At 34.4% G+C, this 72,089-nt stretch overlaps 7 protein-coding genes and 1 non-coding gene across 9 annotated transcripts; 6 read left to right on the forward strand and 2 right to left on the reverse strand.

The window, feature by feature from the left end:
- Positions 1-2,782: 2,782 nt before the first annotated feature.
- On the forward strand, positions 2,783-2,855 carry Trnar-ucg (transfer RNA arginine (anticodon UCG)). Its single transcript has one exon. It is a non-coding gene; the product is annotated as a tRNA-Arg (tRNA).
- A 3,949-nt stretch (positions 2,856-6,804) lies between these two features.
- On the forward strand, positions 6,805-21,298 carry LOC133326977 (chitin synthase chs-2). Of its 2 annotated transcripts, none has more exons than XM_061535587.1 (11): positions 6,805-7,053; positions 9,947-10,190; positions 10,281-11,510; positions 11,588-11,858; positions 11,921-13,851; positions 15,241-15,417; positions 18,323-18,523; positions 18,599-18,812; positions 18,911-19,062; positions 19,125-19,223; positions 21,052-21,298. In XM_061535587.1, the coding sequence occupies exons 1-11, from the start codon at positions 6,944-6,946 to the stop codon at positions 21,199-21,201; spliced, it is 4,779 nt and encodes a 1,592-aa protein (XP_061391571.1). In that variant the 5' UTR covers positions 6,805-6,943; the 3' UTR covers positions 21,202-21,298. The 2 variants fall into 2 exon arrangements, with proteins under 2 accessions (XP_061391571.1, XP_061391570.1); XM_061535586.1 differs by lacking the exon at positions 15,241-15,417 and adding an exon at positions 14,722-14,898 and having other exon boundaries at positions 6,806-7,053.
- A 4,311-nt stretch (positions 21,299-25,609) lies between these two features.
- On the forward strand, positions 25,610-28,583 carry LOC133326957 (protein lap1). The gene has a single exon (XM_061535567.1). The coding sequence runs from the start codon at positions 25,636-25,638 to the stop codon at positions 28,561-28,563; it is 2,928 nt and encodes a 975-aa protein (XP_061391551.1). The 5' UTR covers positions 25,610-25,635; the 3' UTR covers positions 28,564-28,583.
- Positions 28,584-33,366: 4,783 nt separating this feature from the next.
- LOC133326958 (deoxyuridine 5'-triphosphate nucleotidohydrolase) lies at positions 33,367-33,870 on the forward strand. The gene has a single exon (XM_061535568.1). It carries the CDS (start codon positions 33,367-33,369, stop codon positions 33,868-33,870), a length of 504 nt encoding a protein of 167 aa, XP_061391552.1.
- Positions 33,871-36,326: 2,456 nt separating this feature from the next.
- LOC133326959 (serine/threonine-protein kinase fray2) lies at positions 36,327-37,151 on the reverse strand. Its single transcript, XM_061535569.1, has 2 exons — positions 36,471-37,151; positions 36,327-36,407 (listed from the first exon to the last, which is right to left on the reverse strand). Exons 1-2 carry the CDS (start codon positions 37,149-37,151, stop codon positions 36,327-36,329), a joined length of 762 nt encoding a protein of 253 aa, XP_061391553.1.
- A 2,419-nt stretch (positions 37,152-39,570) lies between these two features.
- On the reverse strand, positions 39,571-40,332 carry LOC133326960 (neuroendocrine protein 7B2). The gene has a single exon (XM_061535570.1). It carries the CDS (start codon positions 40,330-40,332, stop codon positions 39,571-39,573), a length of 762 nt encoding a protein of 253 aa, XP_061391554.1.
- A 2,297-nt stretch (positions 40,333-42,629) lies between these two features.
- On the forward strand, positions 42,630-44,461 carry LOC133326966 (protein downstream neighbor of son homolog). The gene is made up of 3 exons (XM_061535576.1): positions 42,630-42,790; positions 42,853-43,610; positions 43,683-44,461. Exons 1-3 carry the CDS (start codon positions 42,630-42,632, stop codon positions 44,459-44,461), a joined length of 1,698 nt encoding a protein of 565 aa, XP_061391560.1.
- Positions 44,462-65,797: 21,336 nt separating this feature from the next.
- LOC133326978 (ceramide kinase) lies at positions 65,798-69,767 on the forward strand. The gene is made up of 4 exons (XM_061535588.1): positions 65,798-66,057; positions 66,681-68,212; positions 68,287-68,498; positions 69,656-69,767. Exons 1-4 carry the CDS (start codon positions 65,808-65,810, stop codon positions 69,765-69,767), a joined length of 2,106 nt encoding a protein of 701 aa, XP_061391572.1. The 5' UTR covers positions 65,798-65,807.
- Positions 69,768-72,089: the final 2,322 nt, after the last annotated feature.

The raw sequence follows: 72,089 nt of genomic DNA on the forward strand, positions 1-72,089 counted from the left end.
AATCATTATATGGTTTTCGATGATGAAAACAAAGAGATATGTTCTCTCTTGATTTGAGAAAATTTATTTATGGGAACCCCTTCTTGATTTGAAATTTTTGGGATTTTCAAATGGCTGGCAAATGAACGTTTATTATTTTGAGGACTTGTAACTTTACAAAATACTTATATGTAAAGTTACAAGACCAGACTTAAATCATAAAAAACGGTATGGAAAGTAGTAGAGTCAGAATGGGCCGACTATACCCTTCACCACTATACTAACAGACGTCACCTTTTCGAAGGAACATTGACATGAAATTGAACGAACTTAAATATGTGATCATTACCTATAAGTGAACCGACTAACAGCAATTCATACATTTGGCCTTCTGCAACCTATGATAAATTTCATTTCATTTGGGCAGATTTAGAGTCATTTGCGTACAATGGCACAATTAAAATCACTGTTCAAAATTTAATCTCAATCAGACACATATTCGAAATATACATGGAATTTATGTCTGCATCGGCAGCAATTTCAGTAAAACGCAATAACGTCATTTGAATCTCAAGTTGATACGTTGTGCAAAATTTCGCGTGAATCGGACAAGCTTTAAGAGTTTGGTGCACAATTTACATAAAATCGGTAGAAAGTATATATGGGAGATAAATCTAAATCTGAACCGATCTTCACGAAACTTTGCACACATCATTCTAGACTTAATTCAATACGCTGTGCCAAATTTCGTTAAAATCACAAGAAATATAGGGGTTATGGTACACTATTTGCATTAAATCGGGAGCTATATATGTATGGGAGATATGTCTAAACCAGAATCGATTTTTACGAAACTTAACACACATTATTCTAGACTCAATTCAGTACGCTATGCAAAATTTCGTGCAAATCGAAAGAAATGTAGATACTATGGCGATCCAATACAAAATAAGACTAAAATATATATAAAAGCTATATCTAAATCTGAACCGATTTTGACGAAATTTAACAACATCATTCTAAGCTTAATTCAACAAGCATTACCAAATTTCGTCCAAATCGAAAGAAATATCGGAGCTTGGTGCTCCATTAATATAAAATCCGACGAAAATATATATGGGAGCTATATCTAAGTCCAATTGTTACCAATTTCAATAGGTTTCGTCCTTGGACCAAATAAAGGAGCTGTACTAAATTTTATCCAAATCGTATTATAAATGCGACCTGTAGAATTTAACAACAAGCGACTGACAGAAAATCGACTCACAAAGTTATTCTATGCATATTCTCAAAAGGAATCTGTTACAAACATATGCACAAAGTCATAATACCCTGTACCACAGTGTGTGAAGGGTAGAAAAATAAAATAAAATTTTATTTGGAAGGAATGAAGTAACCGATTGGAAAGTAGGGCCTTCCTATGAATGACCAACTTTTTGATAAAAAAAAAAACGTATACATTATATTAACACTAGAAAGACTGGAATTTTGTATATACCTATATTGCCTAAAATCGATCAAAATGACCTCATTCTGAAAGAATTTTTATTTTGTAAAGAAATTTTTTTAAACTTATTTTTTAATATTTTTTACATTATTTACAATCATACAAAACGTTGTTATTATTTGCTTTCGGCGGGAGAGTTCCCGAGTTTCCATTTTTGAAAAATAAGAACGCGGACAAAATGTTCAGAAAAGAGGAAGTCTTTACTCTAAGAGTGAAATCGACTGGAAATATAAAATTTATTTTTCCCGATTTGTGTGTTCGTTTGTGTTTCTAGAGTAGCAAACGGTTTTCGATGTTGTTGTACTGATCTGGTCATACAAGAAATTTACTTTATACAATAATAAAAGTAGTTTGATTATTTAATATTTCACAAGAGGTCAAAATGACCGATTTTAGGCTATATAGGTATAGCACATGTGAATACGGGGAATGAAAGAGGGGAGGAAGCAGCTGCTATGATTAATCAACGTAGTTCTATGTGTTACAAAAAGTCACCAAATTTTAAAAAGCTGTGTCATAATATACACAATTGTTTTTGTACTTGAAATTGAAAAACCGTCAATATGACCGCTTTCGGCAATCTAGTGTTAAGCGAATGTTGAATGATGTGTGGTCTAAACTTGGCAGACCTTGATATTTATAATCATGTCAGGATAAGTTTATACTACATATGTCATAGGCTAAGGATATATATCTGTCGGCAACATCGACCGACACTTCTTATCTTGTTTTTTTATTTTAAAATATAGCTCTTTAGTAAATAAAGTTTGCTAATAAAAATGTGTTTTTTAACATTTTCAAGCAGATTATCATTACAGCTATATTTAAAACTTAATGTCAAACACAATTTTAATTTACAATAAAATATAATTTTTATTAAATTTTACAAATAACAACTTATTTCAATGAGCATCACTTGCATAAGCATTCTTACCTTGACTCTTGGTCCAAGCCATTGATTGGCCTAATGATGCAATTGCTCAGCTAAGAACTTGTTTGACATATTTGTTGATGACTTAAAATGCAGTTTTTATTAATGCTACCGTTTTCATTGCCAACATGTTGTTGGAACGTTAATTAAAATGAAAAAACAACAACACAATTTGTTCCTGAGAACAGTTCATGATGCCACACATAAGGGTAGATTTTTCTCTCTCTCCCCCTCTCCATCTCTCTAAGGGTGGGCATATCTTACTGAAAAGGATGTGATGTGCGACTAGCATCCTTCTTCTGTGTGATACATCACAAAAGGACAATTGTGTATATCAACCCCAAATGTTGATAAATGCACAACAGGACCGTGTGGCCTAATGGATAAGGCGTCGGACTTCGAATCCGAAGATTGCAGGTTCGAGTCCTGTCACGGTCGAAAATCGATTATTTTTTTCCTATTCTGCTGAAATATAAAAACTAATAAATTATTAATGCAAAAAATATTCAACAAATCGCGTAGAAAACGTTGCAATATTTCAGGTTTCTTTATTGTTTTTTTTTTTATAGACGATTGTCTTGTTTCAAAAACCCCACACCCTTTTAGTGGTCAAATGGCAAACTTCGATTGCCTTTAATAAAAAAAAACCAAACACCAACTGAAATCAAAGCATGGCATAGCTTGAAAACAACAAATAGCAAAGCGTAGCAAAAAAAAAACAAGTCTTACTTTCAAGGTAAACAGCAAAATTTAAATCTCTCTCTTCAGAGTATTGGCTATTAATTATTGCCAGTTTATGGTACCAGCAGAATTTTATTTGCACCCGTGTACCAGCGTCCGGCGTATCATTCTGTCCATATGTCTGAGCCATACCGAAACATGTGTCGTGTAGTGTGAAGTTAATTTCAAAAACAAGAATTTCAAGAAGACAAAGGAACAGTTGAAAATGGAAAAAACAATTTTAGAATTGGTCCATAGGTTGTATATGGAAGTCTTTAAGAACGTGCGTATGCGAAAAATTGGTTTGTTGTGATTCATAAAATAAACATTTTAATTAAATAATTTTATATATATGTTGCCAACGAAATACATAATTAAATAACCAAAAAAATGATTTCTTCAAAATAAAATGTTGCTATTTGAAAACACGCCTATGCATAAAAATATATGTACACATACGAATATAATCACTTATTTCTGCCTCAACATTGTAACTAATGAAGGTATATAGATTTTCATACGATGAAAATGTGGCTCATCGAAATATTGGTTTTATATCCCTAGCCTCTTTGGACCAAATCCGTTTTAGAAATGTTATAGTCGAATTACAATTGAATGAAGCACATGATAACTCATGAAGGATGAAGATTTGGTCCAAACTTTCCAAATCGTTGTATATTTTGTATTGTTTGAAGATCGAAAAAAACTACATTATATACGAAGATGAGGTGTACATCGAATAGATTTTCAGGCGCGTCGGCCTTGTGCACAGCTCTTCCAATTTGAAAGGTCATGTTGCGAGATGTTGTCTTCTAATTGATCTTTCCATCAAATTTCTGATCTTCCCCTTCTGCGTGAACCATTAGTTGACTCGCTTTTATATGCTGGGGCATCCTCACCCATTCTCACAACATGACCTAGCCAACGTAGTCGCTTCAGTTCGATGCGTCTGACTATTTCGATGTCCGAGAATAGATGGTACAACTCATGATTCATTCGATGACGATATTCACCGTCGAAGCAGTCCGTCGCGTAGATCTTTCGGAGATTCCTTATCTCAAACAATCCAAGAGCTATCCAGCCTCATCTGATGCTTTAGATCCATATAACAGCACGGGTAATATCAGCGTGTTGCAGAGTGTAAGTTTGGTCTGGCGAGAGTTGGCCTTGTTTTTGAATGGCTTACTCAGACCATAGTAGCATCTATTGGCCAACACTATTCTTCTCCGGATTTCAAAGCTGATGTTAATAGGTTTGTTTATGGCGGCACAAAAGTGTATAAAATCGTTCAGAACCTCGAAGCTGTAGTTTTCAAGTTCCACAGTTGGTCCGAGCCTACTGGACGTCTTGTCGTTGATACCATCTGCTTGGTATTCTCGCCATTTACTGTCAGTCCCACTTTGGCCAGTTCCTTCTCAATTCGTTCAAAGGTGGCTGTTACCGCTCGCAATGTTCGACCCACAATGTCGATGTCGTCGGCGTAGGCGAGTAAAATATACAGTTTGGTGTACAGAGTGCCATTTCTGTTCACATTTGCATCTCGTATGACCTTTTCCAGCAGGATATTAAAAAGGTCACACGACAAACGTCACCTTGTCTGAATCCTTGTTCAATATTGAAGTTCTCCGAGAGATCCTTCCCGACTTTAACTGCTAACCTTATGCCAGCATTTGTCACCAGGATTCCATCTTCATCTCTACAGGAGGATGTGCCTGCACCAAAGCCATCGCGTTGATAAAATTTCCGGACTTCATTCTGACTCTTGTACATCTCGATTTTCTCACGCTCACTTTTTTCTTGTTATTTCTTCTTTTTTCTGAAAATACGTTTCTCCTTTGTCCTTTTCTACCGATAATTCTCTATAGCTTTACCTATTGCTACTGTCTGCAGGGTTGCCCTATACGCTACGTTTTTCACATCAGTAGCATTACGACCCTCCTGATCGTACCAGTTAGTAGGTAGTGGGCAATTGTTTGCCATTGTGCTTCTATATTAGGGGCAGAGAGTGCTTTCGTCAAGCAGGTGGGTAAATTGAGCGGAGTAGGCTTCTGCTATAAGTTGTGTTTGAAGCTTTTCGACGTCGAGTTTCCCTGTTGTGTTACATTAAGACGGGTGCGAACCTTGGCTGCCACCAGGAAATGGTCCGAATATATATTTGCTTATCGGATCAATCGAACGTTTAAACACTGGATGAATGCCTTCCGTCTACCACAACAAGATCAATTTAATTTCTCATTAAATCCAGGAGGCCTTGTTCATATCCAGATGCTTGAATCTGGTGCTGCTAATTACCATGGTTTTTACTGCCGCGAAGCCAATTAACCTCATACCGTTGTCGGATGTTTCTTCATGGAGGCTGAATTTTCCAACGATGGGGCCAAAAATATTTTTCCCTTCCGATTTTTACATTAAAATCTCCTAGCAGAATTTTAAAGTCATGGCCAGGGCAGCGGTCATATGATGTTTCTAGGCCCTCAAAAAAATGTCTGAGCATGGAGGCAAATAAGACTGATGTAAAATAACTTCGCTTTTGTAGGGTTTTTAGTAATTCGCTCATCTACTGGTGTGAATCTGGAGATAAGGTATTTTATTATCCTGTTGACCTTAAATCCACAGCTAAATTTATGTCTCGTTTCATGGCAACTCTAATAAAACTGAGATGAAAGATGGACCAAGATAAGCCTGGGATTTGCCATGTTAAAGCCAATCAGATCCGTCTCTTGGTATCTATCATCCCCTACGTCAGGAAAAATACACAATTTTTTTAATAACAGTATTTATCATACTCCAGAATACAAAACAAGCCAGTTGTGGCTTATATCCATGTAACGCTTATGTTCCCGACATATATTAATCCAACCAAAAATAACAAAATCATCCTTAGTACTAAAATCCACAAAACAACCCGCATAAAATAGCATTCGGTTGTCATTGTTTAAACAAATAACCATATGTCTTGCATTAATCTTTCAATCTGCAAAAAAAGAACCCAGAAGCCATTAACACAGCGAAAATACTTAAAAGCGAAGCGTTTTAATGCTAACAAAAAATATAAATCCTTGTTAAGCCATTGCTCGTAAGGGCTGCAATGCCCATGCATACCTTAAAACCCCTTTGGTCCGCATGTCATGAAACTTGTAGCTTGTAATAAATTTCCTCCTTACAGTTGCGAGAACATGACGATGCGGCAACGATAGGCGTTAATTGAAAAAATGCATTTAAAGTGAATGGAGCAAGCCGGGATTATGTTGGCTTCAACTGAAATAATTGAGGGAGGCTATGTTTAAGGTTGGCAAACAATAATCTTAAATAAAAAAGGAAAACTATTTAATGTGACTAATGGACAATACGAAAATACAAATACAAGAAGAAGTTTTTTGACTAATACAGTGTTGCGACGGACGCGTTCTGCAGTTTATTTGAAAATTATCGAACTCTGGATGTTTCCTTTTTTTTTCATTTCTTACAAAATCCATGTAGAAATATATATCATATAGATTTTAGAACTGTTGTTCAATATATAATTATCAGATTCTTATTTATTTATTATTAACTAATTTTTTATTAATAATTTATTTATTTATTTTTTGTTTGTATTTTTCTTTACAGTGTAAATTATAATATTATTGTTTAAATATTCAAATTCAGTTACCACAGAAAAGTGACTTTGGATACGCTGAAAACGCCAGTGTCTTTAGCATACAAACAACAGCAACAACGGCAATCTTTGGAAAATTGGAATTTACATAATTCACACAGTAAAGCATTGCTGATTGACTTGGTTTCGTGAACCGTGGGAGCCAAAGATGTCTAATATCAGGCATCGCCCTCTGGCCCCACCAGGCACGGGCGACAGTGATGATAATTTCACAGACGACGAGAGTACACCATTGACACATGATATTTATGGCGGAAGGTGAGTGAAACGAAAAAAATATACTCTTTTTAATAGTTTTATTTTTTATACATAAAAATAATTCATTTAAAAAAAAAATAAGATATCAATTTGTTTTAAATAGTATTGAGTGGTATTTAAAAATAAGAATAATTAATTTTTGTTGTTAAGCAAGCTTTGATAATAATTAAATGATTTGCCTTCTTAACATTTGAATGTTGCCATTTCATTACCAGCATCCCACTCTGGCTTGACTTTGGCAATTAAAACTGGCAATGTTCTGCTGCAATGACAAAACTATTTTCAAATTATAACTCACCACATGTTGACTGACATCGATAATGATGATGACTAAGTTAATAATAACAACAACAAAGGTGAAGAGCTTCATAATGGCATTTGTATAGTTATTATGGCATTTGTTTGACGAAGTACAATTTAAATAACAATATTTTCAAAACTAAAATTTTATTCAATGATTGATGATTGTGGTAAATCTTTAACCATTTATTGGTAATTGAGGGCTCTGCTGGTTTAATTCTAAACATCTCGCATTAGAAAATATAATGTCACTTTAAGTGAAAATAACATTCAGATTTGAAACATTATAAGAACCAGATTTGGGTTAAACCAAAAAAAAAAACTGTAATTATTCAGAAGTAATTTTTATCTATTTATATTATATGGAAATAATTGGGTGTGGTCATATGTCGTTCGAACATGACCATATTTTAAGATAAAATTATCAACGGTCAATCTCTTTGTTAATTTTCTTGCCCTACCAATATTTATCAAATGCCGGATATTATTATTATGTGTCTGTATATGTAATTGTGTTGACGACATTGGCATTTATACCGTAAAATTAAATTGTTGTTATATCCAATGGATTGTTAGGTGTGGCCGAACAAGTTTACTGTTTCAAAAATGTTAAAAAATAAACAATATATTGACGAGTTAAAATTGAATAATTTCAAAAGACATTAAAGCAAAACATTTGAAGAATAACGGAATCTAGGAGATATAGGCAAAAGGAAAAGAGGATTCTTTTTAAACAACTCTTTTTTCATAGAATACCAAAAGGTCTTCCATAAAGAACTTTTATGTAATTGATATATAAAATTCAGTTCTTCCGAAAAAATAACGTAAACATATTATATGAGATCCTCTTATAAAATAAAAAACAACTACCACTGGACTTAAATTTCCATTGGATATAAATCTTGATTATGCTCAGAAGTTCGCTATTGTTGTCTCATATTTGTGCCCTTAATAATTCTACAAAAATGAAAATCCTTTGAATATTTTAGTATATCCAACCACAAAATATATTCTTTCATATCTTGACAACTTCTGTAGACCCTATCTTCTTGGAGAAAACTTTTACGTCATATAATGAAAATATTATCATTATTCTCAGCAGCTTGAAAAAGATCCACTTCCCTTATAAAATTTTGGACGTTGGTATAATAAATAGAATAGAGGCTGACTACAGAAGCAGATAGAAATTGCCATGTTGGTCCATTTGATCGCATACCGAAAATTAAAGGTACCATCGGCCTATACTTCGATTATAAATTACTAGCATATGCCCGCTACTTCATTAACAAATGTGGGAATTATTTAAATATGTCAATATATATGATTTTTTTTATAAAAAAAAAAAACATATTTGACAGAAGAGCTTATCAACCTACATGCCAATATCTACCATTTTAGTACATTTGTCCCCCATAGCATGTATTTTCAAAACTACCTCCATATCTTAAAACTACACAACAATTCTGACCGCAACAAAAATCTATATTTGTACTAAATTTGGTACTTTTTATTACCTTTCTTTTTAGTACTCATTTCCTTAACTAATTCTACATTTCATGATTCGAGCTCTGGGGTTCACCTAAATCCAAATTTTTCCAAATTTAATACCTAATTATATAAATTACCATACACCCAAAATTCAAAGTGTTTAAAATTTAGTACCAGTTTGTACACATAAGTTCGAATTACTAAAACTACCTACATATCCAATTGTTTATAAAATTTATAAATTTGTACTTATGGGTACTAAATTAGTACACATTTCTAAAACTACATCCATGCCTTATACCTACACTCTAACAGTAATCTTATTGGATTTTAGGATTTGGATGTTCCCGCTCCATCGGTTCAGCCAAATTTTAATTTACAAGTTTCCAAAACTTCCTACATAACCCAATCCTAAACCCCAACAGTCATCATAACTCCAAATTTCATGATTACAGTTCTATCGGTTCGCCCAAAATTCAAGTAGTTCCAAATTTAGTACCATTTAATACACATAACTATGAATTACTAAAACTACCTACATATCTAAATTCTACACTCCAACAGTAATCTTGATTCCAAATTTCAGGATTCCAGCTCTATGGGTTTACCTGAATCCAAATTTGAGTACAATTTAGTACACAAAAGCACGAATTTCTAAATATATATACCCCATTCCTACACTCTAAAGGTAATCTTATTTCCAAATTTAGGTGTTCCAGGTCCATCGGTTCACCCAAATCCAAATTGTACCAAATATAGTACACATTTCCAAAACTTGCTACATACCCCAATTCTCTACCCCAACAGCCATCCTAACTCTAAACTTCAGGATTTCGTCTCTATCGGTTCATCCAAAATTCAAATTGTACCAAATTTAGAACTATTTAGTACACATAAGTAAAAATTTCCAAAACTACCTATATCATACAACCAATAGAAATCTTATTTCCCCCTTTCAGGATTCCAGCTCTATCCGTTCACCCCAAATCCATCCCAAACTGTATTATATTTTATGATAAATTCTCTCTGGAAAAGAACAACTAAAATATTCCGCCAATAAAAAAATAAATTCTAATCTCATTTTTTTCTCCGTTTGCCATTACAGCCAAAGAACAATACAGGAAACAAAAGGCTGGGATGTATTTCGAGATCCACCAATTAAAATTGAAACCGGTTCCACAGCTAATCAAGAATGCCTGGAGTTGACAGTGAAAATCTTAAAAGTGGTGGCCTATATAATAACCTTCATCGTTGTATTATTAGGAGGCGTGGCAGCCAAGGGCTGTGTCCTCTTTATGACATCACAAATCAATAAAAATAAGCGGGTAGAATATTGTAATAAAGATTTGGTAAGTAACACACACACCCACGCACCTTTCACCCATTCACTCCACTCCAACCCCTCCCTCAATAAATATTATTTTTCCAATCTCCTTCAGGGTCGTGATAAAACCTTTGTCGTCAAATTACCCGAAGAGGAACGCATAGCATGGATATGGGCATTGATTATTGCATTCTCAGTACCGGAACTTGGTGCTCTGATACGTTCGGTACGTATCTGTTTCTTCAAGACATTTAAAGTACCGCAGAAATCCCATTTCCTGTTCATGTTCCTGATGGAGAGTTTGAATACCTTTGGTACGGCATTATTGATGTTTGTCGTATTGCCACAATTGGATGCCATTCAGGGCGCCATGTTGACCAATTGTTTGTGTGTAGTTCCGGGCATTTTGGGTCTTATGTCGCGCACATCGAAGGAGGGAAAACGTTTCGCCAAAATGCTTGTAGATTTGGTGGCATTGGCAGCTCAGGTGACGGGCTTTGTAATTTGGCCTCTGTTAGAAAATCGCAAAGAATTGTGGGTTATTCCGGTGGCATGTCTGATGATCTCATGCGGCTGGTGGGAAAACTATGTCGATTCCCAGTCATCGTTTGGCATCATACGAGCCATGGGCCGTGTCAAAGAAGATCTCAGATACACACGTTACTTCAGTCACATGTTCTTGTCCATATGGAAGATTTCGCTATTCATCTGTTCGGTGTTGTTCATCTATTGGCTGCAGGGTGATGAGCCCGGTAATATCTTCAGCATGTATGGAGATGCCTTTGGTCCCCACAAAATATCTGTTGATGAATTGGCCACCTCACTGACCAACAGCTTGCCCGATACAATTGATGCTGCCAATATCGACAGCATAGACATTGATGCTTCGCACAATACCGTCATCTATGTTCTGCTGATCCAAATATTCGGAGCTTATCTCTGCTATATTTTCGGCAAATTTGCTTGTAAAATTTTGATTCAAGGTTTCAGTTACGCCTTCCCCGTCAGTCTGACAATTCCCATTTCGGTATCGTTGTTGATTGCTGCCTGCGGTATTCGCATCGATGATCCCTGTTTCTTCCATGACACCATTCCGGATTATTTGTTCTTCACAAGTCCATCGAACTTCAGATTCAACGACTTTGTAACACAACAAATGGCATGGGCTTGGATCCTGTGGTTACTCAGTCAGACATGGATTAGTTTGCACATCTGGACTCCGAAATGTGAACGTCTGGCCACCACCGAGAAGTTGTTTGTGAAACCCATGTATTGTTCTCTGCTCATTGATCAGTCGATGGCATTGAATCGGCGAAGAGATGATCAAGCGGATGTTAAGACGGAGGTAAGATCATATCTTCTAATAACGAATCATAGACTCCCACGTAATAATATTTTATTACTATTTCCCCTCTCTTGTAGGACCTTTCCGAAATCGACAAAGAAAAAGGTGATGAGTACTACGAAACCATTTCAGTCCACACTGACGGTTCGGCAATCCAAACAAAGTCCACTGTCAAATCTTCCGATCACATCACCCGTATCTATGCCTGCGCTACAATGTGGCACGAAACGAAAGATGAGATGATGGAGTTCTTGAAGAGCGTTATGCGTCTGGATGAAGATCAGTGTGCCCGTCGTGTGGCTCAGAAATATCTGAGAATTGTCGACCCTGATTATTATGAATTTGAAAGTAAGTAGAGGCAATCATTTTGCAATTTCCTTATAGTTATGGTGTACATTTTCCCCTTCCAGCCCACACTTTCTTCGATGACGCCTTTGAAATCTCTGATCACAGTGACGATGATATACAGGTCAATCGTTTTGTAAAACTGCTTGTTGCCACTATGGATGACGCTGCCTCCGAAATCCATCAGACCCAGATTCGTCTTCGTCCACCCAAAAAGTATCCCACCCCGTATGGTGGCCGTTTAGTTTGGACTCTGCCCGGCAAGACTAAATTCATTGCCCACTTGAAGGACAAAGATCGTATTCGTCATCGTAAGCGTTGGTCTCAGGTCATGTACATGTACTACTTGCTCGGTCACCGACTCATGGAGTTGCCAATTTCTGCCGATCGTAAAGACACAATTGCCCTCAATACCTATCTGCTGACTCTGGACGGTGACATTGATTTCAAGCCAAATGCCGTGACACTGCTGGTCGATTTAATGAAGAAGAACAAGAATCTGGGTGCTGCCTGTGGTCGTATTCACCCGGTCGGCTCCGGTCCCATGGTGTGGTATCAACTGTTCGAATACGCTATTGGTCATTGGCTGCAAAAGGCCACCGAACACATGATCGGCTGTGTACTTTGTAGTCCGGGATGTTTCTCACTTTTCCGTGGCAAGGCTCTGATGGACGACAATGTCATGAAGAAATACACCACCCAATCCGATGAGGCTCGCCATTACGTCCAATACGATCAGGGTGAAGATCGTTGGTTGTGTACCCTGTTGCTGCAGAGAGGTTATCGTGTCGAATACTCAGCTGCCTCCGATGCCTACACCCATTGCCCCGAAGGTTTCAATGAGTTCTACAATCAACGTCGTCGTTGGGTACCCTCCACCATTGCCAATATCATGGATCTGCTGGGCGATGCCAAGCGTACGATCAAGATCAACGACAACATTTCGCTGCTGTATATCTTCTACCAAATGATGTTGATGGGTGGTACTATTTTGGGCCCCGGTACGATTTTCCTTATGTTGGTAGGTGCTTTTGTCGCCGCCTTCCGTATTGACAATTGGACCTCCTTCCATTACAACATTGTACCGATCCTGGGATTCATGTTTGTCTGTTTCACCTGCAAGGCCAATATCCAGCTGTTCGTGGCACAAGTGCTGTCGACGGCGTATGCCCTGATTATGATGGCTGTCATTGTTGGTACGGCACTGCAGTTGGGCGAGGACGGTATCGGTTCACCATCGGCCATTTTCTTGATTGCAATGACGGGGTCGTTCTTCATAGCGGCGTGTCTCCATCCGCAGGAGTTTTGGTGTATATCGTGTGGTCTCATTTATCTGCTCTCCATTCCCTCTATGTACTTGCTCTTGATTTTGTATTCCATCATCAATTTGAATGTCGTCTCCTGGGGTACTCGTGAAGTCGTGGCCAAGAAGACGAAAAAAGAATTGGAAGCCGAAAAGAAGGCAGCCGAAGAAGCTGCCAAAAAGGCGAAGCAAAAGAGTATGTTGGGTTTCCTGCAAGGCGGCATGGGCAATAATGGCGACGAGGAAGGTTCTGTGGAATTCTCACTGGCCGGCCTGTTCCGTTGTATGTTCTGTACCCATGGCAAAACATCAGATGAAAAGCAGCAACTAACTGCCATTGCCGATTCATTGGATACCATTAAGAATCGCATCGATAGCATTGAACAAACCATTAATCCCCATGACAATTCCTCCAATCGTCATCATCGTCGACGCACCACATCTGGCAGTTCGAAGGACCATCATCTGTTGTCATCCGTGGCAGAGAAATCTGGCGATGAATCGGAAAACAGTGATTCTGATTCTTCCGGCGAACCTAAACAGGAAAGAGATTTCCTTACCAACCCCTACTGGATTGAAGATCCCGATTTACGTAAGGGTGAAGTGGATTATTTGTCAAGTGCTGAAATTCAATTCTGGAAAGATTTAATTGATAAATATCTCTTCCCCATCGATAATGATCCCGTGGAACAGGTAATATTTCAAGTTGCTGGGGAGAAGATGTGGATTCTTGTGTAAAAAAGAGACATATGTACACTATCACATATGTACACCGTGAGACAAGATTTAATTATTTACTTTTGTTTCAGCAAATGTTTAATTTTTCATAGGCCTTTCAGAGACTTTCCGAAATGGATACGTTTGTACAAGAATGGATAAAAGGAGATATGGATTATAGTTGAATTTTCGCAATTATATATTTCAATTTCAGTTGAAAATTTGAAACTTTTCCAAAAGTTTTGATACGAAATTTTACAAACGCAATCAAATCCAAGCAGATGAATCTGTGTTAAATTTGATATATGTATCAGATAAAAATATAAACCTAAAATATATCTTCGTGTGATTTAAATGATGTTCACCATCATTATTTTACCATTATTTTACTTTAGTTCCAAAAATCATAGATATTATTCATATAAAATCTGGAACTCCTTTTGATATTCTAATCAGAATTGACCACACCCAGTCCCATTACAATCGTATTAATTTTGAAATAATTATATTCGACCTCCAAGCTATTCTATCTCTTCTTGAAATAATAGACTCCTTGGCAACTGATAACTACTTCCGCCGGAATATTTAAATTATTCAGCCTTTGTCGGATTAACATTAAAGATACATTTCAATACCTTTCAGGTCAACATCACTCTTAGTGCCTTTCTCTGATCTTTCCAATTTTTTTAAGCTCCAATGGATAATAAATACAGTCCTGTCTCCCCATTCTTGTTTCCAACGTTATTTATAAATAAAAAACTCCCAGGGATACTTTAATTTAAAATATTTATAATTGAAATTTTGATACAATAACAGTTTTCTTTATAAACAATTTCAACATTTTAGGCAAGAATTGCTAAAGATCTTAAAGAATTGCGCGATTCGTCGGTATTTGCATTCTTCATGGTGAATGCGCTGTTCGTTCTCATTGTGTTCTTGTTGCAATTGAACAAGGATAATATCCACGTCAAGTGGCCGTTCGGTGTACGCACAAACATAACATATGACGAATCCACACAAGAGGTAATTTTTAAAGGGATTTCTCGAGGAATACGACGACGAACTTGGCCACCACGTTCGTCCACATTCTAAGGGAAATCCCTCCGGTACAACATTATTAACCAATTTTTTCTTTTTTTTCTATTTTCTTTTTTTATTTTATTGCTATATTATTTATCTTGTTGGGCTTATAAAACATGAATGTTAAATGATACAAAATACAAAACCAAAAAAATCAATTTCGATACCAAAACCACAAAAATTATGCTTTGTGATGTGCCGGCAACGTACGATACGTCTTGGGCAAATACGAAACAAAAATCTCAAAATCCAAAACAAACCAACCATTCGAACAATTTAATGCAGGCTCGTATCGCTGCAGATCTGATTGAATTGAGGAATAAGTCGGTGTTCGCATTCTTCATGGCCAATGCCTTGTTTGTGTTGATCGTTTTCTTGTTGCAATTGAACAAGGACAAGCTTCACATTGTGTGGCCATTGGGCGTCAAGACGAACATAACGTACATTGAAGAGACATCTGAGGTTTTTATCAAACGAATACTATTATCAAAATAATATGTTTTTCTCTTTATAAATAACCTGCAACCACCACAAAAATTACCCTCAATTTGTTTGTTCAATGTGTTACTATCATTCTCTCTCTATATATATACTATGTATCTCTATGTAAAAATGTTATTTTATGTGTGTGTGTGTTTGTTTCCCCCCTAACCAGAATCCTTTATTTCTTCCAACACCCACCGGAATTTAACGTCACTCTTGAAATCTTCTACTAGCACCCTTTTTCCTGACCCCTTTTCAACAATTTACCTTTTGTTAACCCTATCACCCCAAAAAACCTCCCACTTTCTATCCTATGTTTACTATGTATAAAGGATGTTTGATATTGACTAGTTGCGATATATTTATTTTATTTTTTTCGGTTAAAATAGATTTGGGCTATTTTGGAGTGATAATATTTTTTTAGAAATTGTATTTTGAAGAAATTGACATTTCTTAAATTTTCAATTTAATTAAGAAAAATTTGACAAGATATATTTGGGATATGTATGGAAACGTAAACAAATATCAGCTGACTGACAACTTTATATCATTTTAATACAAGTCTAAACAGTAAGGATTTAATACCTTGATTTATAAATCTAGTCGATATTGTCTAAACGTAAAGAAAAATGTCCAGGCAAATTTTTAGAGCTTTTAAAGTACGAATTACGAAGTAGCTTCTATTGAGAGCAGAAAATTATACAGAATACAAGTTTTAGGCTGGAACTTTTCTTATTTGACAGTGTGTCCAGTGTTCATGTTTAATGATTTAATACATATTTTATCTGTTGACCTTAAAACAGCTGATGAAACATTGTTTTACTGACAGCAACTGTCAGTTGATCTATTCCAGAACGTGCAAGAATTTTCATTTAATTGAAATTGTATTCGATAAGGGGGACTTTATGAAATTGAAAATAGTTAAAAGTTTTTGAGTACGGGAGCAGACCTTGTGCTTTATGGTAATTTACATCGAACGTGGTAAATATAGTATTATGTTACGATGTAAAAGTAGTACTATGTTACAATAAAGTCGCGTTTAAACTATGCCTTTAAATCGATCCGATTTCTAAATAGATGTACACAGTTCTAGCTGTTTAGAATAGTATTTAAATTATTATATATAAAGTTGATAGTCAGCATGTGAACATGATTAAGAGCGCGAACATGATTAAGAGCGCTTAATCCACTCGATCTCAAATGTCAATTCCATAGCGTATAGGTCACGATAAACCTGTTCACAAATCCAGTGGATTATATTTGACGTATGCGCTATGAAATTAACATTTGAAATTGAGTGGATTTAGTAGTCTAAAATTCAAATCATCTTACCCATGGCACAATAAATGGGTACTCCATTTAGCACAGCTGACTATCCGATTATCCGCCAAAGTGCATAATTTCTACTCGAATTTGGCGTGTAGTGTTGCCAACCATGGGAAATGTTACTAGATAAAATTTGACAGATGGTCGAATAAAAAACAGATGTTTTTGTTTTCATACATCGTCTTATTATTGCATCATGATCTGGCCTTAATAGAGAGAATACCCTGGTGTAAACATACCATACCTTTTTAACTGTTATCACTCCAAAAGTCTACTGGGAATAATTTGCTAATTAGGGCTACAACACTAACAATTTATAGTTTTTTTCATAATAAATTGTTTTTGTTACACTTTTGTTGGTGGACATTGTCAATGATTAAAATTGGAATGAATTATATTCAATGTTGTATTAGAAGATGAGATTTGGGTTATAGTTTCAGGTATTTAGGGGTTCATTTGAGTTTACTGCATGCTTTGTGGCATTTGGTATGAAATAAAATAACATATATTTTTGATAGTTGTTTAAATACTCAAGGTGTAGGAAAATTTAGATTTTTTGTTAACATTATATAAAAAATATTTAGGAATTGCAGATTTTATTTCTACGGGAAATCATAGAGATTCTATAACAAAATGAAATTAAGATATGGGGAGATAAAAGTTTATACATAAAGTTAGAAATGTATTAGATTTAAAATCGATGTTCTAAAACCAAAACGTCACAAAAAAGGATTTTTATTAAATATTTGTGTATCATTTGTATTAAATAAAATATTAAATAAGGATTATTATTCAAATTTAGGACTAGAATCGGATAATAAACACAATTTAGAGATCTTGAATAGGAAAACCAATTTATTAGCTTTATTCCCCAAAATATTATGTTATAAAAATATGTATGAATGTATGTGTATATATGTATGTATATGTATATGGCTGTGTGACAATCTAACCTGATGTCATTCTCATCTAATTTCATAATATACAAAATCAATCAATCAAACAGCCTTTCAATTAAAACCTAATTTGCTATCCACCAAGGCTCTCCAAGGCTCCCGAGCATATAACGCTCTCACACTCCTAATCCGTTTTCATTCACCTCAATTCCCAACCTGTGTTCAATAAAAACCAATCAACATGTATGTACGTACTTCTCTGGTGGCTTGCCAATCCAACAGACAGAAATAATAAAAACAGAAAAAAAACAACAACAAAACATGGGGAATGAGCCAATGGTTCGTCGGTTTGGTGTTCCTAATCTGTGTCGGCACTAAAAATAAATAAAACAATTCAGACATGCATTCAAATGTTCACTTACACGTGTCACATGAACGTTTCACTTGTTACATCCTTACCAACAACAACAACAACAATTAAAAATTATTTCATGTTTCATAAAGCATTCCAGAAAAAAATTAAACTCCTATCCCCAAAAAGACTTTCTGTTAAAGAAATTGTAACTAACACCTAACATAAGATTCTCCTTAAAAAACTATCGAATTACATACTAATATTCTTTATTTTTTACATTTTATCTTCAATCTGTCATCGTGCATAGGTCCACATATCTAAGGAATATCTACAATTGGAACCGATTGGTTTAGTCTTCGTGTTCTTCTTTGCCTTGATTTTGGTCATTCAATTTACAGCCATGTTGTTCCATCGATTCGGTACTTTGGCTCATATTTTATCCTCTACCGAATTGAATTTCTTCAAGAAGAAACCCGAAGAACTGTCACAAGATGCACTGATAGATAAGGTAAGTGAATTGGCATTTAGACATTTTTATTATGGATACTAGAATATTTGTTTTCGCCTCCCCATACCCTTAAAGCATGCTGTGGAAATTGTTAAAAATCTACAACGGCTGCAAGGCATCGATGAAGATTACGATAATGATTCTGGTAGCGGTCCCGATCGTATTGCCCGACGAAAAACTATACAGAATCTGGAGAAGGCAAGACAGCCCAGACGACAGATTGGTACCCTGGATGTGGCATTTAAGAAGCGTTTTATGAAATTGACGGCCGATGCAGAAAATAATCCTTGTAAGTAATTGGAGAAACAAATAGGATACGGGAAGATAGAATTATACAACATAAATAGAAAAAAATCCAAATACTAAATTATGTATTTCATTTTGTAGCAACTCCTATATTAACGCGACGACTGACTATGCGTGCCGAAACCATCAGGGCATTGGAAGTTCGCAAAAATTCTGTTATGGCTGAGAGAAGAAAGTCCGCCATGCAAACGTTGGGAGCCAAAAATGAATATGGCATTACCACAGCTGCAACGGTTAGTATTGAGAAAATTTGTCTTGCGGAAAAATATTTATAATTTATTTATCTTATTTTCAGCTTAATAATAATGGTGGCGTTCCAACACGAAGTGGGCGAGTTTCTAATGCAGGCATTAGTATTAAGGATGTCTTTAATGTAAATGGTGGACCAGGAGAGGTAAGTTTATCATTAGCTCTCAATATTTATGCGCGAAATATACATTTTCTACTGGAATATTGAGTAAGCGAACATCATCCAATCATAATTTGTACAAATTAAACCAAATTATTGAGTAAACGAATATACCTAATACCGCGATTTATTTGACCGAAATGACGACCAAGTAAAAGTACATGTATATATCCGATTTTAAATCGACTGGATTAACTAAATCCACAAATATACCATAACTGTTTACACATACCTTTAATCATTATCTAAATTTTAATCAGCTGATGCTTGTTAGTGTACCCACAATTTTTTTAATTTGCGCCGTAAATATTTTTATTTGCAAATTAAAATACGTGTTAAACACAATAATTCTATTAATATTTTTCTTCGTTTTTGCATTTGACAGCTATTGAATATAAACACAAACATGTGAAAATAATTCAAATTTCAATCATTTAATTTCAAATACAGTCCTGTTTTTGTACCAAGAAGAGAATCACATTAAAAGCTCGTAATTTAACTTGCAAAAATATACAAATTGCTTACAAAAAATTCACACGTTTTGTCGTACATTTTTTGACCATTAGCAGCAACAAAAAAATTTTGTTTTTTATCCCACCATCTGTCAAATTTTATCTAGTAATATTTCACATGGTTGGCAACATTGCACATCGAATTCAAGTAGAAACAAATGTTTGTTCCCGTACTGCAAGAATGTACTATTTTTCCTTTATGATATCGAACAAATAGTAAACATTAGGAGACTCTTGCAGTAACAGACCAAAGGTCTATTCATACGGTTATCCATGGCTCAATGAATAGGTAGTCCATTTAGCGCAGCTGATGTCTTGATTAACAGTCAAAGTGGGCAATTTCTACTTGAATTCGATGTGTTGCCAACCATGTAAAATATTATAAGGAAAAATTTGACAGATGGTCGAGACAAAAACAAAGGTTTTTGTTTTGATACATCACCTTATGGCACAATGAATAGGTAGTCCAGCTGATGTCTTGATTAACTGTGAAATTGAATAATTTCTACTTGAATTCGATGTGCAGTGTTGCCAACCATTTGAAATATTATATGGAAAAAATTGACAGATAATCGAGACAAAAACAAAGGTTTTTGTTGGTAAACATCACCTTATTATTGCATCATATATCACCTTTTTATTGCATCATGAGGTTATCCAAGCAGACCAGCTTGATATCTCAAGTTTGCTGTCAAAATGCATTATTGTGAATTGACTACCATTAGGAAAACGTTAACAAAGTCCAAATTTTTGACATTAGACTTGGGAATCAACTGCCGACTTTCGCTAGCTGGGTGAACTTATCAATAGGCGTTGAGTAAAAACTAAGCACTTTGACAGTTAGAACACGTTTATTGTACTAAACTCACTCGATCTCAAATGTGAATTCCATAGTGTATACTTCACCATAATCATGTTCACAAATCCAGTGGCATAATGCAATAATAAGGTGATGTATCAAAACAAAAACCTTTGTTTTTGTCTCGATTATCTGTCAAAATTTTCCTTATACTATTTCACATGGTTGGCAACACTGCACATCGAATTCAAGTAGAAATTACGCACTTTGACAGTTAATCGGGACATCAGCTGCTCTAAATGGACTACCTATTTATTATATTATTTTAAATTATTTTCAGTTTTGATGTGCAATATCATGATGTGATGTGCAATTAATACTAACGTCAAACAAAATATGAAAATGACGGTTGAAATCGAGAAATAGTCTAAACGTTTATATGTTTCCCTATTTCGGAAGTGGATATGTTTTTAATTAAATTATTATTTTTATTTATTTTCAGCAAATCTATGGTTCCAACGGTGGTGGCACCATAAACCAGGGATACGAACATGTAACCGAAGAAGACGAAGTCAATTCACTGAGATTAACGACCAGAAATCCACCACAAGTTACATGGGGTACTAACAGCAATAATACGGGACGTCTGTAAATGCATTTTTTGTTTGTATTTGATGGCGTAACTATTTTGTGTCTATTATATAATTTATATTAATTAATTAGATGTTTTTTTTACAAATTGCCTACGTTATATAGATTAAGTTTTAGGTCACAACTGCAAAGATGAAATGTATCGATGATTGTCTTCCAATATTACATCTATTCACGTTATTTCCTTAAACAATTTTGATTTCAATTGACACATCTACAGCCTTTGCTACTTTGAAAACTTTAGTAACTGTTTTTCGCCGCTCTACTTTTTTATTTTCTCTGTTATATTTGTATATAAATAAAATAATTAATTTCATAGTTATATAAGAAACCAACAACGAATTATTTTAATGATTGATGCGATTGGACCATTGAAATGTCATATCAGTTAAGCTAAACACACTGCCGTTCCCCCGATCCACTTAATTTTTATAAATGCGAATTGTGGAGAGACACCAGAGATCACCATTCCAGCAAAATGGATAACAGCTTTGAGTCAAGCGTTGCTCCACAAATTTCGAACAACATTTATTATTATTTCTATAATTTGTTAGTATAGTAGATTAAACATGAACTTGTTGTTTTTGTTTTCTGTTTGCGACAAAATCAACAGTACCAGTGTATGACCCTTAAATAAAATACTCATTTATTGTCAATTACTTCAACTAATGGAATATTGTTAAAACAAAAGCATATACCCGTACATAGAAATTATTTAGCAATAATGATTTGTATATTTTATAAAATTGCCTGCAAAGGTGTGCATGTGCGTTATCATCATTCATACATACATACATTTGTAAATAAATATATATGTAGATATACTTTTTCTAGAATATTTTTGGAATAAAATTTAATTTAGAAGAACCAAACATTGCTATATTTATTTTACCTTCCACGCATGGTACAATAACAAGAGTTAGGTTAATGGTGTTTGTCATGCCTTGAAAAATATTAAACAAATTTAATTATTTCGAAATTCAGTTGTTATTAGAATTCATCATTACAGCTTTCAGGAAAAACAATATTTGTGAAAATTGTTATATTATTATAACAATATTTGTGAAAAAAAACTTGACTTTCCATTCATTTTTCGCGATATTTTCCTTATTTAAGGGAACTTTGACTTTTTTTTGGAAAATCGCCAAACTATGTTAAAAAATAAGGAAGATCTTCACCAATTGGTGATAGCGGGTTGTAATTTTTTGCGTAATCCTTTGGATTCCATAATGTCCGGCAGTGTCACTGTTGTGATAAAATTTCAAAATGTCCATCCTTTCGCTCTTAGGTACTACAAGTTGTGGCTCTTCTGTTCCATCGCCATCGTTGATGAAGTATACTCTATTAGACCAATATGATTCGTATTCTTCATTTTTATCCAGACATTCGATTATGGTTTTGAGTTCAGGATCATTTAGTTGGCTCTCTCTAATTTCTTTAGAATTTTTCCTAGGCTAGAAGGCGCATATTTCGCATGGTTCCTTTTCCTCATGAACATCTTGACAAGGAGGCCGGGACAATGCATCAGCAATAATATTCGTTTTTCCAGGCTTGTATTCAATTTGGATATTAAACGGTTGTAAAAGAAGTGCCCATCTAGCCAGGCGTCCTGTTGGTGATTTAATGGACATTAGCCACTTCAGAGGTTGATGGTCAGTGATCAGCTTAACTTGGTATCCTTCGACGTAACCACGAAATTTTTGCATTGCCCAAACAATTGCCAGTGCTTCTCTTTTGATGGTTGAAGAGTTGCGTTCCGCGTCAGTCAGTAATCTGCTTGCGTATTCTATTGGATGCTCATCAGGGCCCTCCCCCTGGAGTAAAACTGCACCAAGAGCATAGCTACTTGCATCGGTTTTTAGTACAAACATTTGGTTATCTTCAGCTTGCTTGAGAATAGGTGCTGTGGTTAACAATTTCTTAATTTGATCAAATGCTGTCTGTTGGTCTGAAGTCCACTTCCATGCAGCATTTTTCTTTGTATGCAAAACGATATTTCTCTAAGTTTGCCTTTAGGCCGAATTCTCGAAGCCGCTGAAATAGTTGCCGTAAATCATCCAAATGCTGTTCGAAAGTAGGGGAACAAATAATGATGTCGTCTAGGTATGCCAACAATATTATGTCACTCATGGTTGTCTTCAGACGATCGATTAAACGCTGGGAAGTCGCTGGAGCATTTCGTAATCCAAAAGGCATACGGACGAATTTAACGGTCGGGAATGGTTCTTGAGATTTTCACTTAAAATTTTGTAGGGACATTCTAGAATAAAAAAAAGTGACACGCAGAATGGGGGGGGGGTTCCCTTAATAAAGTTGTAAAAAACCAATAAAAACAAACTGTTTAATATGTTTTTATGTAAATACTAGCATATGCCCGCTACTTCGTTATCGAATGTGGGATATATTTAAACATGTATTAACATATTATTTTATTTTCAAAGAAAACTGCATATGTCAGAAAAACTAATCAATCTACACATATTTAAATCGACCATAATTTAAATTTGAGTACCATTTAGTACCAAGTTTCATGATACGAGCTCTAAAGGTTCACCAAAATCCAAATTGTACCAAATTTAGTTCCATTTCGCACATATTAGGGGAGACTGGGGCACCTTCGGCATCGGGGCACCTTCGGCAATCGCGTTTTCGATATGAAGCTCTCACCGTACATCACTAGTTTCGATACATAGGTATCCAATATCGAAATAAATAACTGACACAAAGTTTGAAATTTCTAGCTAATAAACTTATTTAGATACATGGGTTTTTATATTTTTATAGATGTTTCTGTAATATTTCAATTTCATTTCGTAAGTATTTCGCGTATAAAACTTTTTAAATTTTTAAGGCAATATTATTAAAAAGTGGTTAACTACGATGTGTATTATTATGGAAATATTTAAAAATATAATGTTTTTACAAAACTGATCAAAAAAATGAAAAAACGGGGTACATTCGGCATTTTAAAGTGGGGCACATTCGGCCACATACAGATTGTGCAATATTATTTCCTTAAAAAGTTTGTCTTTAAAACTAATCCTTTAATATGGTTCGAAATTGCATATATAAAATCAAACGTACTTGTATTGACCAAAATGCGATAGAAAACCCTTATTTCTGCTGGTGTGTGCGGCTTAAGATGTAAACGTCCGCCGTTAGAAACTAAAGACCGTTAGAAACCAAGTCTATTGGTTCACCCACAATTTAAATTGTACGAAATTTAGTACACAGTAGTACGAATTTCCAATACTTCCTACTAAACCCAAACCCACACCCTGCAGTTATCCTAAATCCTAAATCCAAATGTATTAAAGGTCGTTTACATTGAACCGGATTTGGTTAACCCAGTGGGTTTAAATTTTCAATTCCTTTGAATATATGCCAAATAAATCCTCATGAAGTAGGTTAACCCGGTAAAAAGTTCTAATGTAAATGCCGTATTACACATTAGTAAAATTTTTTAAAACTTCCTACATACCTCGATCTTACACCCCAACATTGATCCTGACTCCAAATTCCATGAATATAAATTGCCTGACCCCCAATCCTACACTCCCACAGTGACCCTGACTGCAAATTTCATTGTTTCCGCTCTATCGTACGATTTTGTACTTTTCTTACACATCAGTAAAAAAAATTCCAAAACTACGTCTATATCCCATACCTACACTCCGAAAAAAACTGGCATCTCCTTACTTCTTAATCTTAATTAAAATTCCAAATTTCAAGTTTATAACGCTATCCGTTGACATGCTACAGAATTGTACAAAATTTAGTACATTTTCGTACTTTTCGGATAGTTATAGTTCGAATTTCCAAAAACCCTTTGGTACATCTATCCTACACTCCATCATCGACCACCAAACCAAATTTCAGAATTCTAGTTCCACCGGTTCGCCAAATACAAATGGTATCACATTTAACACTTTTTAGTACTTTTCGTCACCTTTGGACCAAGAGTGACCCTCTCCCAAAATTTCAATCTTCTTCAATCTTTTCAAAAAACCGATAGTAAAACTGATAGTGTGTACTCTTCTTTAAAATCCTCGTTGTCGTGGTAACACTTTATAGTGAATATCCTAACTAGTAATCATTTTATATTGGATAGCACGACAAGTAATCATTTTAACGTGAATTGCCTGATGATGAACTAGTTCTTTCGTGAACGTGAACCAAAAAACTCTACTACAATCAATACTTTATTCAATTCATAAATAAACAATGGCAGAGTCATATTGGAACGACCGCTGCTAAATACAAGCAAATCTGTGACTAAAACATCACTGCGCTCCATTTGCATTTAATGTTGATGAGCATTTCCATTCACTGTGCCTTCTTGTGATACGATCTGTGTTCTGCTCTCTTCCTTATCATCTCACACCTACCTGCCTGCCTGACATACCACAAATGTAAAACTACACCTTCAACAAAGATGCCTTTATCGAAATGCTTCCCTTGTCTGCAATTCAAGAACGAGGAAGTTGTTAGTAAACTGGACTACAGTAATACCGTACTCACCGATGTGTTCCCACTGGTTTGGCAGCATGAGAGGACTCTGGAAGAACTGTACTTGACATCGACCCGAATTAACAATCTACCACCGCAGCTCTTCTACTGTCAGGGCCTAAAGATTCTCCATGCCAACAATAATAATCTCGAGACTATACCCGAGGCGGTGGGGACCTTGCGTCAATTGCAGCAGCTCAATTTGAATCGCAACTACATTTCCAATGTACCAGACAGTATTAAGTCTTGCAAGAATCTGACCCATTTAGATCTTAGCTGTAATACACTGCAACGCTTGCCGGATGCCATTACATCGTTGATATCGCTGCAGGAATTGTTGCTAAATGAAACCTACATGGAATTCTTACCGGCCAACTTTGGTCGGCTGGTTAATCTCCGTATAGTGGAGTTGCGCCTCAACAACTTGGTATCCTTGCCAAAATCGATGCAGCGACTGACGAATTTACAGCGTCTGGATATTGGCGGCAACGAGTTTACCAAAATGCCCGATGTTGTCTTTGAACTGAAACAGTTGCGCGAGTTCTGGTTCGATTTCAATCAAATACGCGAAATACCGCCCATGGCTGGTAAACTGCGTGAACTGCAGCATTTCGAGGCCAATGGAAACTTCATCAGTTCGCTGCCAAACGAGATAAGCAACTGGCACAATTTGGAAGTGATCTCGATCTCTACAAACGACTTGACAACATTCCCATTTAGCATAGGCATGCTAAAGTCCCTGGTTACCTTCAAGTGCGAGTCGAACGAACTCACCGAGCTACCCGATAGTATTTCCAACCTGGAGAATCTCGAAGAACTGGTGATAAGCCACAACAAGGTGAAACGTTTGCCCAACACGATAGGCCTTCTGAGAAAACTGAGGTATCTGTTTGCCGACGATAACGACTTACGTCAGCTGCCCGATGAAATCTGCTCTTGCAGCAATCTGAGCGTCCTCAGTGTCAGTCGGAACAAAATCGCCGAGTTGCCAAGCAATATTGGCCACCTGCGGCAGCTCAAAGTATTGAACATTGTCCAGAATCACATCGCCACATTGCCTGTGTCGGTATTTAGTTTAGTAAATTTGACTTCCCTATGGATAAGCAATAACCAGGCTCAGCCATTGGTGCCATTGCAATATGTGGACGCCACCAAGAAAACGCATTTAACCTGTTTCATGCTGCCCCAGCTTGGCTCTAAGCAGAACACCAGAGGCAAAGAAAACGAATCAGAAGACCAGCTACACAATAGCATAAGACGGCAACCGCACAGTGCTGCGGCGGTCCGCAATAACTGTGTAAGTCCCACTCGTCGCATATGTTTTGCTGAGGAAACCACAATACTCAATACGAATCAAAATTCACCCACAACTGGAACGACAACCGGAAAGACCAGCGAACCTGACGATTTGTTGCCAGTGCCTTTGCCTCAGCAGCAACCACCGCAACCCTCCACATCCGCAGCGGCGCCCACTTCCTTTGTTATGCCCTCAAATGCGTACGGTGGTACAAGCCAGATACGGGATAATGTTCATTTTGTACCTGCAGCACAAGCTAAAGACTTTCTAATGCGTTCTCCAACTCCGTATCCCAAGGAATTGCGGCTTATGGCGAAGTATTTGCGCCGTAATCAGCACAAACCTTATGAGGAACAGTACAACCAGCAAGTTGGAAATATTAGTGAAACTGCAAATGGTGTTCCAAGTGGCCAGCAGGAATTTGTTCAGTTTATACCCAGCAATCAGTCGGGCGCGACATATGTCACCAATTATGCTTTGCATCATTCTCCCAGGGAGGGTGGCGACCAAATTATTCTGCAAACGCATCCTTCCTCTGTTCAATGGCAACAACAGCAACCGTACCAACAGATCAATGAAACCGCACACTTACCCGCCCATGGCATGGGTGTTGTGCCCAATGGAAACATTTACTATGAGCAAAATAGTCCAACTGCAGTTTACCAGCAATATCACCAGCAGCAACAGCAGCTGCCTATTAATCAACAGCCAATACAGGAATACTACTACCAACAACAAGAACAACCAAATACATTGTCGCCATCTCAACCACAAGAACCAATATACTTCCATTCCAATATGATGACCCATCAAATGAGTCAAATGACGCTCGGAACAGCAAATGGAAATTTGCCTGATCCGCCACCGTATCACATTGCTCGGAGTTTCACCAAAAAGACACCAGAAGACTTGACAAACTACGAGGTTATACGGCAAAAACAACAACAACAACAGCAGCAACAAAATCACACTATGGAGAATATTGATGGACATTCTCATGAAATCTACCAAATGATACAACCGTTGACGACGAATGAAACGGACTATCAGAATAATTTTAAAACTTCACATATAACCCAGCAATATGATGCCCCGACCAGTGCATCACGGAGTCAAAATCATACAATGGACAACAGCACAGATACGACAGATACTGCAATACTCGACACCAATGCTACAAAGGAGAATAATAACATTACAGCAGACAACTCAAGAACAGCATCACCACACATGAACGCAGCTCCAAACGCAAGTAAGCCCAACAACAGTAAAAGCAAAACTCCATGGCTCTTTGGAGTACATAAGAATCCTACTGTCAAACAAATCTCATTGAAATGGGAAACGGAACGTGGTTTCCAAATAGACGCCTTGCCCAATAAAGAAGGCATTTACGTCGTCGCGACCACGCCAGATACCGATGCATCACGACTATTGTGTCTCTACGACAAACTATTAGATGTGGACGGATGTGATTTTACAAATATTAGTGTAAACGAAGCCCGCCAAGTATTAGACAACACTGGAAATGTAGTCAGCATTATGCTTTCACGTAGATAAACCTAATGTTACTGAAGAGCGCACTCATCGCCCAACACTTACATAGGGACGTTGTAAGAGGAGAGGAGTCGATAGCGAAGGCCTACAAGGCGTAGGACACTTCGGCACTCTATTGCAATAGAAAGATAGCCTAGAAACGTGGGCATATCTTCCCATTTTAGAATCATGTGCAAAAATAAGTCTGAAACACTTAGTGTTACAACAACAAAATTACAAAACAAAAAATAAATATTGGATTACAAAATTACAAAAAAAAAGTATAATAATAAATAATTTGTAACCTATTGAATTATATACATACATGCATAACTCTTATGACCATATTCATATAAAAGCTTTCATTTTTCTAACCGACACCATTTTCCAACATTGAAATATAACCCATTGCCGGAAAATGTTTTTTCTTTGTTGAATTAAAAAAAGATAGAAACCATTTTTGCCTGTTTGAATAAAAAAGAGATAATGATGCCATTTTTTGCAAAAAAAAAAGCAACATACATACACACAATAAATGAATTTTGTTAAAAACAAAAAGATTTTTTTCATAGAGTGCCGGAAATCACTGTATCTAATGCAAGGATTGTACAAATTAAGGGTAAACTATTATCGTATACGGTAGATGTAATACTTTAGCTGTTTTCTTTTCAAATGCCGTATTGCGATGAAATCATCACTATATCCCCTATTAAATGGATGTGTATTCGGTTTAATCTTGCTGTTTCTTGCATTTTGTATAATTTTACAAAATTTCTGAGAAAACTGAAACTACTGTCCTGAAACTTGACTTTGTACAGTTAAAAATAATTAAAATCACGATATTGAACGGAAGACCATTGAAAACATTTAATGTAGTTCCCGTATATCTGCCTTACGAGTATACCGACACACCGATCATGAAATTTCTCCCCCATCTCTATATATTTGGGACTTGGAGGTCTGACATTAGGTGTATTAGGTATCTCAATAATTGGTTACAAATTGTAAGTGGGCAAATTTAGGGAGCATATTTGTCTAAGAGGGCAAATGTAGGTACATAACATATTTTCATGCGAGGAAAATTTACCCTGTAACGATTTTCCAGTAACATCAGCTGACATTTAATCTAATGTTTTGTTGTGATCTATAAAAACAATTTATTCTGCAGCAACTTGAATGTTTGTTTATTTTTATTTTGAATTTGTATCATTAAACATTAAAATGGATCAATGGATATTGGTGAACGATTTTAGGTGTTTAATCCAAACATTTTTTTTTCAACCTCGTATACCAGCATCACATTTTGACGAATTTTCACATAAGATTAAAAAATCTCAATGATTAGGTGTTTCTATAAGGAACCTCTCGCACATAATCATTTGGAATTTTTATTTATAAGAATTTATACGAATTTTTGAAAAAAAATTCCATAATGCTTAAAGGCATACAAAATTACATAACCGTTATAGTACGTTTTAATTTAACTGTATTTCGTTAACCCAGTGGATTTCAATTTTCAATTCCTTTGCATATATGTCAAATAAATCCTCATAAAGTTAACCCGGTAAAAAGTCCTAATGTATACGCCGTTTTAGTATCCCACGAAAAACTGTGAAAATCATAATCAGCGTCCCACCTAAATTAAAATAGTAAATTATATACCTTCCCTGAATTGTAAATAAAAACGTGGAATGTTCACCGATCTTTATGATAAATGTCTCATTTTGTTCATAACTTTTATATATTTTCGTGGATTGTATAAAAATCGATACTTTTTTCGTTTTGGTTATGTATGATTAATGGCATAATTAAAGAAGGTAGTCTCATTTGAGAATTTAATGATGGCAACCCTTTTTAATTTGGAAATCATCTATCAATTTTAAAAAATATGGAAAATAAATTACATAAAATTGTATGTGTATCGATTGGGGTATTTTCTAAAGCTGAAATTTGCTCTCAAGATTTAAAAATGATTGTTACAACTTACATTTATAATTTTTAGAGACAGAGATAAATTATTTAGCAATTTTTGTCACTGAACACATGATATGCGTACATTTCAAACATATGACTGCATGAGACTACCTTGTATAGTTATAGTAGTTTTCACAGAAACATTATTTCAAAGTGTATTTCGCAGGACCTTTTTAATTTCTCTATTAAAATTCTTTAATTTAACTCGCTTTTTTGCAACAGAGCCAAAAAGGTCATTAGTAGTTGCACACTACTATAGTTATTATTTAACCTACTGCAATACTATCCATACTAAATAATTCTAAATCAGGGTGCGGAGAATGATTAAAATACACTCTTTCTCACGAATGCTCATCGCGAGAATTCGAATGTTTTTCAATTAATCGCGAATGATAAATTTACAATGAATGAAAAACATATACAATCTCTCATTGCACGAAAAATTTACGTACAATAAAACTTCGCTACAAGCGTTTATTTGAAAATCTCAAAAAAGAACCATTCGCGAATGCTCGCAAGCGCAGCAATAAACAAACGGGTCATTAAAAACACACGCAGCAAAAAAAAAAGTGTAATTCAAAGTAGAATATGGATAAAAAAAATCACTTCAAGCCAAAAAAAATAGTATATAAAAAAGACATTACATTTAATTTTTCTTAAATTCCTTATGAGATATTAACTTTTTCCATTATATTGTTACTCAACTTAACTATTAATAAATTATTAATTGTGGTACTGCTTAATCTTGAGCGCTGCTTGCTAACAATTGTGGAAAGTGCACTAAATGCTCTTTCTACGGACACTTGACTTGATGGAACTGCTAAAACTATTTCAGCCAGATTAAACAATTTTTTTTCTTTAATTGACAGATTTTTCCATATGCTAAATTTTCCAGTTTTTGGTGAATATTAGCATCATTTTGGCTTTAAAATTTGCTACTTGTCAAGTTATTTAATTCTTCTTCCAAAATTTGACAACGGTCGTCATGAGACATTGGCATACCATCTAGGGCATTACTTTCTTCGGCAGTGATAGTTCTTTCCCCATTTAAGGAAGTAAGCGTTGCACTTGTCCTTAATATATGTGCCTGCAATAATTTGTTGTTGAAATGATATGAAAAGAGTATCTACAACATACATCATTATATATAGTGAATCCAAAAATTTAAACCTTAAATCGAAGTAGATTCCGGAAAGAAACGCAACATTGTCAAACAATTTTTCTTTCCTTCTTGTCATAGACTCTAGTAGCCTTACAGCAAACACATTTTCTCCCATTTTCCTTAACTTAGCTTTTCATACAAGCCAATCTCTGTAAAAATCGCCAATAATATACTGCTCAGCTTGGAGTTGCTTGGTATATTGTGCCATCGGTGCAAACACATTGACAAAATTTTTTATGAAGATCCAATCAATTTCACAGTCGATAGAAAATTCTACATCGTTTCCATTTAATTGATCCTTAAAACTGAGAATTAATTCCATCATATCAAATGTCGAGTTCCATCGAGTAATTCTTTCAATTGGTGGCAAACAAATATCTACAGGGCATCGACCGCTTTTTATGTTAGCCCATAAAAGTTTCCCAACTTTTCTACAATCTTCCAGTTTACATTGCATGTCCTTAAAACAATCATTAGCTGCCAATTGGATAGTGTGTGCTGCGCATCGTACTACTGCCATTACCGAGTTTAGTCGGCCGTGTACCAGCTCGTAATAATCATTCTCATTGTCAGATATTGTTTCCATTTCCTCATTTTGTAAATCTACAATATCTTGCTGCAGTGATTTTGACGCTTTTAACATTTTGTTCCGTTGTTGTTGATCATGCCAATATTGTTTATAATAATTTTAAAGTCTTTAATATATTGCACATTTATTCCCAAAATACTTTTGCCCGTTCTTGTAGCAACACCAACATTTCAACTTATTACAGTCACCATTCCAACACAACACTTTAAAAAACCGTTTTCAGTTAATTTTGCGCTAAACTCCTTAAAACGACGATTGGTTAGATTTCTTTCGCCAGTAGGAGCCTTAATTAAATTAAAATTGTGGTTATGCATGGACTCGTAATGCCTTTTAATGTTTCCTAATAGGTTTCCTTTAAGTTCCTTTTGACACAAAAAGCATATATTTGTGTCGAATTTTTGCGCACTCTGTTCTAAATTAAATCCACTACTCCACAAAAAACAGTAGTACGTAATATTATAATATTAAATGAAATAAACTTAGTATTAAATGGTTTTTGAAAAAAGTCAAAAAATCATGACCCTAGTGTGCACTCATAATTTGTCTGGAAAACCATTAGTTATGTCCACTATGCATGAGGAACAGGTTTTTGAAAACAACATAAATTTTCATCTTGCTACTAATTTTTGTTATGAAATTTTTTTTTTTTTTTTTGCAATTTCCTGTCTTAAAACGAATTATTCGTTTACTTTTAGTAAGTTCTTACTGAGTACATGTTACTGGAAAATTAGACGAACACACCTATTATTGATTAAACGAACATACCATATGATTAAACGAACATATCATATTCTATGATTTTATGACGTCTACTGCCTTACGTCGTTGTATAAACATAGAATTTTATTCGAATTTGCACAAAGTAATCGTTATTTGGCTTTCATTGCACATTCAACCGCCAAAACATCTACCCTTGCAAATAAAGATCCTCCGGCATTCATTGATAGAAAGATTGCTTTAGCTGTCGGGTCCTTTGGAGTTTGTAAAATCATAGTAATTTTTGTGCTTTTAGCGGGCATTTTGAAAATCTAAATCATTCAATAATTTACAGATGGAACGTACTGAAGATAAATCAACAGAAACCGAAGTACAAGCAAAAAGAATGAAGCTGGATACCAAATGTGTTTTGCGTTGGGCCAAATTAACCGAACAAGCCTTCGAACCAGTCCGTGGATCGGAACGAGCCGCTGGATTGGATTTACGCAGTGCTTACGATTTGGTTGTTCCGGCACGCGGTAAGGCTTTGGTAAAGACAGACCTTCAAATTGAAGTCCCAAATGGCTCTTATGGTCGTGTTGCACCCCGATCCGGCCTGGCGCTTAAAAACTTTATTGATGTTGGAGCTGGCGTTGTTGACGAAGATTATCGTGGCAACCTCGGCGTGGTTTTGTTCAATCACTCTGATACCGACTTTGAGGTGAAACGTGGTGATAGAATTGCCCAGTTAATATGTGAGCGCATATTTTACCCGGAATTGGAACAGGTTGACAAATTGGAGGAAACTAAACGTGGCGAGGGTGGCTTTGGATCGACGGGAGTTAAAGACCTTCCCGCAAGTAAGAATGGCACCAGTGAAGCGGCAGCAGCTGAAGCTAAAACTGAATAGTTGCGAAATTCCATTAATACTTCTATAAAAATAAGAATATTTTTTAAGTAAAACGTTTATTCCATGTTTTATATTAGTTTTCAGAATAAATATTACTTGTTACAATCCATATATCTTATGGTTTTAAGGGGGCTGAATACATATCGTTAGCTAAAATGCAAAAAGGCGTAACTAAAAAAAACATAATTGTGTAGGAGAAGCAAAAAACTGTTTTGAATGAAATCTATAAACATGTCATGTTAAGTGAAAAAGTATGCCCGACAGGGTGATATTGCATATGACGAATAATAGACTATAATTTTTTTAACAAATTTAGTTATTTAGTTTAATGGCAGTCATAACAATTAAGTAAAAACGTGAATTTTTTGTTAGTTACGGCTTTTTGCATTTATCAAATAAACCCACTTGTAGTTACGTCTTTTTATTTTTTGTTAATAGAAGTTCCTTTTTGACCGCAGACGTGTAAAACTTTGTCAACACATGTAGTTTATTGACATTCACAATATTCATTCAAAAAGTCAATTTTCAAGTTTTTGTTAGTTACGCCTTTTTGCATTTTAGCTGACGATATGTATCATTTTATCCTGTGAAAATCTTTCTTGCTTTCTTCCATCTTGGCGTCCTGTTCCAGAATAGAAAAGTCTCGTTCTACAAAATTTCAAGTGAAAATCTCAAGAACTGTTGAAGATATATCCGATTTAGTGTGTCAGCATCAAGTGACGCCTAAAGGGTTTCTCAAACTTTAAACGCGTTTTTCTCTAAACATTTTTTTGCGAATGGCGGGCACGATAACTCAAAAACTAATAATCCAATCAGTTCCAAATTTTGCATCGTTTCTCTGGGAGTGTATAGCTCTCGTATGAACTAGGATAAAGCCAATCGGTGAAGATCTTCCTTATTTTTTAATTTGGTTTTTGGTCAAAAATCGGCGATTTTCCAAAAATATTTTTTCAAAGGTCCACCATTTTGTTAATTTTAGAGCGAAGTCAATAATCCTAGTTCATACGAGAGCCAGACATGTACTCTTTCTAACACCGTTGGAATTTTCGGATTCCGATGTTCCAGTGAGGAGTTATCATGCCCGCCATCAAAAATAAGGACTTTTCTTTAATTGCAAAAAACAACAACAAAACAATAACAAAAATTTTTTGTAAATTATTTTTCTTCTTTTTTAAATCTTCAATTATATATGTGCAAAGTTACAAACCTTAACAAGCATTGGTATTGATTTACCAGCCCATTGAAAATCTTAAAAAATTTAAATCGTGATTGGGGGGGGGGGGGGGGGGTTCCCTTAAACATAAGCTAATTGCTCAATTAGTGTTTTTTTTTTAATTTTTATATTTAAAAATATAATTTCAATCAGATACCTTTCGAAATACATATGGAAGCTATGGCAACATCTGCACCAATTTCAACAAAACCCTGTAACGTCATTCAAGTCTCACTTTGATACGTTGTGCAAAATTTCGTGTTAATCGGACAAACATTAGAAGTTTGGTTCACCATTTATATAAAATCGGACGAAAATATATATGGGAGCTATATCCAAATCTGAACAGATCTTCATGAAACTTAGCACACATCATTCTAGGCTATGATATATAGGGACTTTATCATACCATAGCCATTTACCTTAAATCGGACGAAATTTCAATAGGGTTCGTCCTTGGGCCAAATAAATGAGCTGTGCCAAATTTCATCCAATTCGGATCATAAATGCGACCTGTACTTTGTTTAAAATTTAACATGGGCAGACGGACGGACATGCATAAATCGACTTAGAATGTGATTCCATGCATATTCTCAAAAGGAACCATCTCGTTTCCTTTTGCCTGTTACAAACATATGCACAAAGACATAATACCCTGTACCACAGTGTGGTGAAGGGTATAAAAAATAGTTTTGAAACCGAATTGCCTTGTATAGACGCGTGAAACAAGTTCAAAAGAGATCGATAATAATTGCCGCAAGTAAACTCGCCTAATCTAAATCAGGACTATTTCAGCATTTCGAATACAACCTAGTCCAGCAAAGTACATAATGTATGTTTCCGTACTGGAAGAAATACTATTTTTTACTACGATAACAAATTTTCTTTTATAATATTGAAAAAATAGTAACAACAAATAAATTAGTGTAGTATGGTAACAAACCAATATTTAATTTCCTTAAAAATAAATAAAAATGTATGCAGGCACAAGCAATTAATTGAAATTATTTTATTCATTGCTTTAAATATGGCATTTCCTCGATATAGAATGTTTAAAACATACATATTGAAACAAAAAGACGACATATGGCCGGTAATGGCATTTATAAAGGGCAGTCTTTGTAAAATGTGAATCCTTAGTCTCACGATGAATTAGTTAAAAACATTTCGATAATTTATGTTATATTTTCTTATAAATATTAATATTATGACTTTTATTTGATTCAAACACTTTTAAATGTAGTTATTCAGACATATATTTTTGTCGGTACATTAATAGTTTCCTGATCCACTTATCCTGTTTCTGTTCTTGGTCACCTAAGAACTAAAATAGAGAAATTTGAGATTAAATTGACATTACAGAAGAAAATCAGATCAGTTTCCTTACATTTGGGTGAAATATTTCTTCCTTTGTAAAATCACTTTGTAACTCCATTGGCTTTGGAAATGTGACAGTTTCAGCATTGAGATCTATGATGACTTTATCCGATTTTTCTGGAGCCTCACGATCTCTTGTACTAAAGAACGCCATAGGCTTAAAGGAATCCTCTTCAATGGTTTCTAAGGCTTTCTGGATTTTGCAATCCATCAAATCGATACCTTTGGTTGCAGTTGATGTGCTAGCCGCTGATTGAGAAGATACAGTGGGAGCACTTCTAGAATTACTCTCGGAACTAGGAGCACGAGTCTTACTACTGCGAGATGTTGAATATTTTGATGACGTTCGGCTACTTCTACTACTGCGGCTGTCCCTGGAACTTTCCGAGGAGTCTGATGAAGAACTACTGGAGCTAGAACTTCTACGGTGATATTTAGACTTTTTAGAATGCTTGGATTTTGATTTGCTCTTGTGTCGCCTGGAAGATGATGAATAATAATCACGATCTCTATCTCGATCACGGTCTCTATCACGATCACGGTCCCTGTCACGATCCCTATCGCGTTCCCGTTCACGGTCTCTGTCACGATATCTATCACGCTCTCGTTCTCTATCCTTCGACCTTGACGATCGATGTCTTGAACTTTGATAACTCGATGATCGCGATGAAGTTCTTTCAGATCCTCCCATCTTGTGTTAAATACAAATAATCTAGCAATTTAATTTATTTCGCTAAACCACATTAACCGAATCAACTTGTTTATGTTTTGTTCAATTGAATAACTCACTGGATGGAGCAGGTGAACCAGCCAGGAGTTCATTTTTGCCAGTTCATTGTAGTGAACGAATAATATCAAAATGATACAAACTTTTTTTTTAATTTTGAGCCACCTAAAAGGGGAAACACATACGAGGATTCAAGACTGGAAAACATAAAAGAAGCCCACTTAACATGCCAAGTCTGAAGTCCTACTATGTGTTAAACGTTTAAGGGGGCCGGTAATCAATTTTCCTTGCAGAAATGCAATTTTGAGATGTGGACATCCGAAGTTCCGCTGAGACCTTTGTGTGTGCCCATGCATTCCAAAATGATGAGCCATTTAAAGGGCTACAAAAAATGTTCCTTGGCTCATATTTGTATATAACGATCTACCGATTAAATCAACCAACTACAGAACACAATCATCAATGTTGCGCTTGCCGGTAACAGTTAGAATTCCATGACATTTATATCTAGTAACACAATCATATAGATCAGTCAATACGTAAATTTCAGATTTATGATCGTTGGAAGAGTGACATTTCACAATAAAAAAAACTATTTTGCTGTTTTATTGAATTCGGTTCTGAGTTACAGGGTGTTAAAAATGGAAGTGAACAAACAAAAAATTCGGTACATTTTACAACTTTTCTTTGACAAATGTGAAAATTCAAGCCAAGCGGCTAAAATTGGGAATGGTGTTTATGGTTCCGATACTATAACATCCAATTATGTACAATTTTCGTTTCGTAGATTCCGTTCATGAAGATGCCCCAGCTCAAAAGGCATATAAAAATGAGCCTACTGATGGTTCCCGTAGAAGGGGAAGGCCACGAATTAGATGGAAAGACCAAGTAGAAAACAACATCTTAGAATGTTGTCTTCCAAATTGGTGGACTTGCGCACAAGACCGACGCGCTTGGAAATCTTTTTTAAGCTCGGCTTATGGAACAAACGTTCTGTAACAAGCCAGCTAAGTAAGTAAGATTGATGTTAAAGATGCATCACGCACAGGTAGGCCGGTCGTCGAAAATGTCTATAAAATCAGAGAAATGATCGAAGTTGATCGACATGTTAGCCGTTACGATGGCTATGATCGCCCAGGAACTAGAAATCGACCATAAAACTGTTTTAAACCATTTACAATTGACCAGAAACGGACAGAATTGGCCAACAGGAGAGGTGTTGTGTTTCGCCAGGACAACGCTAGGCCACACACATCTACAGTGACTCGCCTGAAACTTCGGGACTCCCGGACTTGGCACCAAGCTATTATCATCTTTTTCATGCATTGCAAAATTTCTTTAATGATAAAACAATGGGAATCTAGGGAGGATTGTGAAAATCGAATGGATAGACCCTTTAAAAAAAAAACAAGAAACACATATTCGTATGTTTTCATCGTTCTTTTGGACATTTATCCGATCCTTGCACCCTATAAATATATATAAGTATGCTAAACACATAGTAATAGAACCGTTTGTCGTTCGAAGTCGTGAAAAAACTGTAGATCAAAACAATTAGTAATAGGATACAGTGTAATTCGTAATTTATTTTATGAAAGCGTTGGGCAATGTTGCAGGAGTTATTTCATTCATCATCATTATCCCATTTGGTTTTAAGTCATTAATTTAAAATTACTGTGGAGCGCTGTGATAATTATAATTATCTTGATTTCCTAATATAGAGACATGCACAGATTCCAATATTTTTGTTTCGTTCTCCATTGTTTGAACAACCGGTTTGGATCAAATCGGGCGTACGCTTGCCGACCACCAAACAATTGTGTTAATTCACAGGATCTTATAAGAAATAATCAAGATTTTTAATAAATCGGGGACAATTTTATGTAAAATAATTGTAAAGTGTATTTGAAAATATATATTTTGTATGAATCTCCATAAACTTGTGTGTATATAATAAATTCTTCCATTTAATTCACCCTGTATATAAAAACAAAGTAACTTAGAAGTTTTAGAGGTATAACATTAATAATATTTTATTGTGTATTTAATAATTGAAATAAAGAACTTTAACAATCGTTACTGAAATCATAATCTAATTCATTATAATAGTGCAATAATTACTTATTCCATTTTACGCCAGAACATGTACATATGTATACTAACATTTCGTGATACATACACATTATTTGTTTATTTTCGTTTTTTCTCTATGTTATACATACTACATACATATGTTTTTTTGTTTTTATCGCTATATACATTAATAACATTCGTCTGATCAAAGATGTTAATAAATTTTCGAATGTGTATATTGTAGGAAAGGGACTACATAAAATATATATTTATTCTTTCGCTATATTGTGGACTTGTCGTGTGGTAAGTCTTAGACCTTGATGTGATTGAGATTACCCTTCTTAGCCGCTATTGGCAATTTGTCACCTTCCAAGAATGGATTAACAGCAGCGGCAGCAGGGGAAATACCAAAGTGTTTCTTGACTGGAGCATTTGAGTTGTCAATGGAGTTGTCACTTTGAAACTGATGCATTAAGAACTTTTCCATTGTCGAAGCCATCTCACTGTTGCCAGCACTAGAGTCCTGACCAGCACAATCAAACATATGTTCGCTATCGCAAGTACAATCCTGGGCTGCTTGGTATTCGCGACTGAATAATGCGGTATTTTCGAAATCGGATATGCAACCGGCACTCTGATCATAACCCTGAGGGCATGGATTTGGTGGATTACAATAGGCTGGCAAGCTAGCATCGGTTTTAATCAATGTTGGGAAATGGTTGGGTGCTTCGCCCATACCACCGGACACATACTGATGTCCCCACAACGAACTGTGTTGCATTAATTCCTGGTCACGTATGGATGGATTGGAACCCCCTGGAAAGATATTGCGATATTCATAATCTTCGGGTGCATTTTGTCCCGAAGAACGTGACACGAGATCCAAGCCTTTGGGTAAATCCCCATCGAGGTCGAAATAATTATTGAGTGGGTCGTTTTCTTTTTCCATGCGATTTAAGAGTTCCGTAAGGAGGACATCCGCAAAAATACTTTCCTTAGACATTGGAGCATATGCCGAAACCAAATGTCCAGCTGTTAGTGTAATTAACAAAAAGATGAATTTCGTGGCCATATTTTCTCTTACGTCAATTTCTAAAAATAAAACAACAACATATTACATTTTGGAGAGGATGATTTTTTGCATTGTCCATTTGCGTTTAATCGTGTTTTTGTTAATAGATTATACTTTTTTATATTTTAATAATTTACCTTTTTATGTGAAAAAATTTTCCTCTTAGCAAACGTTACCGTTATCGATTTTTTCCCGAATGTTTGCCAACACAACAAGTGTGTATTCAGTTTTGCTTTGCATACTTTTAGGGATTTGTAGTTTTAAATGCTTGTATGCATTGCCAACCATTCCAATTATCTAAGAAGATGCAACGAACCTTAAAATGGGTCGTTCCAATTGTTAAATTAAATTAGGACTGGAAGAGTTTTTTATCTACAATGATTCATCAAATATAACGGAAAAATATCGAAAATAAAAGGGATAAGAAATTCCAAAGTAATAAATAGAACAAGAATTATATGGAATTATTGGTTTATTGGTATTAAACTAATGGTAATACTGCATTGAATGCAAATTCGTAGAACTTAAATTATGAAATTTATATATTTTATATACTGGTATTGTAATAAGCAAAATAAGAATGATCTATGTAATAATCTATGATAGATGCTAAAGAATGAAGTTTTAAAAGTTTTAATTTTATTGTGTTTTTGGGGTGTTTCTAGTTTGATATATTTATTTATTTTTAATGATTTAGAAGAAATAAGTACGAATTTCACTCACTCTACCAATGTGGTGGATTACTGTCGTCTGTGCGAGGGCAATAAAGAGGCGGAAACGATCGAGCATCTACTCTGCAGGTTTCCAATGCTTCGCAGCAGAAGACACCGAATATTTGGAAGATACGAGATCGACCTATTGACTTCTTCTCCGATTAAAATTATTAGCTGTGCCAATTAATTGTTTTGGATAAATTTCTCACGCTACTTTGTACATTCTGACTGTTCTTTTTCACTTCTTAACTTCACTCTTAAGGATGAATACAATCGACAATTGGTCTCCGAATGAAGCGTCTAAATATAACAGATGCGCATCCTTTAACATAACCTACTATCGAGCGAAAATTTGATTACTATCCAAAAAGAGATCTCAGAATTGAGTTCATGACAAATCTACTTTTGGACTTTTTTTTTTTTTTTTGAAAAATTTGCATAGTTTTTTCAAAAATTCCTGCTTACAAAACACTGTTTTTACTAAACAGTTTGCGGTGCCAATTGTAGCTCAAAATAGAATAAACCGATCAGTATATATTTTGTGGGATCATTGATGACTTTTTATGTGTATAAATTAAATAAAACATTTGCTGTACACTTTTTTACTACGATAGCATTTTTTATGATATTAAAAAAATATATATTAAAGTTAGTAGATTTTACAGTACAAATGGTTTAATTTTTTTTTTTCCAAAAAATATGTTTGTTTGAGTTTTTAATGATTTTTAAGCCATTTTTTTCTCTTGCTGTTTGAGCTTAATGTTCGAAGTTTGGCAATGAAAAGGAAAGCCATGGGAAGAACCTAAGCACCCACCATTATGCGACCCTTTTTGCCGTTCATCAGACTTATTGGACTCATCAAACATATTGGGCTATGTGGATTTACAAATGTCGTATGTTGATAACTTGTATTAAAATGGAAGGTAATGCTAAGTTACATCTGTGAAATAAATTGAAATTATCAATTTTCGACATTTACCAGCTAACAATTTGCTCCGAGTTCTTTTCAAAATTGTGTAGAAAATCGAAAATTTCGGATAGTTTTTAAGAAATTAAAAAAAGGTTGAAATTGGTTAATTTATTCAAAATTCGGAAATTGACGCTTTGTCGACAAGGCAACTAGGTCACCTACTTCCCTATGAAGAAATACCCATCTCTCCTATCACTTTCTAAACAAAACGAGAATATCGTCATTATGCATCACTTCATTCGTAAATAAAGCGTTTAACGGTCATTTTGTTACGAGTTAGTGATTTATCACCCATTCACTGCTTATTCTCTCTATTCGTGGCAAGTGGAACGTTTTTAAATTAGGTCGGTTTATTCGGTAAACGGTAAAAGGCGCGCAGAAGAGGCTTTACCCAACTAGCCAACTAAAACTAAGGTCTTATTTTGCAAATTTTACAGACTCTAGACACAAATATACATAGATCAAGAGGTTTTTTGTTTATAATTTTCGCACACAATACCCACTTAAAATGGCGACGAAAGAAGATAAGACACAAAACTGGAAGCGACCAGATGAGGTTAGTGGCATCTCAACATGGAGTGATCGTTCTTATAGATTTTGTTTACTTTCAGCTTATGAGATTGCAAAGACTGAAACAAAAGAAAAAACAACTTGCGGCACGATTTAATTGCAACAACAACAATAATAACAATGCAAAATTTGCGATTACCGAAACTGATAAATCTTCCCTTTTGGAGGCAAAAATGGCCCAAAAGAGAAAGAATCCATTTGCCAAGTAAGAGATGTTTTGATGATATAATGTTCGCTAATACATAGGTCTTTCTTTACAAAATACAGATCATCAGATAATGCCAAAAAACCGAAAACAGATGAGTCTGAAGATTCGTTAATGGGATTCATCAGTTCTCCAGCTGTACCCAAAGCGGAGGCATTTGTCAAAGAAACACCAACTCGTCCACCTCCAGCGAAATTAGTTCTACAGCCGTTTGATGCGAACGCATTTTCTAAGTTATTACAGCAATCCGCCACTGGTCCTGAGGATGATGATGCTGTGGTTGTGGAGCAGAATATAACAAAACACTTGCCCATGGACTGGAGTATAAAAACCCGAGTTCGTTTCTTTTGTTGTACAGACTTGCCAGCAACCCAGCTAAAGACCAGTCAATTGGCCAGTGGGCTTACGAGTTTCGTACGTTGCTTAGACACACAGAAGGAAGAGGAAAATGGCCTTGATATTTCACCAGCTACAAGATTTAATCAGGCAACTTACTATTGGCAACACCCTCATATTCCGTGGATGACATTATTCCCCCGTAATGCTCGTGAAAATGCTGGAATTACTATTGGGGAACGTGAACGAAAAGCCCTTGCCGAAGATTGGGATTACAGTTTCCGAGGGCTGTTTCAATTGTTGCGGGCTAGGCAATGTGCTTACTTCTACCTATGTGCTAATGGCTTCACAGTTCTTTTTCGAGCAGCTGGAACAGGTGGCAGGGCGGAAATCCATGCTCTGATGTCACCATCAACAAGAGGTATGCGTCATGCTTTACGCCAAGAGGGTATTGAATACACTATGCCCTTAAAGAAAGATAGCGGTGGTCTAAATAAATCTGTGGAAGGAGAAAATAGCAATTCACCTCCAACGAATGGGCATTTAACCAATGGAGAAGGTAATAATGAGAAGGAAGAGAAACTTTGTAATGGAGATAATGCGGAGGACGACAACGATGCAGATGATGATAACGACGACGATGATGAGGAAGAAGGTGATGACTGGTTGCACAGTCTGGGTGTAGACGAAAAAGAAATACGTAAAATCCAAACAGCTCATAAACGTAAATTAAAAGCTCAGGAAATGTCTGAAGATTTTAGCGATAATTCACTGCTGCTTATAGAGGGCGTTGAATGTCAAGGTTTCTTCAGTTTCCTGCTCAATGCAAAGAGTACAATAAGTTCTATTGGTCGTCTGGCTGGGGTACCGCCGACCTTATTATCGCCTGTTGCATTTCCTAAGGCGACAATGATGCATTTAAATACACGCTCTAGTAAGGTTCGAATGGATGGTGTCGACTACTGTAGCATTGAGGTAAAGGGTACAATATTGCCATCTTTTCTCCCCTACGTGTGCCACCTGCTCGGCGAGACCAAAGATACATTCAGTGCAACACTGGCCTCAACGATGAGTACAATAGCGTTTAGTAAAGCAACACACAAATTACTAGTTGATGATTCTGCTGGCCAGAATCAAGACAAGAAAGATGAATCGGACCAGCAACACAATGCCGACGTAGAAAATGCGGCTGGTCAAGTATTTGGCAAAGAAAATCTTTCAGATTGTGGCCTGCAACCGTATGTCGTGGAAAACATGTGCCGGACTGGCACTCAGGCTGTTACAATTTTAGAACGTGTATGTTATGATAAAGAGTATGGTTTTGCGTGGAGCTAGTCGATCTGTCGGATTCGTATTTAATGATTGTCGTGTTAGCAATAAAACTATGTCATTTTTAAAATTTATTTATGTATGATGTAAGCTATTTCCATAAATGTATATTAAAAATAGATTTTATTTAATTTGTTGTTATTTTTATAATTTTTGTGATTTTTTTTGTCTTATGAGGCGACCTTACTTTTGTTACACAATGAGAATTCGTAGTCGATTATCCTTTAGTCCTTTACTTTATCCTTTTAGTCCTTTACTTTATACACGTTAGTGTCCCATCCGGACATCTTTACTATTAATTATCTAATTGCAATAATAGTGGAGAACGATATTTCCACAAGTACTGACCGTCCTGATTTTTCAACGATATGTCATAGTTTTTTGTTCACAACAATATAATTTTTTTCTGAGGGAGGTCTATAGGTTAAAGGATTTTCAGTTACAATTTGTCTAGCTGCTGCTTTTCCTCGGACATGTGTCCGACATGTGTCCATTGTGATCATCCTAAGTACCTGAAACGGAGAAAATATAAAGAGCGGGAAGAAAGTGGTAGAGAAAGAAGTTACATATTATACCTAGCCATGTCAAATGTTTAAGAAACCAAGTATTTTTATGCGTTCCATATCGCCGATGGCTTCTGCTGCGATAGACATCTACAAAGTATATGTTCAGTTGCCTCCAGCTCTTCCTATTCCTCACATAAAAAGCAACAATTCACTCCATTATGTCCCATGGCCGATAGACATCTACAAAGTATATGTTCAGTTGCCTCCAGCTCTTCCTATTCCTCACATAAAAAGCAACAATCCACTCCATTATGTCCCATTTGGATGTAAGTGATCTAATCCTGCAATGACCGTCCGAAATCTCAGGCCAGATTGTTTTTGAGATTCTGCATCGCCAATAAAATTACCGAAATTAGAGAAAAACTTACATCCCCGGCCAAAGACTAAAAAGTCGAACAATAAGTATGCATCCCATAATCACTACCACATCCGATTATTTTTGTTATAAAAACTAGTTCCAGTTCGGTAAAATGTTAATTAATATAATTCCTTTCTCTGATCCAGTTCCTTTTTTGAACTATTTGAAGCAAAGGAACTGTATGGAGCAAAGGAACTATAAAGAGCAGTTCTTTAATTAATATAAGATCCAGTTCCTTTTTTGAACTATATGGAGCAAAGGAACTATAAGGACGAAAAAAAGAATGATGAAAGAGAGAGCAAAAGGAACTATATGGAGCAAAGAAATTGCATGGACTAAAGGAATTATATGGAGCAAAGGTACTATATGGATCAAAGGAACTATATGGAGCAAAGGAACTATTTGGAGCATAGGAACTATAAAGAGCAAAGGAACTATATGGAGCAAAGGAACTATATATGGAAAAAGAATGATGAAAGAGAGAGATTCAAAAGAACTATGTAGGAGTCGGAACTATATGGAGCAAAGAAATTGTATGGACTAAAGGAATTATATGGAGCAAAGGTACTATATGGATCAAAGGAACTATATGGAGCAAAGGAACTATATATGGAAAAACGAAAAAAAAAAAAATAATAAAAGAGAGAGAGAAAGAGAGAGAGAGAGATTCAAAAGAACAGTGGGAAGCCTCCAAGACTCCAGCCTTCATAAAATTCGCTTGTTAATCGTCGTTCTGCCAAGACTCAAGCGACGTCGTACGCAAACCTTCGCCAACAAATGGTCTGTTCCAGTACTTTTTATACCCTCCACCATAGTATGGAGGGTATATTAATTTTGTCATTCCGTTTGTAACTCATCGAAATATTCATTTCCGACCCTATAAAGTATATATATTCTTGATCAGGGTAAAATTCTAAGACGATCTAGCCATGTCCGTCCGTCTGTTGTAATCACGCTATCTTCTGAAGGAATTGAGATAGGGTGCTGAAATTTTGCATAGGGTTGTCTTTTGTCTGCAGGCAGGTCAAGTTCGAAGATGGGATATATCGGTCCACGTTTAGGCATAGCTCCCATATAAGGGTACCCCCCAATTTTCGGTATTTTGGGGTTATTGAGCGCGTTTTTCAAGCGAATTTGTAGTAAATGTATCCACAAAAAATTATAAATATAGGTCCACTTTTTCTTGTAGCCCCCATATAACGGTACCTCCTAATTTTCAGTATTTTTTGGGTTTTTATCGTATTTTTCACCGAATTGGCTGTAATTTAGTATTTTGAGTTCTTAGCAGGTACCAAATCTCTCCACAAAAAAATTTAAATATAGGTCAATTTTTTCGGATATCCCCCATATAAGGGTACCCCCCAATTTCGGTATTTTGGGGTTCTTGAGCGCGCTTTTCAACCGAATTCGCTGCAATTTTGTACATTGGGTTCATATTGCGTACCAAATATCTCTACTAAAAATTATAAATATCGGCCCACTTTTTCTGGTAGCCCCCATATAAGGGCACCCCAAATTTTCGGTATTTTGAGGTTCTTAAGCGCGATTTTCAACCGAATTCGCTGAAATTTGGTACAGTGGGTTCATATTGGGTACCAAATATCTCTATTTAAAATTATAAATATCGGTCCACTTTTTCATTTCAAATACCTGTCAGTATACCTGTGGTGGAGGGTATCCAAAGTTCGGCCCGGCCGAACTTAACGCTTTTTCACTTGTTTAATAGTAAAGCTAGTAAAAGGGAAACATTTCAAGTCTCAGAGTACAAAATAATTTGAAAAGTTCGGGAACGCAAATCTAGTAAATATGCCAAAATTAGATGGCAATACTTCAAAATCAACATAACAAAAAGTTTACAAAGAGAAAGCCATTTTGTTTTGTGCTCTCTTAAATTTGATTCAATGCTTTACCAGTTTTATGGGTTCAGGAACGGTTTTCGAGTAAAAAGTTGCAAAACTTGTAAAATTAGTAGATTCTTTTAGGTTTTGGAACGGAACTTTTATCTATGCTTATTCTGTCCGTTACATTTAAATAAAACGTTCCACCTGCTAACGAATGGGAGGAGAAGACAAAATGGCCGATAAAGATGAACTCAAAATGGTATAACCGAAAGTTTACGAATGAGGTGGGATAGAGACTAAATGGAAACCGTGTTGTTTACGAATGAGGTTTATACGGCATTTACATTAGAACTTTTTACCGGGTTAACCTACTTTATGAGGATTTATTTGACATATATGCAAAGGAATTGATAATTGAAACCCACTGGGTTAACCAAATCCGTTTAAATGTAAACGACCTTTTAGGGAAATTATGATTAGGGATAAGTAAATCGACTTTCAACTAATCGATTAATCGACTTTTTGTATTAAAAAGTCTAAAAATCGAAGTGGATTTTTGACCTTTGAGAAAATCGCAGTCGACTTTTCTAGATCGACTTTCGATTTTCTTCATAAATTTTTGATTTATTAACACAAAGCCGAAATTGTCCAAAAATTACACATTCCATAACTTTTTTCATCTGTTGACAACCATTCTTATAAAAAATTAAATTTTTAGTCGATTTTGCTTTAGTTGGTAAAGTCGAGAATCGACTTCGAGGTTTGACAAAATCGAAAAGTCGGTAGTCGATTAGAATCGCCGCCGTCAACTTTTAAGAGCTGCTCGCGTTGAGCCATCCGTCGCGTAATATGTTATCGAAAATACAACAACCACAAGGAAACGATAACACAAACGCTCGAAGTTGATGTGCGCTGCGCTTTGGAGTTAAATAAATTTTAACTTTTTGCGTGCGTTAACGCGAGAACAAAAAAACGCTTAACGCGAACATTCAGCTTAGCCCTTTATAAATAAACACGACGCCGGCCTCTTCGATGCAAAATTGTGAGTATAATATTTTCACAACTGTACATTTTCAAATTCCAAATCCACGCTAGGGTAATTTAATTAAACAAATTATATGAAATTGTAAATGTAATTGTAATAATGACTTAAAGTTACTTTAGTAGGGAACTCGACCTAAAGACGCGTTTATGGCACGATTAGACTACAGACCAAGTTCATTATCTCGATTTAATTGCTAAATCGGGCTGAAATTACTTCGGTTTACCATACAAAATTAAATCCTCTCATTATCTCCATTTTCTCGAAATCCTATGCTAACTCGAGATAATTTCAAATACAACTCTGTTTTCGCACCAAAAATAAAATCTTCTCCTTAAAGTATTCTTTAATATTAGTAAATATTCAAAATAACTGCCTAAAAAAATTCTAGTCTAAACGCGCCTTTAGATTTAATTGCTAAATCAATCTGATATAGCCTCGATTTGTTTGATATCCCATGCTAAATCGAGATAATTTGAAATATCTTTTGGACAAAAATTTATCGCTTCTCCTAAAAGTATGCTTCAGAATACATAAATATTCAACGGACGGGGATCTAGATCGTCTCAGTTAGTCAAGATTTGACATCTACATCTACAAAAAAGGTGGGTGTATGGCCAATATTTCGTGACGTTATAAACGCTGTTAATTTCAATTCCCTTATTCGTATTTATGTATAAAAATATTTTTTTATACATAAATACGAATAAGGGAATTGAACAAATTTCTTTTTCATTGTTTAGCATTTTTCTGTCAATTTTCTTATTTTTTAAGTACTTCTTAGCAACATTTCATCGTATTCCCTACTCAATTTGGGTAAGAAATCATAACATTTCATTCACTTTGTGTTGAAAAAATGTTAATTAAAATAAATACTTTATATTTGACAGAAGAACCCACAATTTACAGAGCTGTTTTGTTTCACCTAAGTCATTCTACCTTGTATTATTGTATCATGGGTGCAGTGGTAAAATAATATTGACGTGAATTATAATGGATACAAAATTAAATCCAATCAATTTGTTTGAAATCCTATGTTACATCGAGATAATTTCACTTTTCCTTAAAGTTTGCTACAAAAAAACGTTACAATTCAAAATTGTTGTCTACGAAAAATACGGCACATGATGACAAATTCACATTTTTTAATTTAAGATGAATATTACTATGATTTAAAACCACATATTTTCTATGAATTTACACCTAATAGTGAAAATTAATAACAATATTATGAGAGTATTGCATGAAAATACTGAAATGTATACGTAAACAAATAACAGCTGACAATTCAACTCTATATCATTACAAGTCTAAACAGTTGGATTTGCTGCCACGATTAACAAATTGAATCGATTTAGAAGGTATAACGCGCGCCTCAAGAGCAATTATATTTGTATCGACAGAGGGTGATTTTAACATTTCGCTATTTACTAGTTAAAAAATACGGGAACAGAGCAATAGTATTTGTGGGTGTTATCTATCATGTTTTTGCAACCATTGCCTCGATTTGTCCTAAAGTATAAAACAACAACAGTGCAAAATCCGACATCAACTAAAATGTTTAGTTGCCTAATAATATGCTACAAATTTCTAATCTTCTAATCTAGGTAATATTTCGAACAGTATTGAAGTGTGTTACCCTCACAACAGGCATATGGAACATCAACGACTGTGTAGCCGAATTCTCATTAGTTCAATTCATGCTCTCGTACTGTAATGTTTGGAGCTCGGTTGTTCGGCTGTTTGCGGTTTCGGTGTAATGTTTGACGGTTCGTGTTTGTTTTTGTTGTTTTTCGTCTGCGCGTGATTAGAAAATGTTTGTTGTGCACTTTTGCTGGTTTCGTACGCGAAATATTTTATGAAGATTGAATGTGTGAAATATAATAAGAAAAGGTCAATGAAAGAAAGTAAAGCAACAAAATTCAAATTTATATAATTTATTTTATTCCAAGTTTAAAATACGCTCGATTTTGGCATTGATAAAATAAAACACAAGCCGGAAGATTGGCAAGAAATTCTGTGAATGAATGAAAATAAGTAAAATTTCATCTGTGTTCGAAAGGAAACAATCAATAAACGAGTAACAATAACAACAACATCATTACAAAAACACCCGCATTCCAATTTAGTAATAAAAAGCGAAATCCGAAATGAATAGCTGAATTGGCCTCAAGTGGAATTGTTTTTTAGTGAAACATTTTTTAATTACATTGCAAAAAAAAATAGCGTCATCATTCTTCACTTATGCATAGTCGGTCGGGTCTCATGGTCGAGAAGGTTTCTATATAAAGAATATTACAACATTTAACAGTAAAAAACAACAACAAAACAAAAAATAATTTACACAATACGCTACGCCGACTGAGAACATACGACCCCCCGCCATACAAGTACAACGGAATGAGGTTGCATTCATGTTGGCAAAAGTGGATACAGCGGAGTATCTGAGAATTGGTGTTAATAACACACGTACAAATATCCATACACAGCCAGCCAGACAGCCAGTCAATTGTTGTAGGTATGTAACACAACAACAATAAGAATAAAAAAATCCAATATTCTCAATACGGAGAGAATTACGATTTACATTGTGCGGTTTTATTTTTTGCATTCATTCGCTCGTGGCCGCCATTCGGAAAACATGTTACCACAACCGGTCTCTAACATAAAATACTAACTAACGTTGAGCTAAAAAGTTGTTTTAAGCTGCTAAATACAACTTTTCAAGATACTCAGATAAAAAAAAATTTGCCAAACAAAGAACCACAACTACCTAAACACAAAAATACTACCTACGTAGAGCAGATAAACGAAATAACTTCTGACAAGGTGGTTTGTTTTTAATGCGGTGCGGGACGGTGAGGAATAAATTTGCGATAATGACGTTAAAATAAAACAGCGGCATATAAAAAAATAATTGCTTTAGTTTACATTGCCGCCTCGTAGCACACTGCAAAATATATCGATACCTGAAGACATCTCACGACAAATAAATAATACTACCCAGATAGGGTAGAAATGCTGACATTGCAAAATGTTTTAGAACTTTATTGATTATAAATGTTGTTTCAATAAAAATATGAGAGATTCCAGTGGGTACAATGTTCCAAATTTATGAATAAAAAAACTGAATTTTATGCGGTTATCATTTTTGGGGATACCGCAAACAAATTTGGAAAAATTTTAATGTGCCAGCTGTTCTTTTGCTTGTGATTAACACTTTCCAATGAAAATAAAACTCAGAGAGGTCCTACACAATAATGCACACGTTTCGCCGTTGGTTGAGCGGCTCATTAGCAGTTTTCTCAATTTAGCATCAAGAAAATATATCTAGCACCTTAAACTTTTTTTACATTTTTGTTCTTTGCTGGAATTTTTTAGAATTATTGGTATCATTCCAATAAAAAAATTGTTCACATGATTTTATTTTATTTATTTTTTTCGTTGACCAGCTTAGTTTTGCTCAACTATAGAGCTCCGAGCAATTTAACTGTATTGGGTAAAAATTATCTATATTGAAATGGCAAGCTCTTCTTCTATCATCGTAGGTTTGGGATACTTGATATAGGTAATACCGTTTACAGTACTTCTCATTAGCGGTTATATCGTCTTTACTTGTATACCTATATTTTAAATAAACTCATCAAACGATTTGATTGAAAAACAAGTTGTTTGAAGAGTTTATTTATATTGTCGCACGTGGCCAATCGAATGTTATCCTACACAACTGACACTGGACTCAAATATTCTGCGAAACTAATTCGCGTGATGATACTATCAAACAATATCAGAATTTGTAAACCCTAATGAATGATTTTTTTGTAATTTGTACCAAAAAAGTTGTAGTCCATTTGACCCGCTAGATATTGACCGCTCATTCCAAAACAGCCATGCCTTTTCATTGACTAGATTCCTTTCCCAGAACAAAATTTATTGGTGTTCGGGCTATAAATGTGGCCTCTTTGCAACACGATAACTTTTGAAGGGAGCAACCGATTTCGTCCTACTTTTGCACTTCGTAATATTTCTTTCACTCCATCTGCTTCGTCCCCATCAAAATGTCCAAATTTTTAATGAAAATTAAATCTATACTACCATGCGAACGGAGTCTTCCAAGATCTTGCACAACTTAATTTTTACCAAACGATATTTTAATAATTTGTAAGTCTCATATAAAAAATGAATGACATATCAGATTTGATCTAAACTTTGATCATCTTAATATTTTTTCCAAACCTAGATCAAATCGGAAGATAGAACCTATCGCTTCACTCCTGGTACCTATCCCAAATTTTAAATTAAGTGCCAAGCGTAACGTCGTAACATTTTTAGGAAACAGATAAAATCCGAAGGTGGGACCAATCGGTCGACACCTTCTGCTACCTCCGCACAATTATACAGCATATGTCAGATCTAAATTTGAATACGCGTCAATCATTTAGGACCCCAACTGCAACTCCCATATATCTCGTGTAGAAAGCATTCAAAGACGCTTGCTCTAAAAAAATTCATTGCTGACACGACCTCTTATAAATCTAGGTGTTTATTACTGAGATGGCAAAGTTTAGAAACTCGAAGAAAGTTCCAATCTGCATGTTTTATATTTGACATACTTAATAATAAAATTGATTCTCCAGATTTATTATCGTTAGTATCCATGTTTGTCCCACCGAGGATATTACGCTTATTGATTATGTTTAATATTTCATTTCACCGCACGAATTATGGTCGAAAATGGACCATTAACTCGTACATTTCAATAAATAATACATTACAAAGAGAGTCTAGTATGTCTAAAGAAATTTTTAAATCAATTTTGTATGAAAAATTTCTTTGAATATAGATTAGCAGTTAATATTAACAACTAAATATATTATCTTAGTATGTAAGGATACTGAATTCCACTGACTGAATAAACTAAATAAATAATTTTTTTGATTTAAGGCCAATACAAAGGGGTGGGCTGAATCTGGCGAATACTTGCTAATAGACTTCATCAGTATACATAATAATTTTATGTCAGCGCTCTTAGGTGCATAGATCAAGCAGCTTTAGCTAATAATTTAGTTAGAGAAAGCCTTTTGCATGAAACATATGTCGAAATGTTAGATAGTACTGCGAACAGTTTATCGTAGATTTCGGATACTTGATATAGGTAATACCATTTATAGTTTTCTCAGTAGGGCATAAAAAGCGTCCCTTCTCCTCCAACATCCGATGTATATAATCTCCAATATTTTATAAAGCATCGAAACATAAGTTTTAAACTAATCGCTTACGAATGGATACATTTAAATGTGAACTACAACATATTATAGGGTGTATATCAACTGTATCTTTTTGAAGAGATAACAAGGTACCAACGAAGAACGCTGTGTTATCTTGAAACTGTGTCATAATGAATGAATCCAGAACAATTGTACTTAGTTTCTAAAGAAATATCAATCAGTTTTCAAGTGTTTGCAATAGAAACATCTGGCTATTCTGACAGACTCTTAGCAAGAGGTATGTTGATGACTAGTTGAACTCAATGTACCTCTTCCGAGTAATGTTTATAAAAAAATGAACTGCAGACGGCAAAGTAATATACAAACAAACAAAAAAATTCCATTATCGATGTTTAATTACATACACACTAACCTATCTATTCAAATTTGTTTGGTAATGATAAGAATGATTTGTTGTTTCTAAAAAAAGAAAACAAAACAATTAAAACAGACCCACATGCAGGTCTAATTATATGCAATATCATTTAAATATGTGTGTGAATGAGAATTTTAATAATACTTCGTCTAAATGTTTATATTCCATAAAAAGTGAACAAATGTTCTTTAAAAAAAAAAGATTAAGAGGTAAACAAAAGCAAATGAAAGTACGTACAATTGTACACAAAAATTCATTAGTATTCTGTGTAGAACCTTAAATCCGAAATACGAGAACAATAACAGCTATACACATTAACTGACATTAAAAGATCCATATATGGATTTCATCTTAACGTATTCACCAGGTTATTTACCTTTAGAATTGTGGGTAGAATGCAATTGTCATCTGTTTTAGGTGATTGACGATTAAAAGACAAGAGACAAATAACTGCAAGTTCCGAAGTACCTATCGAGTGAAAAGGTTCGCAAATAACATTCTATATTCGGTTATTATACCTTTGTGCAAGCCCCAATAGTTTGTAACGCCGCGAAAAATTAGTCCCACCTTTAAGTATACCGATCGTCATATCTCGACTAGCTGAGTCGATCATGAAATGCGTGTCCGTCTTTCCAGTATAATTTGTAAACACGATGCAGCCCACAGTTATATACCAATCTTCACGAAATTTGCATGTAAGATGGGTTCTGGCCAATGAAGGCCCCTATTTTTTTGGTAAAGATCTGTTAATATTTAGGGGATAAAATGGATCAAATACTTAATTTTTGTCGGTTTTTCTGGTCGCTCCAGAGGCCACAATTATGGCCAGGATGTTACAAAATTTTACATGGAGAAGGGGATCGGACCAAAGAATAAGATTGCCTGCTTTGATAAAGATCGGTCATTATTTAGCGGGCCAAATGGGCCCCGACTTTTGTCTGAAAAATTACAAAATTTGTATTCGATGGCGTATATATTTACTCCTGAAGAATATGGACCCGAGAAGTTGATATCCAAGAGGAGTGGTTGAATATTAAATTGATACCAATTCTATTGTTCTATGTACTCGGGGAGTGGGAGAGTTACACTTAAATATTTGCAGGCGCTTACCTATTCAGATATTATTTAGTAACCCATTACCACACTAGAGGACAGAAATATAGCGTTGAACGCTTTGATCCAGTTATGGTAAAGGACAACGCATGTAATTATCGGTGAAGATCACATAAAAATGTTCGTATAAAGTGAATCGAAAACGTAATTTTTTTTCCAGTCGATCTAGTAATATTCGATAAGTAATATTCAGAAAATATGTCAGTGTAAGAAAGAGGAGATGTTGACCTCTAATCGGGCAAGAGGGTCTATAGGCTACAATTATAAACCGAATATCACAACACAACCCACGGTGAAGAGAATCTGGACAAGTAATTAGAAGGGCTGTACTGAATAATAGTAACATTCGGAAAATATGTCAGTGTAATGAAAAGGTGATGTTAACCTCTAATCGGGCAAGAGGGTGCAAATATCAAGAAATATCCAGGCTCAGAAAAAACATCCGCAGAATGTTAGAGTTCCTAGGCAGTTGTGTAGGGTATCGTATGATCGGCCCCGCTCGACTATACTGCTCCGCTCACTGGTTTTATATTTCATTTGTTTGTAAATAAAACTTTTTTTATTTTCTTCTCATTTCGAATTCAATCGCAATTCAATTTTTTTTGTTATTTCTCCTAACTAATTAAATGAAGACGCATATTATGTTTGACTCATAGAAGCTGTGGAAAAGTACTTGAACCGGATTCCGTTCCGCGCAAACAATTGCGAATATAGCCCATAAGGTCAACTTTAACAAAACCGGTCGGCGAGAATTTTAAGTATTTTTAACTGCAAACACGATTGTAGCGGTTTGTGACAACAATATTCTATGAATTAATCATATTGAATTATTCTTTTTAAATGTAGTTGAATACCGATATTAAAAAAAATTATCGGGAATGTGTAAGAGTTGCTCTTAGGAATAATATTATATTTATTATATTATAAACGAAATAAGGTAATGTTTTCGGAGTTGGACAAAATGCTAGAACAATTGATCTATTTATATGAAAATTATTTGAATCAAATTAGACGTACATTTTTTAGGTTAGTTTTAGAAGCTTGTATGGAAATTATCCACATATGGAACAAAATGGAGATATTATGTATGGAAGATATATCTAAATCTGATAAGATTTTTACTAATTCCAATAAGGTCATTTGGACAACTACCTAAACATAAAAATACCTACGTAGAGCTAATAAACGAAACAACTTCTAACAAGGGGTTTGTTTTTAATGCGGTGCGGGGCGGTGAGAAGTAGATTGGCAATAATGATATTAAAAGGAAACAGAGGCAAATAAAAAAATAATCGCTTTAGTTTACATTGCCACCTCGTAACACACTTCGCAAAATATCAGTGTATGAAGAAATCTACGCGACCAATAAATTATACTACTCAGATAGAGTAGACGTGCTGACATTGCAAAACTTTTTAGAACTTTATCGATTAACACACTTCTATACATGTTATTGAAAATAAAAATATGGGGGATTCCAGAGGGTACAATGTTACAAAGTTATAATTGTTGGGGACACCCAATTCTTGACTTTTGTTCCAATGTGCCATTATTTTTTTCATTTTTGTTTAAGCGGCAAATCAGCAGGTCAGCAATTTAACTGTTTTGAATAAATACGATCTTCTATATTGAAATGACAAGCTCCGCTTCTATCATCGTTGATTTGGGATACTTTATATAGGTAATACCGTTTACAGTACTTCTCATTAGCGGGTAGAGCATCCATACATGTATATATTAGTCCATTGATCGGCTAAATATTGACCGATCTGTTCAAAACAGCCATGACTTTTCGTTGAAAAGATTCCCTTCCCAATACAAAATTTATTGGTGTTCTGTTTATAAAAATGGCCACCTTGACTCCCGATAACTCTCGAAAGGAATAACCGAGTAAAGGAGTAACATCCTAACTTTGCACTCCGTAATATTTCTTCCTCTCCTTCAGGTACATCCCCATCAAAATCTATTTACCCTTAAAATCTATACTATTTAAAAGGAAAATCTGTCACGTAAACAGTGGTGGTACCTGTCAATAGTTAAATCTCTTAAATCCCCGACCGAATGTCAGCAACCTACAAGGAACTCAAGTGGTTTAAATGTATAGCATTATTGATCGCCTGCTTCCCATTTCATCATTGCTCATTATTTTCCTAAATATTGTCAATTATTATTTCAAAAATTTATAATCGAAAAACAATTGGCTTTGGTCTTTCAGAATTCCAAACAGTTATTGCAGATTACTTAAATTGGGTTTTATTTTCTGACGGAAAAAATAAAACACCTGAAATGATTTTTATTTTTGACGGAAAAATACAACTCCTCAAATGAGTTTTACTTTTGACGGAAAAACTTGCACTTCTTAAGAGTTGTATTTTTAACGTAAAAAATAAAATCGATTTTTAACATTTAAAAATCAACGTTTATTTTTTCCGATGAATAATAAGTTTTCACATGGAATTGAGTGTGTTTCCTCAATATCAAATATCATTAATGGGTCCATCAATATGAATCTAATGACATATGACACTATAGGTGCCTCATATCTCTAACATTTTCAAAAATAATTTTTATATTCTATCCCTGAAATGTTATCATTTCCCCTAGGTAGCGGTTCTGAAAGACCTAAATCAATAAAATAATAAAAAAACCTAAATCCTATACAATATAACAACTTTTTAAAGTAATTTTTTAACATTTACCTCCACGTAATGCTAATAATAAAAATAGGCGGTTGTAATGAATACCAAATATCTGACATACTCATACACTTACTATATAAATAACACTATTTAGTTGGAATTGGCTCAGATTTAAATAATTAATTGGCTGAAAGTTATTTGTTACTGTTTTCAACATTATGTAAGTTCATTTAATGACAGAAAGATTATTATTAATTGACGCATATATGCGTGTATATATACATTATTCTATGTACTTTTCATAATTTACTATGTACGTATGTGACGTCAGAATCAAATATTTATGTCTGCTTGAAATACCCTTCACTTCAAATTCACTGTATCGTCGACACGAAGAATGTTTTTCTACATTTATATATTTTACAAAGATGTTGCTAATGATATTTTAAGCAGTGTCTTCTCAGACAAGAGGGTGACATTCGTATACACTTTTATCCGATATTGGTTCTGAAAACCATACATCCATATACACTAACAAAATATGTAGAAATGTGGAATATTTATCACAAAATGATTTAATTATGTGATTCACGTTAGACATTTACGAATTTACAGAAAATTTACATGGCTCGTCTACCGGTTTAAATTAAACGATTAACCTTATGTAATACAGTATTTTTCGGATAATTGAGCCACATAACAAAAAGTGATTATTATAATATAAAGAAATTGTAAAATTAACCAACCAACAATTAAAAAAATAAATATGATGTGCAAAAACATATTGCATACAAAACACATGTTCATTTCCTCCTACAATTTCAAATGTAAATTAAGGTAAAAATATTAACAGTATAAAATTCATTTTAACAAATTGAATTAATATTGCCCAAAAAGGGATGTAAAACTGCTCAAACAATATTATAATATAAATATATAAAATTAAAAAATATTATTTAAAAGGGAGGGATTGAAATTACTCAAACTTCTTAAATATTAACATTAATTGGCTCTCTTAACATATTTATAGTTAATTGGAAATATTAACAATTTAGGGATCGGAACTACTCAAAAGTTTTAAAAATATTGATCATAAATATTGATCATTAATTTATTAGTAGTTCCAATTATGCGTGATTTCTATAATTGAACAAAGTGTTCAATTAAGGGACCCCCCATTTTCGGCGTCAAAATATTTTGTTTCGTTTTTCGAATCTACACTAATTCACTCTTGAAGATTAGTCGACTTTAAGCGTGTCAGCATCAAGTGACGGCAAGAGTGATTCTCAAAATTTAAACGCATTTTTCTCGAAGCAGTGCTTTACGAATGGCGGGCACAATAACTCAAAAACTAAAAATCCAATCGGTTTCAAATTTTTACACGTTTCTCGTATGAACTAGGATAAAGGCAATTTTACTTAGTTTGTGGTCAAAAATAGGCGAACTTCTTGAAAATTTAAAATCGAGAGTATGGGAGGTCCCCTTAAGCGTTTATCGAATAATTGGTTCCTCGGTTAATTTAACAAAAAGGTTTGCCGATTTTGATGTGCATTAACAGAAAAATACTGTATACTCGCCATTGGATTTAATTTCCAAATGGAATTTCCACCTAACAGACCATGAACTCTATTTTGTCGTATAGTGTTATATATAATAATAATTACAAACCGATAAGGGTGTTTTTAGAATTTTTCAACTGCTATTAAGAAATCAATTTACTGATATATATTTTTTATCGTTTCCACGCCACTCATCCCCGCCTCTACCGACTGAGGGGGGCACCTCCTCATAACGAGAGGAGTCCAATAGTCCGGACTACGGGCTATAAACATTTCTGTCGGTCATACATGTGTATACTACGAACAAGGGCAATACAACTACTACATACAAAGGATTGCGTTTTTTTTATCACATCTACAGAGTCGTAAAAGGGTAAACAATTATAAAGCAAGTAATGTCTTGTGAAATTCGGAAGAAAATTTAGATTTTCTGACAGAAATCGGCTGGAATTCGGAAGAAATTTCTTCTGAAATTCGGAAGAAAATTTAGATTTTACTTCGTATGAACATCACAATAACAACAATAAAAACCAACCATAATATATTTATGTGTGAGAGTATATATAGAATCTAATCTCCGCTTGGGATATTTGTCTCCGAATTTCATACGAAATGTGCAGATTTTCGGCAAAATACCCAGAAAAAAGTGCAAAAATTCTAAAATAAATCTTAAAGAAAATCGATCCAATTTCGAAACAAATTTTAGAGAAATCGGCAAATTTCTAAAAAAAATCCGAAAGCTCAGAATAAATTCTGAAATCAGAGTCTTCGGAAAAATTGTTAGCTGCGTTGTTATAAACCTCACATATACCACGAAAAGGAGTATTTAATTCATAACTAGATTTGACTAAATAAAATTTAAGTGGAATGTAGTTACGCGTGTTACGTTGAGGCATTGAGGCTCTTAAAAGTTTAGTAATAAAAAATGCTATGAGCATTAAACGCCTTCTCCCAAGAGTTGAAAGATCTATAAGTTTTAATCTATTTTCATAAGGCGGGAGAGCTAACTCTGCATTGAGCGGATTTTAATTTGTCAGAATATCACTTGTAGAAAGGACTTCAAAGTACACAACAATATTCCAAGATAGGTCGACCAAGAGTGACAAGAAGAAGTTTGGTCACTAGGGATCATCGAACTCTATAGACCAACGTTTAATAAAGTGTAATGGTGTTTTAACACGATATGTATTTTACAAATGTGCTGTCACTTTATTTACATATGCAAATCGAACTCGTCATGTGAAACTTACGGAAATTTCAATGTGTCAAAACGATGTGCAATTACACATGTATTTTTTCCGAATAGGACGCGCTCTATTTTCGTATGTGAAACACAAGGAAATCAGCTGTTTGAATGAAACACATTGTTGGAAGAAAATATTTCAATTGCAAGCCAAAGAAAAGGATGAAAAGGCAACAATTACAAATTATTATTTTGTTGGTGTTTAATAAAAAAAATGATGTTGATTTAAGAAAAAATAAAAGTGTTTTTTGTTTATAGGTTATGTCATATGTAAAATTCATATGCCGATTTGAACACAAAAAATAAAAGTTTTGTGTACACTGCTAATTTTGAAACACATAAGGAATTACATATGGATGAAATAAGTGACAGCATATATGTAAAATACATACCGTGTAAAAACACCATAACAATGACTTTGCTTTATTGACACAAGTGGAAACGTAGTACATTATCTAGAATAACACCAATACCAACAAAGGGGAGTGTATATTCTCTAGTGTGTACGATCCTATTGAGTAATTAGAGGGCACATGTCGTCTTCTAAAGAAAGATAATTTTTTGTATTTCTTGAGATTTGGAGACATGCAAACTTCAGCACTCGACGTTGTAATAGCTGATGGGAGTTTATTTAAGTCAGAACAAATAATACAAGACCTAAGTGACTGCCTTGTGGAACATTTGAAGCAATAGTTATACTCTTAGGGAAAATTTCATTAAATAATAATTTTTGTGTACGGTGTTGTAGGTAAGAAGATATCCATTTTAAGAATAATGATGGGAAACCCATGATGTCCAATTCATTCAATAATAGTTGATGTGCTAGTGTGTCAAACGATTTACTAAAGTCAGTAAATCACATTTTTAATCATTTATAAAACCATTATGGACATAACATGTTAGGTCTTATATATTAGTTAAGAAACCATGTTGAGATGGAGATACAACAGGGGCAACAATATGGAATAACCTACGCGTTACAAGTAATTCAAATAGCTTGGGAAAAACACTTAATTTTGCAATTCCTCTATAATTTTCAATGTTTCTTCTACTACCAGATTTGTGAAGGGAAATTATAAAACTGGATCTCCAAAAATATGCAGAAGACAGCATTACATATATAAGTATGGGGAATATATAATAATATGGGCACAGGATTTAAAGATATATGGGGAATTTGGAGTTTTTAACGACTTTATATATATAAATTAATAATTTATTATTACTTTGTTAAAATTTAATTCCTTTTTAATAGAAATATACTCTGGCATAATTAGCAAACGATTTGACCCTAATTTTGAATATAGCCATATTTTTTCCAAACTTTTATCAAGTTCAAAGATGGGGAATATCAAATTATAATTATATATATATATATATATATATATATATGTGTATATATATATATAAAAAAAAAACAAATACATATATAATATCTAGCCGACAAGGGTCAACATTTCTAATATTTTCCAACATAAAATAAGGTAATGTCCTTAAACAAATCCAATTTCTTGGGTTCGTTGGGATATGAGATAAAGTAATAACAGTTGTTGCCAGTATCAATGTCATCATACCACATTTTTGATTTAACCGCATTTGTTTTCTGTGTCGACCACTATGCAGGTTTGGCACTAATTTCGTCCAAAATCGGGTTCATATTTGATAGAAATCTATTTTTTTGTATTTTTACAAATAATAAATATCAGAAGTTTTGCCTTCATTTTCTATTTTTTTAGTACATTTTTGCTTTAGGGTTCAGGGTACTATTTTATTTTTATTTGTGTGTCACGTGGACACAAGCACCGTCATTTAGATATTTTGTTGACAACACCTACAAAGGCGGTTCAAGGAGTATAAAAAGGTATAATAACATTAATTAGTTTATGACATTGTAGTTAATGTTAAATTAATAACCGTACATTAGGTCAGCTGCAATTTAGATATGTCGATATTCAAAAAAATGTATACAAATTTGGGTTGGTTTTGTTTTTTTAGTAGTAAAGCCAGACGGTCCAGGCTAATTATTTACTGATGCGAAGCAAAAAAAAAAAAAAAACTTAATCAGAAGTTGATTATATATTTTCTTGTGCCACGCACGAAAATTGTTGGTATTAAAAATTTAAGCAATTACAGCTGTTGATTCGTTGCCGAATCGAAATACAGTTCACAATTTTTTGATCTCTTTAAAAAATTGTATTTATTTCCCTAAAATCTACCGGTTAATATACAAATTTTTAAGAAAGGTATTTTCATTTTTATAACCCAACCTAATGCCATAATAAGAGTTGTTTGTCTTGATGTATTTTAAAAATTGTCTAAGTACATTTGTACTTTTGTTATAACGCGAAGTTTTGTCGTCGTGAGTAATTGCCGCCGTTTATTATTTATCTGTATAATGGAAAGACGAAATAAACAATTTTCAAACCTTTAAATGCTTCCGCTATCATTACAAGTTTACCTACTTTTATAAAATATTTGTACATTAGAGTGGCTAACATATATTTTATAAGTTTCCCATTTACGTTGAACGAAGTGCGACTATTTAATCTTTAATAAATCTACTAAGACAACAAAAATATATTAAACGTATAATAAAGAAAATGTGGATCACCCAACAATGCCAACATTTATAGGAACATTTATTATATAATATTATAATATACTTTAATATAAATTGAAATAAAAGTTTATTTCCATTTTTCTGTTAACCTCTCCAATGTACAATATTGTACCTACCCAGCTTTTCTCCTACTCTCCCATTAACATACACATGCTTAGTAGCCGGTAAACAAAATTATTAACTAGTCGTGAATTTTTGAAGGTTAATTGTGTGTTGAACTTGAACTTGTGTCATTAAAATCTGGTTTTTAACATCTCTCTACATTGTTGTTTGTTTTTAGCAAAACCCAGATAAAATATAAAAATAATTGTGTTTTCTTTGGAAACATTTTTGTTGGGGTTTCCGTGTTGTTATTTACTTATCTTTGTTAGTTCAATTTTTTAAAAAATACGATTTTTCAAAAAAATAATAAAAAAAATCTGTAATAATAGTCAGAAAAGTAATAAAAAAACAATATGTAAAAGTGCTCATAGTATAAGAGGTCGGATCAATATATATTTCGAATTTATTCTTAGAAATAAATTCTTAATACTCCATTTTCAAAAAATCGGATTTTTTGTTTTCGTACTACATCAAAAATTTCTGGCAAACATATAAAGGAAAATGTCCTGACTTCGAATCCGAGCGCGATCAAACTTTTGGTTGATGCGCGCAAAAGTTATCGAGGTTTCAATTTTGGCCATAAGAAAAATCTTAAAATTACGCCGTTTATTATAGCAATTTTTGGCCATTGACATCTTTATTTTAGGTTTGCATTCGTACCATTTTAATAAATTGCAAACCTGCCATTTTAATAAATTTAACTTTTTCTTCTGATAATGATTCATCAGACTTAATTTGTTAACACGAAGTATTTTTTTTTTGTATATATTTTTTAATATCAACGACATTTGATTTAAAAATTCTAAGATGTGCTAATTACGTGTCCCTCTCAAATTTGACTTTTTTCATAAATACCGTTAAATACAGGGTGCGAATACTCACGGCGGGAGTATTCGCAAATGATAAAGTTACAATGAATGCACAAGCATTTCCAATCTCCCGCGAATGTTCACATTGTATGAAAAAATTACGAACAATAAAATTTCGCTGCAAGCGTCGTCGATTCGTTCTTTCGCGAGCATTTGTTGCCGAAGAACATTCTTTTGAAAAACTCAAAAAACAAATATTCGCGAATAGCATGGAATAACAAAACACATGTCCAACAACTATTGAGTTCACGAACATTCGTTGTTATTGTTGTTGCTATTTTGAGCATTCGCGAGAATTCGGGAATGTTTTCATTCGTGAGAGAATGTCAGAAAGAATTTCAACCACCAAACGAAACGAACGATCGTTGTTGTGTGCTCTCACTCGTTTGTTATGTGTGTGCGAACATTCTTTGGCGAATGCTCGTTTGGTAAAGAATTTATCGCCATAAATGCATTCGTAAAATGAGCACAAAACGAAAATAATGTATTTTGAATTATTCGCGAGCAAATTTTTGCGCACCCTGGTTATATATCACAAATTTCCAGTGATAATTTTCTGTTCTCACACTCAATTGATCAAGTATAGTACACATAAGCGTTTTCAATAAAAACTATTTAAAAATATTCCAAACGATTCGACGGTTAATCAAAACACTTTTCCCTTTGATGTGTGCTAATTACGTGACCGGCACTGTATATATATATACACCAAATTTCGGAATCCTTCTCCGTGGTATTTAATACCCTTCAGTTATATATTAAAAACGTTTTATATTTAACATCCTATGAAAATTTAATCATTAATCATTTCATCCCATGCTGTTTACCGAGAGTTTTTTTATAATAATTAAGTGCTGTCATACCGGGTCGCGTGATTTTAATCGATATGTAATGGCCAATTTGTAAAAATAATAATTTATTTTAATTGGTTGTTTGTTGAAAATAATAAGCGACAACAAGTAATTGATCAATCTGAAAATGTATGCATTGTTTTTAAATTGCAATGATTTTGAGAGCATTGTTTTTCAAATGCAGAAGAAGATTTTTTGACAGATTAATGTAACAAATGTGCATTATTACTATTGAAGTATGAATTTTTATAGGGAATTTGTTTATATAATTCTCATTATTTATATAATGGGAATGTCACAAGAGTAGTACAACAAATCAAGTCAATGTTTACATAACCACTTAACACAATATTTCCTAAGTCTTGTCTTTACAGAACTACATATATCCATTTATCTCCACACTACAATCTGTAAATAGAAATTTAGTTCAGCGGTCACCCGTCACAATTCATTTATGTTTAATTTAACACAATATTCGTTTCGAGGGCATAATACCAAAATTCATCTGCTCCAAAGTTAACACCATTTTTTTACCTTTTTATGTTTGTTTTAACAATTTCCGGGTTAATTATTATTTAAATGTTTAACTTGTTTTTTTTTTCGCTTAAAAACAACAAAAACAAGCTGGAAAAGTAACACCCATCCTCATTCCATTTTATTTTTGTATTTTTAGCACATCATTCCAACAAAAGTCTCCAACAAACCATCGGTGTGAGCTGAATCTTCCACAGTCATCCAGTTTAAACAATTAAACACTAAAATAACAACCACAACAACAATAAAATCAATTTAGTTATTCAGCATCTCTGGGCAATGACGGTGGATTCACAATAAGAGATTGAAAAAACACAACAACAAAACAACAAAATGGTTTCGGATAACCACAACCAATCCCACGCTGAAAATATGGAAAGTAAAGAATCACAGCAGCAACCACGACTTCGTCATCATCAATCAGTGGACTGTGACATACTTTTAAATACATTTCAAATAAAAAAGAAACGATACAAAGTACTGCTCAACTATGATCACATTGTGTGGGAGCGTTCCGATGCCAAACACTGCCAAACCCTAAAGAGTCCGGGAGGGATCAATGAGAAGAGTTCAACGCCAACAGTAGCATCACCAGACGTCAATGTAGCTGCAGCACAAAAAGGTAAAGTATACCAAAAAAGGCAGTATAATGTAGCGAGACACAGAAGAGGAGAAATAGGAGTGGGACGGGAACAGCAAATACAAAATTGGTTTGGATTTAATAAAACCACAATTGTGTAAACTATATTCACGTCATAGTTTTTATACCGCAGACATTTCTTTTATAAATTACCACAGTAAAAAATAAAATAACATTGTTTGTTTTCCGGTACATATTCAAAATTAATACATAGACCAACCTTGCCTTGACCGAACACCTTTTGTCGGTACATTGTAGATAACAAAATTCTAAAAAATATTCTTTATATTTCCATGATGTTTATAGAATAGAATACCACAACATTTTTGAGAACCGTTTTGTGTTCAATATGTATTTACAACTTCGAACCAAAAAAAGAACAAATTTGATTGATATTATGGGCCTATATTGAACATTAGCTGGGAATAAGTTTTTTATCTGATAGAAGTTTTTAATGCCAATTTCCAGCCATTTCGGTGGAATAATGCGACTAAATCCTTCAAAAATGTCCGATATTGAATAATTTCTGCAAATAATATTATTTTATTTTTGCCAAACTTTGATTTATAATTGACTTCAATCTGAATTTGTTTTTTTTTTTTCAGAAGCTGAATATGAACGAGAACAACTGTCTCAAAAGGCTAGTTATGGCCATTGCAGTAATGTGGTACACTTACACGAAGTGATACGTGTCTCCAAAGGTAACAGCAAATCGGCCACAGTTCGCAATGCTCACAACCCACTTACTGTCAGTGGCGGTGATTCATCACAACCACCACAAATTGTAACCACTCCAACGGATACATTTTTATCGATCTACTATGCCGAACGTATTGTTGCCTCACCAACTGACTGCAATCGTTGGCACATTCGACGTCTGACACTGCACAACAAAGATCCGTATATTGTTGCAAAATGGTATGACAATTTGCAGAATCTATTACAGAATCTGAGGCAAAAGCGTGCGAAGCGTTTGCTGGTATTTATCAATCCATATGGTGGTCGTAAAATGGGACTCCAAATCTACGAACGTTCCTGTAAATCTACATTCCAATTGGCCGGTATCGATGCCTCCTGCATTATAACCCAGAGAGCCAATCAAATACGCGATATTCTTATGTCCCATGATTTGACACCATTTGATGCAGTTTGTTGTGTTGGCGGTGATGGAACGGTGGCTGAAATGATCAATGGTCTCATAATGAGATCGATGCAAGATGCCGGGGTATGCTTACGGCGACCAGAAAACATTCCTAAACCCAGTTTGCCGGTGGGTATTATTCCGGCTGGCAGCACAGATACTGTAGCGTATAGTTTACATGGCACTTCTGACCCCCAGACAGCAGCTATTCATTTAGTTTTGGGTCGCAAGCGTGGTCTAGACGTGTGCAGTATCCGAAATACCGATGGCATCATTCGCTTTTTCGCCAGTACCATGGGCTATGGTTATTTGGGTGATGTTGCCGCCAAAAGTGAAAAGTACCGTTGGATGGGCACCAAACGTTACGAATACACTGGAGTTAAATCCTTCCTACTGAATCGAGGCTATGAAGCAGAAGTGAAAATTCTGCTCAGTGAAGATGATGTAGATAGTGGTGAAGGCGAAGGTGTCACACCACAGATTATTTGCAATGTGAATTGTGAAACATGCAAATTGGATACATCCGATGACTTAGATATGGATCGGCCATCATCCTCCAAGACATCATTACATTCGGACCTTAAGAAACATTCCCAACATTTCGATGGTAATAACTACTGTGATACCCAGGATTCCAACAACACCAATCAAAAGAACACCATTGTCAATAGTAGCGATGTCACTCTTGCCTTAGAGGAAAGAGCAAATTCACCCAGCAGCTCATCACTGTCGAATAGCGACAACATGCAACAATATGAATTCCCATCAAACGAAGCGCAAACTCGTGTTAGAGCGCCAAAATGGCGTATTATACGTGGGGAATTTTTTATGGTCACTACAACGAATATTACATGTGCCTGTAGTCGTAGTCCCAATGGCATGTCAAAATACTGTCACTTGGGCGATGGACATCTGGATGTTATTCTGGTGCGCAAATCAAATATGTTTAATAATTTACGATTTGCCATCAATACAATGGCTCGAAATGGTGATATTGTAAGTAGTGTGAAGATATGCAATTATATGTTTCGATTTAATGTGTGTGTGTATTTTTTATTTTTTATGTGTAGCGCAATTTGCCCTTCGTTGAGATCTATCGCACAAAACAATTCATCTTTAATGCCAAACCAAATATGTCGCCTCAGGACTATAATAGTATTCGAGGTTCTTGCCAACCTATTGCCGATTCGTATGCCGAAGCTGAAACAAATTTTCCAAATAAAATTTTTTCATCGTGGAATTGTGATGGTGAAGTAATTACCGATTTGGAAATAACACTGACGTGAGTATAGTTGAATTAACATTAAAGTATTGATTTGAAAAATTCAGTAGATTTTATTACAAATATGCGGAAAATCGTCGAAATGATGGGATGGCACTAGCAAGTTATTGCAAATTAAAGACTCCAATTCACGAGACATGACAAAATAACAGACTGTATGCAGTATCCCTAGAATTGCAATGTTGACGGATTGACATCGACAACACACGCTGACATCCATAACCTTCTAGGAATGATACAGGTCTGGATGCCTTGGGATCTTCAGTTTTAAAAAAGAACAATATCAATCACAAATGTGACGAACGTTTCAAACACCGACGACACAATGGACAATTGTTTCAAATGGGGACAACTATTTACCGTTTAATGAAATCCATTACATTTTGACACCACGCTTCAATCTTTCTTTGACGCATGAATAAGACGCCATGGATATCACGAGAATCATATTGTCATCCTCTAGTCAGAATAGATTACCACAAATTGAAAAAATCAAATCAAAGTGGACTGACGATTTACTGGAACTTCAGAATTTTTTTTAAAGTACCAAACAATAAGTGCAAGCTATTCTTCGATAAAAAAAAAAAAACAAGCACAATCTCATATTAAAACATGTACGGGTCACACTCAATAAGGCGACGACATCGGAAAATATTCCGAACCTTAGGACACAATCAAACATTTGAAATCTATTTGAATGGACATCAGCCATATTCTGGCTTAACTCATTTAGCGCCACCGTCCTTTTAAAAGAACGTCAAAAATGTCAATACCATTGCTAGAAAACAACCATTATCTCAGTGAATTTCCATACATTAGTTTATATTATTTCCTAACTTCATGCTAAAACAAAATTTTATTATAAAATTGTATTTTATTAATTAAATATTCTTAAAATTAAATTTTTGATTTTGAAGAAAAATTCTCTTGCGTTATCTGGGTTTATTGTATGTGCACTTGTGGCGATATTTTTCCCCAAAATTAAATTTTCCATATGACTCAATAGATCGAATACGCCAACAAGAAAATAATTCATTGAAAGAAAATAAAATTGTAATCATTATATTTTAATCGTTAGTCTGTATTCTTAGAAAATATTATTAATTTGTTTCACAACACATTTTAATTATTGCTAAAACATGTTGTTCTCTTTGCAGTTCACACAGGCAATTGATTGATGTCTTCATGCGGGGACCCTATATTTACACTAAACCATCGAAACATCCGGAAAACAATTCGATTTTCTGTTGCTGTCACTCGGAGTCTTAAAGTGTTAGTTTTAGTCTTTGTGAGAGCAAACGGAAGGAGATGGGGAGCAAACCTAAATCCATGAGCAACTAATAATTTTGTTTATAAATAAGAATATGATTTTTGTGTGATAAATATTAAGGCTGTTTCATTTATGATTAAATCTTAGATTTGATTATTCAGTATATTAGAGATTAGTAATCGAAATATGGTGATTTGGTTTTCCTTTTTTGTTTAATATATAAGTCTGTATGTATGTACGATTATTCACAATGTTATTATTGATTCTCAAAGAAGACGGCACAAAATGTATTATTTGATATTATTGGATTATTGTTATTTGTATATGTTTTATCTTAAAAATTTCAAAATAGCTGAACACTTGTTTATATTTTTGTTGTGAACATTTATGTGGGTTTATGTTTACTGCAATAAGGCATTCCTATATGTTATTTGACTTTATCTTTTATTTATGTATGTCTATGGAACGTAATTAAAGGAAATAAAATTAGTTCATTAAATATCCAAACTTTAACGATTTCTAGATAATCAATAATTGGTGTTTTATTTTATGGCTTATATGGATTATTATTGGTATAATAAAAAGAAATAACATAAAGGTATAGTATGTGAACTTGAATGTGTGATGATGATTTATATCTCTAACACAATATCACTCTTCTATCATGTTCATATTGATAATCAGTCCATATTGACCTAGAAATGCTTCTGTATAAAAGATGATGTTCCCGTACATTTTGTAGATGTATTATGAAATCGATTTAGACAAATCGAGAACAAAGCATTTGTTATGACATTTTCAAAATACTTTAAAAGCCGACTTAATAGGACGGTAAAAAGGATGTAAATCGAACAAATTTTACGTCTGTATGTCTTTGGAAGTAAATGAAAATGTCTGAAATATAGGCAATGAATAATATGATCTTACAAGAAACGACCTTTCAAGATGAGAATAAATTTGGGAATTGATATTTGAGGATTTCTTACCGACCTGGAAAAAATAAATTCAATAACTAAATACCATGGTGCTTGGTATTAAGCAATCGTTTCTCAAAGATATTAAATTAAAAAGGAAGCCAATACATGTTCACGAACATTTAGAGAATAAACAAATGAATCAAACGGTTAAAAACCAAGGTGGTTACTCTGTATTGTGTTGCAAAGCAAGTGCGATGAGAAAACTAAATGCGTTAAGATTGCAATTTGTATTCTGTATCGCTCACGCAAAATTGTAAAAAACACATTTTTATGTGATACGAGTGTTTTTTTAGAAATAAAAAAAAGGATTTTACGAGATCGATCAAATATACTCTACCTAAGTGAACACGGTTATGAAAATAGAAGTACGAATTATGTGACAAACGTTTTCAAATATTTATTTTTTATAAATTTATATAACATTTTCGTCTCAATAAAGATAAACACATCTTATATAGTAAAAGCTATTAAAAATGACCTGTAAATTTCTTAAAAACTATTGAATATAAATAAATAGTTTGTTTTGAGACTTGAAGTGGATTTTGACGTAGAATATTTTATTCCTTGACATTAAATACCTAAAATTAAGTTTCATGTTACTTTAATGCACTTAGTCGAAAAAAATACTGGGAAATTTCTTTGAAAAAAATACAAGAACATTTTTGAATTTTTGGTTCAAAATGTATGATACTATATATTCGGTATATACATCATATATACATTGTTCAGTGACTTATGCTAAAAATTGATGGATAATATTTTTGTCCCTTATACCATCCTTCTAAAAAAGTAATAAGTACGATATTAACCCTAAAATGAGTTTTGTTTTTTTTATTTATTTTTTTTTTTTTTTTTGATTTTTGACGTTTAGGCTGATTTTTGAGTTTTAGTCTATTCTGAGACTTATAGTAAAACTTTATGGAGAACATTTCTATAGAATATTCTGAGCAGCTTTAATCCCGTTTTGAATGAGTTTTCAATCACTCCTGAAAAAGGGGACCGAAAATACCCCTCCAATGATTTGATTGAGGGTTAAAGTTGTATACCAAAATATTCTTCGATATTTTATCAGTAATATTGCCGAAGACACTATATACCTAAAATATACCTAAATATACCTAGAATGCAAGGATTTCAAGAAATCACAATTCGAAAATTATCAAAATTCTTAAAAAGTGGGAATATTGCTCCCCTTTTTAGGTTACCTCCCGATGTAAACTTTCAAAATGCCGATACACGCGTCTTCTTTTTTAGCCCTCTTTCATAATCTGTTGGAATTTCCCGGTAATTATTTTATGTGTTGAACTTTTTTACACCTTTTTAACACGATTATCACAACTAGTA

The sequence above is a fragment of the Musca vetustissima genome, unplaced genomic scaffold (genome assembly GCF_032173495.1).
Source record: "Musca vetustissima isolate MV318-11 ecotype Yass unplaced genomic scaffold, APGP_CSIRO_Mvet_v1 utg6038, whole genome shotgun sequence".
NCBI lineage: Eukaryota > Metazoa > Arthropoda > Insecta > Diptera > Muscidae > Musca > Musca vetustissima.

What these genes read in the sequence shown, in the direction of transcription:
- LOC133326977 (XM_061535587.1), top strand. Translation starts at nt 6,944, where the DNA reads ATGTCTAATATCAGGCATCGCCCTCTGGCCCCACCAGGCACGGGCGAC. An exon ending in TGATTATTATGAATTTGAAA is followed by an intron (nt 11,859 to 11,920) that starts GTAAGTAGAGGC and finishes TTCCCCTTCCAG; the next exon opens with CCCACACTTTCTTCGATGAC. An exon ending in ATAATGATCCCGTGGAACAG is followed by an intron (nt 13,852 to 15,240) that starts GTAATATTTCAA and finishes AATTTAATGCAG; the next exon opens with GCTCGTATCGCTGCAGATCT.
- LOC133326957 (XM_061535567.1), top strand. Translation starts at nt 25,636, where the DNA reads ATGCCTTTATCGAAATGCTTCCCTTGTCTGCAATTCAAGAACGAGGAA.
- LOC133326958 (XM_061535568.1), top strand. Translation starts at nt 33,367, where the DNA reads ATGAAGCTGGATACCAAATGTGTTTTGCGTTGGGCCAAATTAACCGAA.
- LOC133326959 (XM_061535569.1), bottom strand. Translation starts at nt 37,151, where the DNA reads ATGGGAGGATCTGAAAGAACTTCATCGCGATCATCGAGTTATCAAAGT. An exon ending in AAGAAATATTTCACCCAAAT is followed by an intron (nt 36,408 to 36,470) that starts GTAAGGAAACTG and finishes TCTCTATTTTAG; the next exon opens with TTCTTAGGTGACCAAGAACA.
- LOC133326960 (XM_061535570.1), bottom strand. Translation starts at nt 40,332, where the DNA reads ATGGCCACGAAATTCATCTTTTTGTTAATTACACTAACAGCTGGACAT.
- LOC133326966 (XM_061535576.1), top strand. Translation starts at nt 42,630, where the DNA reads ATGAGATTGCAAAGACTGAAACAAAAGAAAAAACAACTTGCGGCACGA. An exon ending in AGAAAGAATCCATTTGCCAA is followed by an intron (nt 42,791 to 42,852) that starts GTAAGAGATGTT and finishes TACAAAATACAG; the next exon opens with ATCATCAGATAATGCCAAAA. An exon ending in GCCCTTAAAGAAAGATAGCG is followed by an intron (nt 43,611 to 43,682) that starts GTGGTCTAAATA and finishes TAACCAATGGAG; the next exon opens with AAGGTAATAATGAGAAGGAA.
- LOC133326978 (XM_061535588.1), top strand. Translation starts at nt 65,808, where the DNA reads ATGGAAAGTAAAGAATCACAGCAGCAACCACGACTTCGTCATCATCAA. An exon ending in TGGCTCGAAATGGTGATATT is followed by an intron (nt 68,213 to 68,286) that starts GTAAGTAGTGTG and finishes TTTTATGTGTAG; the next exon opens with CGCAATTTGCCCTTCGTTGA. An exon ending in GATTTGGAAATAACACTGAC is followed by an intron (nt 68,499 to 69,655) that starts GTGAGTATAGTT and finishes TTCTCTTTGCAG; the next exon opens with TTCACACAGGCAATTGATTG.